This window comes from Hevea brasiliensis, chromosome 7, assembly GCF_030052815.1.
Source record: "Hevea brasiliensis isolate MT/VB/25A 57/8 chromosome 7, ASM3005281v1, whole genome shotgun sequence".
NCBI classification, from domain to species: domain Eukaryota; kingdom Viridiplantae; phylum Streptophyta; class Magnoliopsida; order Malpighiales; family Euphorbiaceae; genus Hevea; species Hevea brasiliensis.
The window spans coordinates 97,614,133-97,686,221 of NC_079499.1; the positions used below are offsets into that span (position 1 = coordinate 97,614,133).

Sequence of the window (72,089 nt, forward strand, 5' to 3'; positions counted from 1 at the left end):
ATCCAGACTGATTAAGGGATAATAGAGATCAGGAGATAGGAGATCGGCATGAGAGATCGGAATAGGGGCTAGGGAGGATCGGAAGACAAAAAGAATAAGACAAATCCCAATAACCGCCGTAATCGAGCCGAGGTAGTTAAAGCGTGGCACGAGATCTCCACCGCACGCCTAAGAATCGCCCGCAATGCCGACAGTGCCGAGGTATGTCATGATCCTGACATCCCAATCTCCACCGTTGATCCCACTTGTAAGGACAAACCCGGAACCCTTAGATCAAGAGAGAAGACGACAATACCAGCGTCTTTCACTCTTAGCTCTCGGATCGTTCCGGACAAGGAAATTTGGGACCGTCAGATGGAAAGAAGAAAAGGACAAATATTATGAAGAGTGATCTCAACCATTCATTTTGATTCTCTTTAGTTCCTGAACCTCCGATCATGTCCTTCGAGATCTTGACCCTCCATCTCCCTCAAATAAATCCTGACCCTTCACGAAGAGCACCCGATTCCTATAAATACGGCATAAAACTGTTCAACGGACGGAAAAACAGACGAGAGGCTGTTATTATAGCAAGAGGAACTCTGAAAATTCATTTAGTTTACTACTCTGCTACTTAGAAGTGTCAATCAAAAAGACTTTTGAAACAAGTTTTCAAGTGTTTTTCTTGAAGAGATTTTGAATCTTTGGAACTCTATATTTCCAGTTTGTTCATTATCCGCCATACTCTCACTTTACATCTTTTATCATCTCTGTTTTCCTTGCCTAAGATCAACTTCATATCACTCATTTCTTTAGCTAAGTACCCTCCAGTTCACGAAGAACACCACCCTCGGGCTAATCACCTCTTGTCTCATCCTGTTTGCCACCCAGTAACTATTTTAGTAGACGGCTCCTCACGGTAAGAGTTCATCTTCTTGTTTCGTTTATTTTCTGCACTTCCTTTGTTCTTCATATATCTGCAATTTTCTTCAAGATTATTTTTATGCAGAGAACCCAAGAAAAATGTTGTTGTAAGAGTTCATGCTCTTGTTTTATTAAGTGTCTACGTTTATTTCCGCATTTTCCTTGTTCTTCTTACATCTGCGATTTTCTTCAAGATCATTTCTGCACAAGCAATCCCAAAGAAAGTCACTCTCAAATCATCTTTTTAGTGATCAGTTCATTTTATTGATCTCCGTCATTTCTGAAAACAAGTTTTCTAACTCCTAGTAGTATGTAAATGGTTGGGTAAACGTAGGTAGCTGCAACTTAGAGGTCTCCTTTAAAAGAGAGGACCTGAATAACACGTCAGGAAGATAGCCAAACTATTAGGTTGACGTAAACAGCCACTCGACAAAGATGTCATAGAGTGGAATAAGGCCAAAGTAAACGAAACAGAATAGGTCGGCGTCAATAGATCTTGGTAAAATGAATACATGGGAGGTCGGTAAATCAAGTCTAGTTTTCCCCATCTAGCCAAAAGGTATTGAGAAATCTTATCCTCAACATCTTTAAACTTCAGGACCCTTATTTTTAGGTTCTTAGGACACCAAAATTCGGGACATCGGAAAAATCCCTTTCAGGCTCCTTTCTAATTTAAAAGAGATCGGAGGAGAGTTCTTGTCTGGTCTCAACTCAAAATATAAATAACTATTAGATAGGGATCGGAGGAGAGGTCTTATCCGGTCTCAACCCCAAATTTTAATAAACGTCTAAAAGAGATCGGAGGAGAGTTCTTATCCGGTCTCAATCCAAAATTTTAATAACTATTAAATAGGGACCGGAGGAGAGTTCTTATCCGGTCACAACTCAAAATATAAATAACTATTAGATAGAGATCGGAGGAGAGTTCTTATCCGGTCTCAACCCCAAATTTTAATAAACGTCCAAAAGAGATCGGAGGAGAGTTCTTATCCGGTCTCCCCTCAAAATTTTAATAAATAACTTAAAAGAGATCGGAGGAGGGTTCTTATCCGGTCTCCCCTCAAAATTTTAATAAATAACTTAAAAGAGATTGGAGGAGAGTTCTTATCCGATTCTCACACCCATTCACTAAGGTTGTCTCATTTACTTATGTATCTGGGTGATCCAAATTTAGTGAAAAATCAAATATTCCTTCCACCAAAAGGATTAACATTGCCGCCTAAGCCCTCCTAACTAATTTATAAAGGACGCAGAATTAAATCTACTTACCCTTATTAAGGGACGAGGTGGGGTGCCTAACACCTTCCCCACCCGTTTACGGACCCCGAACTTAGAATCTCTGTTTTGAAGTGGTTTCATTTTTAATTCAACTTCTCAAATGGTTTTCTTTAGTTTCCCCCAAAACTAAGGTGGCGACTCCTCACTTTTTCCCACTTCGGTGAGTGATCGTCCAGGCGACCGCAAAATCTATTGTGACAAATCCAATGGGAGCTCAGCTCCCTCATCCAAATATAATCACATAATAACTTTAACAACACCCAACAGAATAAGTGATTACAGTCCCAGAAAAGTTTAACATACTATTGGTACATGCGGAGTTTCTAGAATATAAAATAAGGAAATAATAACACAATAATTCTACTTTTGGTAAGCCTGCAAGGAAGAAAGCAGCTTAATCTCAAAGAACCCTCCTGTCACCTGAGGAAAAATAGTTGAATAGGAGTGAGCGTTCGACTCATAGAGTAAGATATTGATTTTAAATATAATTTCTATAACTATCTAAGGCTAATGCATCCCTAAGTATGAAATGCAACATATACAAATATATTCAATCAAATTCAAATAATACTCGCACAAAAGATAATTTGGAGCACTCACACACCCATGTATCACATCACTGTATATAAATATAGGAGCTAATCCCCTATACAGCTCTCTTAATTCAACACCTGCCAGCGAGAACAACTCGACTCAGACTTTCTCTTAATATTCCAAATGCGGGGGTCAGCAAAATCAACTCAAAGCCGTACTCACCCCGAATTATCCACAAAAAGGATAGGGTTCCAACGAGTCAAGCTCCAGTCATTCTACCCATCCTACCCATATCTAATATCATACCACAGACACGCCGACACACACACAGAGCTCCAAATTACTTTAAGGTGATACCCACAATAATTTCATCAAATAAAATGGAATACAAATCGTGCCTAATATTTAGCTATGTACATATACTTATAAGTGAATGCATAGGCATGCCTTGAATATATAATAATATTTAAATTATAAATAAAATTAATATCTACTCACAGATCAACTAGGGATTACTATGGTGACTGAGTGGAGGAAAATGGCTAACCCTAATCACCTAAATAATTATATTATGAATTTATTCTTACTATCTCAAATTAAAAATTTAAAGAGGTAAAAACACCCTAATTTATGTTGAAAATCTAGTAGAGTTTTATCTGTATCTAGGACCTATCCAACCTGCAAAGTAGTTCAAACCACACTTCTAAGACCATAAGCCTCAAGCCCACATATTATCAACATCACATGGCCCCTCCTAGGCCCGTCAAACCAGACCAAACTCAAGCATTCAAATAATTCAACTATAATCCTTAAAACTAACATTATGCAAAAACATCTAAACTAGCTCTAAAAATTCTAAAATCATGTCCCGCGGTCCACAACAATGCTATAACACTATCACAAAAGGAATTATAATTTTCTAATTACTCAAGAATATTTTATGAATTTTATTCTAAACATGATATTAGGTAAATAAGACAATTTAGAGTTCAGAATTACCTACGCCAATTCTAGCACTTGAAACACATCCAGGGCATCTGAAAATGGTGGCGAGGTCTGTAATATTGACCCACTTCTGAAGTGAGTCCGACAGCTCTTCTGTCCAGCCCAAAAATATAGACCTAGGCGCTAGTGGAATTTTCACAAAACGAGAATACCTATGTGAAGTCCACAATACCAAAAGTTAGAATATAATTTTTACTTAATTAAATAAACTCATTAAAGGCTCAAAAAAATATAGCAAAGTTCATGGGACTCATTGGAATTTTGGTGTCAGAAAAATTTAAAATTTATATCGTTGCGAAGCTCTCGCCGAGTGGAGCATGCTAGTAGTCTTGGAAGACCTGTAAGGTTCCCAATTTAGGAGAAATTCAGCCCAAAAATCAAAATGGGCTAAAACTTCTGAAGCTTGATTCGCATAAATCGGGAGACAATACCATGCGAACTTGGTATCTATACGATGCCCATAAAGAGAGGAGCATTTTGATACCAAGAACAGCAAAAATGGTGGCTGGAGAAAGAAGTTATGGCCGAAAAAGAAAAAAGAAAGAGAGAGAGAGAGAGAGAGAGAGAGAGAGAGAGAGAGAGAGGGTGGGGGGGGGGGGGGAGGAATGGAAGCTCTGACAGTTTTGAGTTTTGATTTTTTTTTTGTTAATATTTAAAAGCAGAATTATAAATTGACTCATGAACTTTCTAGATCTTTTCAAATAAGTCTAAAAATTCTTTTCAACTAGATTCAATTCTATTTTAATACATTTAAAATTAAATAATAATAATAAAAAATTTAAAATATCTAAACATAAAATTATAGAATTTCACAATCATAGAAATTTTAATTAAAAGTTTGAAAATTAAATTTTAAAACTTAAGAGAAAAAAATAATCTCATGAAATATATTTATTTAATAAAATAATATTACAGTAGTCTAATTTATAAATTACCATTTTTATTTTTATTTTTCAGGTAATTACAATCTTTCCCCCTTAAAAAAAAATTCGTACTCGAATTTTAAACAACTCAGGAATGAAGAAAAGAAGATGATTGGAATAAGTGTAAGCAATTGTTACTCGAGATCTGCATAGATGATTGAAAGCACTTTACTACTACATGCCTCTATAGTAGCATTTCAACTCTAAAACAAGTTAACACATCTAACTATTTATTGATTCTTTTCCTGCTATCACCAGTTCCCACGATACTTCCACTACACCCTATTGTGTGGTATTCTGCAATTCTAGTCTTTATTTCCTTTTATTACCAATTTCTACAGTGTAAAGATTTGTTTCATACAACCTAGTTTGCAAAATCTTATAAAGTGCCCTTCTGAATTAGCTACTTTTAGATGCATCTTACCCAAGATCACTGCTGATCTTATTGGTCATTAAAGTTTTAGCAAATCTTTCTCCATGCTTAAAGCAACTGTACTTCTTAATTTCGTTTGCTATGAAGTCCTTGTGCCAACTCTTACCTGTCTTATATAACCAGCTATGTAGAACTCCATCTAAATTATGAACATCCATATGCTATCTATTAATATTGGAAAGTGGGTTAGGTCTCTTCTCTGACCTGACAAAAGTCTATGTATTATCGAACAACTTAGTTAGCATAACTTTGTTATTTCCTATTCCTCTAGAATGAGAGTTGTTTGACTTCAACCTAAAATTTTCTTACTATTTGATGTACTTTCTAATATATTGGCACTTAGATCGAGGCTTCAATACTCTCTTAACCTATCATTTTTCATGAGTGTTTTTTTTCACCCTTGTGCCTCTTCCTTTGAAAATGTCCATCCCATTATCAAATCTGAACCTTTATTTATTTCTTAGTCTAACACGATTGCTAGATTCACTATTTCTAGAATTTTAACACTATGATTTATTTCAACTAACACATCCTTCATGTTGTATAACACTGTAGTGTCATCCTACTACTTGTGCTCTACAACACATGCAATTCACCATGGAAGGTTCTTGCTATTCCTCTTTCCCTAACTTGACTATTATATTATTATTCCCTACTACCCTTTGTAGTAAATTGCTCATCATTGTTAGTTAGGGGCTCTTTAACCTATAAGTTCCATCGAAACTAACATGGCAATGGGAAATGTGTGTTCTTCCATAATCCCAGATAAGATATTTCATATATTCACTCTCCTTAATATAGCCACATCTACTGCCCACAACATTCCAAACTTCAGCCTCAAATTTACCCATCAATAAAAGTTTCATCTATCGAATCTTATCCACAGATAGCTCTTCCTCCAGCTTATAGTTTCGAAGGGCTATAAGCCCTAGTAACTAACTTGATCTAACTCCTGTCACTACCCTAGTTGTCCATCCATCCTTGACATTAGGTATACACTTACCTTTATACTCATATCAGGAGATATTGTATGAACTGATACCTGCCAAACTCTCAAATAACTGGGTCATCTTAACTTAGTCTCTGTTCCTTATATAACCCTCTAGAACTAAAAGCACTAGTTAAACTTGAAGAGAAAGAGAAATATCCTCCTACAGTCTACTACATACGATTCTGTATAATAATGTTTAACCCATGTTTCTTAGTCTTTTTCTTTAAATTTTATCATTTCCTAGAAAAATTATGCTCTACCTATAAGGTATTAGCTGCATCAGCCCTCTACTGTACCACCATCCTTCCTGACATAACATTTTATAATTTATTAACTTTGCTTATACTCGTTCTATACTTCATACCTATCATCATTTGTATTGTGCCCTTAACTTTTATTGTATTCTGAAAGATATCTCTCTTTAATAAATTCTTCCTATACTAACTTCACCCTTACCTATAATCATTATTTTGATCGTTGAACTTTCTAGTGATTTACAATCACAAAACCCTATCGCTTTCCGTTTTACCCCTATTGTTGTTCTGTTGTTATTGTCTTACTACAAAGTGACTCTGTTGATCACACTTAAGAGATTCGCTTGACATTCATAGCAAACCTTTAACTACCTTTTCCTTATCTCAACAGTCTAACCTAATGCTTATGTGTAATTTCCTACCCTTCTATTCTCTCATCATACCTATATGATCCATTACATTGATCTTAATCAACTTACTATTTACTAGCTTCGTCCCTCAGCCTAACAAGACAGTTCAGAATACCATTGAATAATATCTAGTTGTGACTTGCTCAGGTTGCATTTCTTGCTTAACTCTTCTCATACTATTAACAGGTTAAAGGAATCTTATCCCATTGCTAACCACCTCACCTTAGGAATAGGGAACAGATAGAGTATGATCCAATCCTGCAATTCTAAGCTCTACCTTCTGGCCTCTAGCACTACCCTAACTACATCACACTATGAACATCACACTACTAGGTTCCATACCTCCATCACTATTCTCACTAATATGGTCCCCTTCTGGGTTCTCTATTCTTATCATTTACCTTGCCAAGAACAACACCTAGCATACTTTATATCTTAACTTCGTTCTTCCTATTCTGTGTCCTTGAGGTTGTGCTTTCATTATCTCTTTCATCTTATCTATAATAGAACTTTGACTACTCTATTCCTAGCTCCATCCTTCTTCCTGACTTGATAGCTATACTAACTAACTATATCTTTCAGAGTCTTTGCCAAGTCATCACACCTTTGTGCTACCCAGACTTTATCTTCTGACCACTCTTCCTAGCACTTCCACTGGTATTCAGGTTATGCTACATCTATAACCAACTATCCTAAGTTTCATTTTTGCATTTTCTCTATCTACTGGCATTCTGTGATTTATCTCTGCTAACTTGCTACTCTTAACATTATTCTATTTAGATTATACTCTTTTTTTATGCAGTAAGAAGCTGAGAAGGAACTTAGGAAAAAATAGTCATGCATGTATTTCATGATCTCTGTTCCTATTTGCTAAACTGCAGACTACCCTCTACAACCTCAGAGAAGGAAATCCATAAGGTTCCCTTCTTCCATTGCTACTTATTCAATTAAACTTAAGGTACTGAGTACCCAATTCTCCTCACTATGCTTAAAAGAACTACATCTGTCCTGATTTGATCACTTATAATTCCTATAATGGAGCTTGTATCCTCCTTAGGGTATCTGAGCCAACAACTCTCTATCAAACTACAATCCCATCTAGGATGCCATTCAGTAGGTTACCAACATTGGTAGTACTCTTTAGTCTCTCTTAAAAAGATATTACCATACTCTATAGCACAACTGACTATAAGAGAGGTGCTACATCTATCACATTATCACAACTGGGCAAGGCTATTTGCTCTTTTATCATATTACAAACATTCCCTAAACATCATTTCATAGGCTATGAACATTATTCATAACCTCTAGTCTCCTTTAGAGAGCAAAGTCATACTCGATACCTTGTTGCCACACAAAGGAGATACTATTCTTACTAAACTTTAGGCAAAATATTTATCGTAATGCCAAAGCTGTCCAAAATCCCATACCGAAAACCAAATGATCTCACTTCGTAGGTGCCATTCTTATGCTACAACTATACTAAACCTCTAATCCCACGATAACTCATGCTATAACTCTATGCTTAAGATAGGATAACTGAATCACTGACTCTAGTTATTGCCCAAAAGCAACATCCGTTGCTCTATTCCAAGTGTTCTAAACCATAACTAGTAGTTCCTAACTCTTCCACAAGAACAGAATTCTATTATAACGCAACTATACCAAAATAAAGGTGTCTACAAAACCTCATCATGAATTACTATGGGGATGCACACAGCTCTAAACAATAATCTCATGTCCATACTGTAATCTATAGCTTACAGCACAAACAACGAGAGCATTGTGTATGCTACTATGGTATGTCCCAAAAGACTATCATCTCTAACCCCTTGCACCTCAAATAAATAAATAAATAAATAATCATATGGAAAGCTATCATGATAGAACACTCAATTAATACCATAAACTTGCCTAACCAGGCAGCCCACTAATAGCAGTCACAGTAGTACTCACACACGCTTTTAGGGTAGCCACACTATCATAACTCCTTTTATACACTCATGCCTTGCACTAATTATGCATGCCATATCGCCCTATATTGACTAATCACATTATCTCTTGGGGTACTTATCATTATGGTAGATATCGACACATCTATTAACTCAAATTATATCATTTATACTCCCATGAGAATCGATACATTTGACAAACACCAAGGAATGATACTGATGGGAAACGCTGAAACTAGAAGCAAGAAATTACAGAAAAGACAAAACAAGATCCTATACTCCACATGTGACTAACCCAAGACAACAATTCCCATGAATCTAAAGCCTAAGCTCTGATACCAACTTTGTCATGACCCAAATTCTGGGCTGGATCAACACTAGGACTTGAGTCAACATAAGGCCTCCAAAGCCCGTACTAAGCCTAACTATTCCTAGCCCATCTGTAAAGCCCAACACTATAGTCTAATTTTAAGAAAATAAACAGATAGAGTCTAGCCATAAATTAGACTACTCAACGGAGTGTAATAGCTCACCTGACCTGTAATCATAATATAAATCAATTTGGGGAGCTCAGCTTACTCTCACAATCTTTAAACAAATACATATAATCCAATGGGAGCTCAGCTCCCTCATCCAAACACAATCACATAATAACTTTAACAACATCCAATAGAATAACTGATTACAGTCCTAGAAAAGTTTAACACATTACTGGTACATGCGGAGTTTCTAGAATATAAAATAAGAAAATAATGACACAATAATTATACTTTTAGTAGGCCTACGAGGAAGAAAGTAGGTTAATCTCAAAGAACCCTCTTGTCACCTGGGGAAAAATAGTTGAACAAGAGTGAGAGTTTAACTTATAGAGTAAGATAATGATTTTAAATATAATTTCTATAACTATTTAAGGCTAATGCATCCTTAAGTATGAAATACAATATATACAAACATATTCAATCAAATTCAAATAATACTTGCACAAAAGATAATTTGGAGCACTCACATACCCATGTATTATATCACTTTGCATGAATATAGGAGTTGATCCCCCTATACAGCTCTCTTAATCCAATACCTATCAGCGAGATCAACTCAAGCCGAACTTCCTCTTAATATTCCAAATGTGGGGGTCAGTGAGATCAACTCGAAGCCGTACTCACTCTAACTTATCCACAAAAAGGATCAGGTCCCAACGAGTCAAGCTCTAGCCGTTCTACCTGTCCTACTCACATCCCATATCATACTATATGCACACCAACGCACGCATACAACTCTAAATAACCTTAAGGCGACACCTATAATAATTTCATCAAATAAAAATGCAATACAAATTGTGCCTAATAGTTAGCTATGTACATATATTTAAGTGAATGTATGGGCATGCCTCGAATATATAATAATATTGAAATTATAAATAAAATCAATATCTACTCACATATCAATCAGGGATTACTATGGCGGTTGGGTAGAGGAAGATGGGTGACCCTGATTACCTAAATAATTATATTATGAATTTATTAATACTGTCTCAAATCAAGAATTTAAAGAGGTAAAGACATCCTAATTAATACTGAAAATCCAGCAAAGTTTCTCCTTGTAAGATAAGGTGGGTCGTAGTAAGGCGTAAGGCAAAATATCATCCACTAGAATTATATAAAATGCACCAGGCAATGCCCAGAAAAGATGATGAAGTCACAATGGTCTCACTTAAGTACCACTTCCTTAGACAACATTTCCTAGATATGCACTTCATACAATCCTAATAGAATCAAACCACTGGTAAGTACCGTCTTCCCATAATACTACCACGGTACTAAGGATTGATGCTACGAAGGCATAGATAGACAGGAGTCGCTACCCAAGTAATAACCGGGACATATTCAGTGTTTCTTCTGAAGGTCATAGACTCCTTGCAGAGTTTCCACAATTATCATTACCATAGCCCAATGTCTAGGTTCGAGATAGTGGGTACGTAAGGGGAATGTGTTAGGCACTCTTTACGCCTAGTCTAACCTTGTTAATTTGAGTGTTCGTCTTCTAATAATGTTTCTAAAAGTCTTATTTATTATTCCTCTATTAAACATTATCCTAAAAATGTAATTTTAGTGCTACACACGCAAATAATTCACAAAAGGGTTGTTGTTTACAAACAGTTTTTATGCACAAGTAATTCCTATCTATGGGTTTGCTAATTATTTAAATGATATTTAGTGAATGACTAAAATTAATTTATTATTGAGAATTTAATTTACAAATAAATTCAATTTCAAATAACCCTAAGTTTTTGTTTAACCTAATTAATTAATTTTTCACCAAGTTACCCTAAAGATAATTAAAATTAATTAATTATATACATGTGTAATTTATTCTAATATCACATAAGGCCTAAACAATCACAACCTAATAAAGATTTCTATTATGCTAATTTATTTCACAATTATCAAGTATTAAATTAAATGTATTTTATATGCCAATGTTAATTTAATTTACAAATAATATTAATTTTAATTTACTAAGTATTTATTTAAATTAATTATATGCAAAAGTCAGTTCAATTAAAAATAAAGTTAATTTTAATTTACTAAATAAAAATCTAATTATTACTACAATTTCATACTAATATTTATTCTAGGAATTCAGGGCCAATTACTTGTTAGTAATTACAGTTGCCATTGGGATGAGTTACTCTTAAAAAAGGCATTCTCTTCTATTATGACAATAATATCCCTAGCTTACTCCCATTTTGGTCCACATAAATGCCCTCTTTGGTGTTTACCTTAGTGCTACTTACCAATTTTATTTGTAATAAAAAAAATGAAGAGAACTTAAAGAAAAAATAGATCAAATATCAATTGAAACTCAAATACACTCAAGAAAATGCATAAACATTCAATTCTCAGATTTTGGCAGATTGACAGTAATAAGAAATCTGATTTTTGAAAATTAGTTAAACATGCCTAAAAATCATGAAAACATTAAAGAAGACAATGAAAACATCATACAAGATCATTAAATTTATAAACCAAACAAAACCCTAGCTAAATGATTTACACAAATAGTAACTTTTTTCAGTGACAGAATCACACTACTTTTTTATAAAATTCATAACTCATCAATGACAACAGATATGGATGCAAAACTAATTGAAAACAATTTACAAGATTCTGAACTTAATTTTAGATACTAGATTCGCACAAAAACATTAAGAAACAAGGAAGATATGAGCTTCAAAATTCAGGTATGCTGCAAATCGGGTTTTACAGGAACTCTAATTTCAAACAATCATAACTTACAAAATACAAAAGCTTTTTCAGCGATTCTTGAGCCTAAAATTAATAAAATTTCATGTACAACATGAATATAGTTTTTATAAACTTTTTTACAAATTTAGAAAATAACAAAAGGTAATAAAAACTTAAGAAACAGAAAACTGAATATGTGCAGAGTTGTGTATTCCCTTAAATTAAACATGATTACATGATTCACATGAACATGCAAGATAAATTAAAAGACAAAGAACATAGAATTAAATATTACATGGCATAAATCTAGAAAAGAAAATAACAAAAACCAACCTTTAAGAAATCTTATAAGAAAATCTTCTTGAAGAAAAGAAAATAAATAAGAAAGAACTAAAAGAGTTTTGAATATCTCTCAATTTTTTATAGCTCTAAAATATTTCTAAATAGCTCTGAATTTTTTGAATATTTTTGAATCCCTTTTTTTTTCCTCCTTCTTTCTTCCCTCTCTTTCCCTCTCCCATACAAACTCTCTCTCCCACTCGACCCCACTCTCTTCCTCACTCCCTATTGGTGCCACCTCTCCCTCTCTTCCTATTAGTTGAAACACCTCACCCATATCCCAGTCTTACCCAAATTCCCCATTGTCACTTCAGCATCTTTCCTTGGTATTATCTAGTGCATTTTATATAATTTTAGTGGATGATATTTCACCTTACACCTTACTATGACCCACCCCATCTACAGTTTGGCAACTCCATATGCATGACATTCATAATCATTTAGAATTTATTTCTATTAATGCATCAAAATCGATCTCTATTAATTCGAGTACACCAAATAATCCTAAATACATTCAGTTAGCTGAAGATTTAACCCAAGAAAAAAGAGATAAATTTATAGCCTTATTAAAAAAGTGCCAAGAAGCATTTGTCTAATCTTATAAAGATATGTTGAGAATTGACCAAGACATAGTACAAAAACAAGATCCTCACATATTTGAATATAAGGCCTATATCTGTGGCCTAGAAGCATTGATAGTTGTGTAAGACATAGAATAACATGCATCAACATGTTACCTGTAAGTGTGTAAGGCGTAGAAGAACATGCATCACCACAATTTCAAGTTTCCAACTACGAGAGGGTCTGATTCTTCCTTAAGATAGCAAGAGGGATACGTAGGCAGTTTAGGACTGCGGTCCTAAATATGAACCCACAACATTTCAAGATAGATATTTTTTTATAAGTCCTTAGACATTGTTTCGGGCATATAGCATAGTTGTGTAAGGCGTGAAAGAACAAGCATTAATATGTCACTTGTAGATGTGTAAGGCATTGAAGAATATGCATCACCATAGTTTTAAGTGTCGAACTACGAGAGGGTCTGATTCTTCCTCAGGATAGCAAGGGAGATATGTAGGCAGTTTAGGACTGCGGTCCTAAATACGAACCCATAACATTTCGAGATAGATATTTTTTGGTAACTCCTTGAACACTGTTTAGAGCACACGACATAGTTGTATAAGGCGTAAAAGAACAAGTATCAACATATCATCTATAGGTGTGTAAGGCGTGGAAGAACATGCATCACCACAGTTTCAAGTGTTGAACTATGAGTGGGTCTAATTCTTCCTCAGAATAGCAAGGGGGATACATAGGTAGTTTAGGACCATAGTCCTAAATAAGAATTTACAACATTTCAAATCACACAGTTGCCATTATAATAAGACCGTAGCTAGCCTCATGACACAGAGTGTATCGACAGAGCAAGATGCACTCGATTTTCACATGACACAGTTATCATTGTTATGAGACATAGTTAGTCTCATAACATAGAGTATGTCGACCGAGCAAGATATACTTGATCCTCATAGCCTATGTTTCATAGTTATTAGGAGATTGAGTTTCACTTTGACGAAATATAAGCAATGCTTTCACATTGATTTCAACTTTCACCAAAGTAGGGGGCAAACTGTAGACTCTTATTTTGTGATTTATTATGAGTATGTGCATTGAGGCTATGGGGAACCTGATGATGAAAAATTGTACGACTATAAGATGTAATTAGAAGCGTGAAGCTAAATTATTAATTCCATTGCATGATCTTGAAAATAATAATAATAATAATAATAATAATAATAATAATAATAATAATAATAATAATAATAATAATAATAATAATAATAATAATAATAATAATAATAATAATAATAATAAAAATAATAATACATTTTTTGAAAAATTAATTTAATTAAATTTAAATAAAATTTTATTTTGTTTAAATTTAATATGGGTAGTTCTTAAGTGGACTTAATTAAGTTTAATTGGACCCCATTGGCCTAAGAAAACCTAGTTAGAAATTTTAAATAAAATATATTTGATTTATTTTCTAAAAATTAAAATAAGAAAAATATCTTTTTCTCTCTCCCTCTCCCATACAAACTCTCTCTCCTACTCAACCCTACTCTCTTCCTCACTCCCTATTGGTGCCGCCCCCAATCCCTCTCTTTCTATCCTCACCCATATCCTAGTCTCACCCAAATTCTGCAATCTCAATTGTTTAAATTATCCAAATCATATCACCCTAGGACTCTAAATCCTATCACACCTCTCTCCCAAAACCCTATAAATACCCTACTGGGGTAGAGAACAAAAGGGGGGAGAAGAAAAAAGAAGAAAAGAGAGGAAAAAAAAAAAGAGAAAGATTCAGAAATATTCAACGCTATTTAGAGATATTTTAGAGTTATAGAAAATTTAGAGATATTCAAAACTCTTTTAGTTCTTTCTTATTTCTTTTTTTTTTCTTCAAGAGGATTTTCTTGCAAGATTTCTTGAAGGTTGGCTTTTGTTATTTTCTTTTCAAGATCTATGCCATGTAATATTTAATTTTATGTTCTTTGTCTTTTAATTTATCTTGCATGTTCATGTGAATCATGTAATCATGTTTAATTTGAGGGGATACACAACTCTGCACATATTCAGTTTTCTACCTTCTAGGTTTTTATTACTTTCCATTACTTTATGAATCTGTAAAAATTTTAAAAAAATTATAGTCATATTGTACACGAAAATTTGTTAATTTTAGGCTCAAAAATCACTAAAAAAGCTTTTACATTTTGTAAGTTATGGCTGTTTAAAGTTAGGGTTCCTGCAAAACCTAATTTACAGCATATCCGATTTGTAAGGCCCATATCCTCCTTGTTTATTCATATTCTTGGGTGAATTTGGTGTCTAAAATTAATTTCAAAATCTTATGAATCTTTTTCAATTGGTTTCACATATATATCTATTGAGGTTGATGAGTTATGAATTTTACAAAAAAGTTGTGTAATTTTGCACTTAGAAAAGTTACGATTTGTATAGACCATTCGGCTAGGGTTTTGTTTAGTCTATAAATTTTATGATGTTGTATGATGTTTTGGTTGTCTTCTATAATTTTTTCATAATTTTTAGGCATGTCTAACTATTTTTCAAAAATCAGATTTCTTATTACTATCAATCTACCATAATCTAGAAATTGAATTTTTATGCATGTTCTTGTATGTTATTGGGTTCTAATTGATATTTGATCTATCTTTCTATGTTCTTTTTAATTCAAAAAGTATTATGAAGTATTTGAAATATGTTAGAAAACCTGGACCCTTAGGTAATTGTAACGAATTAGGAATCTTAACCCTTTAGGATACTAGAGCTAGAATCCAATGTGAATTGTTATTAGTATTTTCTTATTTTCTTTACTTCCTTTATTTTCTTTAAGTTTTCTTTATTTTTTTATTATTACAAACAAAATTGGTAAATAACCCTAAAGTAAGTAACAAAGAGGGCATTTATGTGGAGTTAAACGGGAGTAAGCTAGGGAGGGCATTTATGTGGAGTTAAACGGAAATAAGCTAGGGATATCATTGCCATACTAGAGAAGGCCTTTTTTTAAGGGTAGCTTACTCCAATGACAACTGCAGTTATCAACAAGTAAGTAGTTTTAAATTTCTAAAATAATTATTGGCATGAAAATATAGTAATAATAGGATTTTTATTTGATAAATTAAAATTAACTTTATTTTTTAATTTAACCGCCTTTTGCAAGTAATTAATTTAAATAAATACTTGGTAAATTAAAATTAATCTTGTTTGTAAATTAAACTAACCTTAGCATATAAAATAAATTTAATTTAATACTTGGTAATTGTAAAATAAATTTTCATGTTAGAAATCTTTATTAGGTTATGATTGTTTGAGCCTTATGTGACATTAGAATAAATTGCACATATACATAATTAATTTAGTTTAATTATCCTGAGGGTAACTTGGTGAAAAATTAATTAATTAGGTTAAATAAAAACTTATAGTCGTTTGAAATTGAATTTGTTTGTAAATTAAATTCTCAATAATACATTAATTTTAGTCATCTACTAAATATCATTTAAATAATTGGCAATCTCACAGATAAGAATTACTTGTGCATAAAAACTGTTTGTAAATAATAACCCTTTTGTGAATTACTTGTGTTTGTAGGACTAGAATTACATTTTTAGGATAAAGTTTAATTGAGGAATAATAAACAAGACTTCTAGAAACATTAGTAGAGGACTGGCACTCGAATTAACGAGATTAGACCAGGCGTAAGGGGTGCCTAACACCTCCTCCTTATGTATCCACTATCCCGAACCTAGACATTGAGCTATGGTAATAACGGTTGTGAAAACTCTACAAGGAGTAAGTTGCCATCCATGACCCTCGGAAGAAATACTAAATATGTCCCAGTTATTACTCCGGTGGCGACTCTTGTCTATTTATGCCTTCGTAGCATAAATCCTTAATACCATCTCACCAAGTGGAGTTGCCAAACTGTAAGATAAGGTGGGTCATAGTAAGGCATGAGGTAAAATATCATCTTCTAGAATTATATAAAATGCACTAGGTAATGTCCAAGAAAGATTGTGGAGTCACAATGGTCTCACTTAAGTACCACCTCCTTAAACAGCATTTCCTAGACATGCACTTCATACAATTCTAATAGAATCAAATTACTGGTAAGTACCGTCTTCCCATAACATTACCACGGTACTAAGGATTTATGCCACGAAGGCATAGATAGACAGAAATTACCACCTGGGTAATAACCGGGACATATTCAATATTTCTTTTGAGGGTCATAGATGGCAACTTACTTCTTACAGAGTTTCCACAACTGTCGTTACCATCACCTAATGTCTAGGTTCGAGATAATGGGTGCATAAGGGGAAGGTATTAGGTACCCCTTGCTCCTGGTCTAACCTCGTTAATTCAAGTGTCAGTCATCTACTAATGTTTCTAGAAGTCTAATTTATTATTCCTCTATTAAACATTATCCTAAAAATGCAATTTTAGTGCTACACACACAAGTAATTCACAAAAGGGTTATTGTTTATAAATAGTTTTCATACACAAGTAATTCTTATATATGGGGTTGCTAATTATTTAAATGATATTTAGCGGATGACTAAAATTAATTTATTATTGAGAATTTAATTTACAAAAAAATTCAATTTCAAAGAACCCTAAGTTTAAATTTAACCTAATTAATTAATTTTTTACTAAGTTACCCTAAGGATAATTAAACTAAATTAATTATGTGCATATGTAATTTATTCTAATATCACATAAGGCCTAAACAATCACAACCTAATAAAGATTTCTAACATGTAAATTTATTTTATAATTACCAAGTATTAAATTAAATTTATTTTATATGCCAAGGTTAGTTTAATTTACAAACAAGATTAATTTTAATTTACTAAGTATTTATTTAAATTAATTACGTGCAAAAGTCAGTTCAATTAAAAATAAAGTTAACTTTAACTTACCAAATAAAAATGTTATTATTACTACAATTTCATGCCAACAGTTATTCTAGGAGTTCAAGGCCACTTACTTATTGGTAATTGTAGTTGCCATTAAGGTAAGTTACCCTTAAAAAAGGGCTTTCTCTTCTATTATGCTAATGATATCCCTGGCTTATGCCCATTTAGCTCCACGCAAATGCCCTCTTTGGTATTTACCTTAGGGCTACTTATCAATTTTGTTTATAATAAAAAAATATAAAGAAAATAAGAAAATACTAATAACAATTGACATTGGATTCTAACTCCAGTCTCCTAAAGAGTTAAGATTCCTAATTAGTTACAACTACCTAGGGGTCCAGGTCTTCTAACATATTCCAAACACTTCATAACACTTCTTGAATTAAAAGAACATAGAAAAATAGATCAAATATCAATTGGAACTCAAGAACACACATGAATATGCATAAACATTCAATTCCCAGATTCTGGCATATTAACAGTAATAAGAAATCCGATTTTTGAAAAATAGCTAGATATGCCTAAAAATCATGAAAATATTACAAAAGACAGCTAAAATATCATACAAGATCATAAAATTTATAGACTAAACAAAACCTTAGCCAAATAGTCTACATAAATCGTAACTTTTTTCAGTGATAGAATCGCACTACTTTTTTATAAAATTTATAACTCATCAACCACAACAGCTATGAATTCAAAACCAAATTGAAAACGATTCATAAGATTCTGAAATTAATTTTAAACACCAGATTTGCACAAAAACGTGAAGAAATAAGGGAGATATGGGCTTCAAAATTCGTGTATGCTGCAAATCAGGTTTTGCAAGAACTCTAACTTTAAATAGCTATAACTTACAAAATACAAAAACTTTTTTAGTGATTCTTGAGCCTAAAATTAATGAAATTTCATGTAAAACATGAATATAATTTTTATAAAATTTTTACAAATTTAGAAAATAACAAAAGGTAATAAAAACTTGAGAGACAGAAAACTGAATATGTGCAGAGTTATGTATCCCCCTCAAATTAAGCATGATTACATGATCCACATGAACATGCAAGATAAATTAAAAGACAAAGAATATAGAATTAAATATTACATGACATAGATCTTGAAAAGAAAAGAATAAAAACCAACCTTCAAGAAATCTTACAAGAAAATCTTCTTGAAAAAAAGAAAAAAAAATAAAAAAGAACTAAAAGAGTTTTGAATATCTCTTGATTTTTTATAACTCTAAAATATCTCTAAATAGCCCTGAATTTTTTGAATATTTTTTAATCTCTTTTTTTTTCTCCTTTTTTCTTCTCTCCCTTTTTCTTCTCTCCCATTAAGGTATTTATAGGGTTTTGGGAGAGATGTGTGGTAGGGTTTAGAGTCCTAAAGTGATAAGGTTTAGATAACTTAAAAAATTGAGATTGGGGAATTTGCGTGAGACTGGAATATGAGTGAGGTGTTTCAACCAATAGGAAGAGAGGAGGGGGGCAGCACTAACAGAGAGTGAGGAAGAGAGTGGGGCCAAGTGAGAGAGAGAGTTTGTATGGGAGAGGGAAAGAGGTGTGGTAGAGTTTGAAGTCCTAGAGTAATAAGGTTCAGATAACTTAAACAACTGGGATTGGAGAATTTGAGTGAGACTGGGATATGGGTGAGGTATTTAAACTAATAGAAAGAGAGGGAAAGGGGGCGGCACTAATAGGGAATGAGAAAGAGAGTAAGACCAAGTAGAAGAGAGAGTTTGTATGGGAGAGAGATAGAGAAAAATATTTTTTTTATTTTAATTTTCAGAAAATAAATTAAATGGGTTCTATTTAAAATTTTTAACTAGATTTTTTTAAGTCCATGGGGCCTAATTAAACTTAATTAGGTCCATTTAAGAACTAACCATATTAAATTTAAACAAAATAAAATTTTATTTAAATTTAATTAAATTAATTTTTCAAAAAATATATTGTTATTATTATTTTAAGATCATGCCTCCAATTACATTTTACAATTATATAATTTTTCATCATCAGGTTTTCCACGGCCTCAATGCACATACTCATAATAAATCACAAATTATAAAGGTCTACACCTTGTACCTAGGACCTACTCAACCTACAAAGTAGTTCAAACCACACTTCTAAAACCACAAGCCTCAAGCCCACATATTATCAACATCACATGGCCCCTCTTAGACTCGCCAAACCAGACTAAACTCAAGTATTCAGATAATTCAGCTACAATCCTTAAAACTAACATTATGCAAAAATCATCCAAACTAGCTCTAAAAATTCTAAAATTATGCCCCGCAGTCTACAACAATGCTATAACACTATTACAAAAGGAATTACAATTTTCTAACTACCCAATAATATTTTATGAATTTTATTCTAAACCTGGCATTAGGTAAATAAGGCAATTTAGAGTTCAAATTTACCTAGGCGAATTTTGGTGCTTGGAATACGTTCGGAGCGTCTGAAAATGGTGGTGAGGTTTATAATATTGACTCACTTTGGAAGTGAGTCCAGCAGCTCATCTGTCCGGCCCAAAAATGTGGACTTGGGGAGCAAGTGAAATTTTCCAAAATGAGAACACCTATATGAAGTAAACAACACAAGGAGTTAGAATATAATTTTTACTGAATTAAATAAACTCATTAAAGGCCCAAAAAAACACAGCAAAGTTCATGGGTCTCATAGGAATTTCAGTGTCAAAAAAATTTGAAATTTATATTGTTGCGAAGCTCTCGCCAAGTGAAGCGTGCTGGTAGTCTCAGAAGTTCCATGGGATTTCCGGTTTGGGAGAAATTCAGCCCAAAAGTTAAAACAGACTAAAACTTCTAAAGTTTGATTCGTACAAACCGGGAGACAATACCGTGCAAACTTGGTATCTATACATTGCCTATGAAGAGAGGAGGATTTTGATACCAAGTTATGGTGGCCGAAGAAAAAAGTTATGACCAGAAAAAAAAAAGAGAGAGAGAGAGAGAGAGAGAGAGAGAGAGAGAGAGAGAGTAAGAGGGGGGGAAGAGATGCTTGAAAGTTTTTTACTTTTGATTTTTTTTTTAATAATTAACAATAAAATTATAAATTGACCCATGAACTTTTTAGATCTTTTCAAATAAGTTTAAAAATTCTTTTCAACTAGATCCAATTCTATTTTAATACATTTAAAATTAAATAATAATAATAATAATAATAATAATAATAATAATAATAATAATAATAATAATAATAATAATAATAAATTTGAAATATCTAAAACACAAAATTATAGAATTTCACAATCATAGAAATTTTAATTAAAAGTTTGAAAATTAAATTTTAAAACTTAAGAGAAAAAATAATCTCTTGAAATATATTTATTTAATAAAATAATATTAAAATAGCCTAATTTATAAATTACCTTTTTTTTAATTTTTGAGGTTATTACACATTTATTAATTATTCATCTTACATATAAATTTCTTTTTTTACTTGTGCATTGTATAGATTATTTATTATTTTTTTAGGGCCTGTTTGGTTTAACTGTTGAATATAATTGATAGCTGTTAGCTGATAGCTGATAACTGATAACCGATGATAGCTGTTTTATATTAAGTGTTTGATAAAATTATATTTAGTTGTTGCTGTTGATATGTAAAATTATTAATAAAGATATATATCATATAATTTATTTTATTATTTAAATAAATATAAAATTATAAATTTATTACATTGTATCATTTATTTTATTGTTAAATTAAATATAAAATTATTAAATTAATATATTATATTATTTAAATAAATATATAATTATTAATCTTTAATATTATATCATTTATTTTACTATTGAAATAAGAAAATAATTATTTTTTAAGATAATTAAATAATTTTAAAAATATAGATAAAATAATAAAATAATTATTATTGTTAATAGAAAAATTTATAATTAATTTTAAGTATTTAGATATAAATAAATATTTTATATTTTATATTATTAATAAAAAGTATTTTAACAAAATTGAAATATGTTAATTAAAATGTTAAAATTACAAATAAAAAAAAATATTAATAATATTAAATTTCAAGTTAAATAAAAAAGGATAATATGGTCAAAATAAAAAATAAAATCAAATCAGCTATCAGCTGATTAGAAACAGCTCTAAAAATAGAGTTGATACAAACTGCAGCTGATGGATATCATATCAGTTGCCTATTAGCTATCAGCTCTATTTTTTTAAACTTGACAAACACTATAATTTTCCTGTTTGGGTGTCTATCAGCTATCAACTGCACCCAACAAGTAAACCAAACACCCCCTTAGTAACATAGCTTAATATTTATTTTTCTATAGTTTATACCTTCAAATCGATATCTTCTTTATCTTCTTTCAAAACCCCAAACGGTTGGAACCATTCATTCGAATCCACAAAACTACAAAGCTAGAACGTGGAATAAGTGTTAAAAAATAATCTATTTAATGGCAATTGATATAATTTTATATTTAACAAAAAGTATAAAAATATTAAATTTTAAATTTTAAAATAGTAGATTAATAAATTTTTTTCTATTACTTTATAAATTAGTTGATATATACTACTAAAAAAGGAGAACTAAAGTAAGAAAAATATCACACATATGCCTCGTGGAAATTTCTAAAATATCAAAATTTTTAGATTTTAAATATAAGAATTTTTTTAAAATTAAATGTTTAAATTTTATGAATAATTATTTAAACATATATAATTTTTAAGACTAAATATATATATTTAAATTTATTATGAATAATAGCAAAACTTTGGGCTCTTAGAATAATTCACTCTTTTTCTAATATGAGAATTTAATTGAAAATTTAATTAAAAAGTATTTATTTTCAGAAATATGTAATATGATAAATAGAGTTTTATATAATACGAAATAGTAAATTTAAGAATTTTAGAATTCTTAATAGATATAGTAAAAATAAATTTTAATAATAAATATTATTATTATTATTATTATTATTATTATTATTTAAGATTTTACTAATTAAAATTTGATAACATTTAGATAAAAGTTGAAGTTTAATTTGATAAGCTAATAAGATAAATTTTTATATAAAAAATATAAACATAAAGATTAAAAAAGTTATATTATACAAGTAATATTTTAAACATTCTTATTAAATTAGGTTGTGATATAACATCATATACAAATTAAATTTAAATTTATTATATTGATAATGTTTTTATATTTATATAGTAATTTTTTATTAGAATACACAATTTTATTTTTTTTAATAAAATTTTAAGGCTACTTTTTATTTTTTTTTTCTTTTTAGAATTCCTCTAAATTTTGATAACATCTAAATTGGAGTATCACCTATCATTTTTGCCAAAAAAAAATCACATTTTGAAATGCATTAGGAGGTTGGGCAGTGACAGCGGGCTTCTAGTGATGTGAAGAAGTAAATGTGGCCTCTGCTTTGGCAGGCCTTCCTCTTCGAAACATGTTCACTGGCTCTGCTACTATCTCTGCCCAAAAGAAATTTGAAGGTATTGGGATTGATGACGCACCCAAGGAAGCAAGGTGAAGATACACCCAAACTCGTAAATGGGACCCCTTCCTTACCAGGATAATTTTCACATTTCCCAATCTTTTCCTTCCTTCCTGACAATTCTTTTTCGTCTTCTATCTGTATTCATTAGTACTTATATAATAAGCTGAAGCTGAGAACCTCCCTCCTTGATCAAATCAACACTCAAAACGCCATGAAGCAATCGCTTTCCAAAACCCATTGCCATGCATCCCGCCAGTACAGAAGCTAATCAACGAATTGCAAGAATCGCAGCCCACCTCAACCATCCCAAAAACAGAACTTTGATGTCGTTTAGGCTTCATGATTTAGAATTTATTGGTCCGTAATGCTTGAATTGGCCTCGCTGTGGTTGCAAATTGTATAATTAGAAGTTTTGGTTTTTTGTAAATTTGGAGCTGTTGTGGTTAAATCAGTGTCGAATGCACAAAACCAGGGCTCTAAAACTATCCAAGTTACTCAAGTTCTCCTTGAGTTTGACTCGTTTAAATGCTTATTTAGGTTCATGCTTTAACTAAACAAATCAAAGCTTGAACACAAATTTAAGATTAATTATTTTAATGATCAATCTTGATCTCAAGCTTGTGCAGACCTCAAAAGAATATATTGAATTTGAACATGATTAATTACAGTGCGATTTTATTAAATATTTCATGGGATTTTTATTGTAAAAGCGACATGAGTTGGGAATTAAATGATTTTTGAACATATAAAATGATTATTAGTATGCATTATTAAGGTAACAGTGTTATTAGTTAGATAGAAATTATATTAAAATTAATTATTTTTCCTCAATTGATTAAGCCAGTGGAGCAAGGTTGAGGTCGTTCGAAATTTTCCTAAATTCTTTATTGCGCTTTCTTTTTTTTCTTGAGAGAATTACAATTTAGTCCCTTAAGTTTATTGTCATTAACGAATCAGTCCTTGTATTTTGAAATTAAATTAATTAGTCCTTATTTATTGATTTTGTTAACAAATAGGTCTAAAAATTTTAATGGAATCAATATCCGATGACTAACTAATTAGATTTTTAAAATACAAGTGATGAGTTATTATTAGAAAAACTTGAGGTATTAAATTGTAATTCTCCCTTTTATTAAATAAAATTCTTCATTTTGTAGATTTCTGCTTATAAGACTAAACTAATAAAGATTGAGATTCTGTTGGGGATAATTATGGTTATCTGAGACTTGGAATGAGCTGAGCATTTGTTTTGTTCAGTCTGTTTGGTTGGAATTATTAAATAACTCCGTTTGTTTCATAAAAGATAATTTATCATATGAAAAATATTTTTTATAAAATTTTTTTGAAAAAATATTTTTTATTATTTAATTATAATTTTAAATTAATAATATATATTTATATTATTTATGTATAAATATCTTTATATTTCAATAAAACTATTAAAATTTGAAAGATAAAAAATAATTTAATTTTTTCTTTAATAAAAAAATATTTTGTGTAAGCTTTAACCAAATTAATTTTAATTATAAAATTGAGTTAAATTATCTTAAAAATCAAATAAATGTAACTGAATTTATATTATTTTTTTTGTTTAATTTATTTGGTTCTAGAATTTTTTAATTGGACTCCATATTTAAGCCCACAAATACATGGGCCTTTCTAATTGCCCTTAAAATTTAGGCAATAAAAGTCCAAAAACCATAAAATATATGAAAATGTTTTAAAAATTAAATATAAAATAAGGGGAAAGTGAAAAAAGGACTTCCCAGACACAGAACTAGATGTTGTAATCAAAGATAGCCAACAGAGTTCATTGATCGTCTAACAAAAACAACAGAAGAAGAAGGAGACTCTCCCATGAGAGAAATACAATCCAAAACCAACAAGAGAGTAGAGCAAAGGTTTGTGTGGGAAAATTACAAAATTCTTTTGAAAAAAAACTTTGGGTTTTCTCAGCAAAATTGATGATATAGACGAAGCAGCAAAAAGGAGCAACAGAAAGATTTAACAATGTATCTAGTAAAATTTGGGAAAGGAGCTTCTCTTATTTTTAGATTCAATATGAGACGAGAAAGATGGAGTGTCAAGTGAGAGAGAAGTTCAATGGTTAATAAGAAGAAAATGTATAATTTATATGGTGGAAGCTCTGAATTATGCATTTTTAAAAGATAAATCAAACTAAAATTTTGAAAATACCAAACCAAATTTACTGAAATGCATCAGTATGATGTGGTAATTCAACTTGAGCTGAATAATTTTTGGCATTCTTACGCATATCACCAAGCGTAGAGAAGGATTTGTTGGTGAGAGAGGTTGATGCACACACCTTATTCATAACCATATAATAACATTTTTTGAGATGGATCAGCTTACCTATTGCCAATGGCCATTGCAGTGTAGTCAAGTAGTCCTTACTGGAGTTTTTTGATAGAGCCATAGGCCATAATCTTGTGGGATAAGTTCAACTTTAGTCTTTAGAAGTGGTGTTTTCAATGATAACCAAAAGTTATTGATGTGATAACCCAGGGACAAGAAAAAGCTGCCCGTTATTTTCATCACTCAATGGGACAAGTTGCTAGAAAATGCCAATTGAAATGGCATTTTAAAAATTTTTTTTTCTTATTTATTTTTCGCGATTAGCAATTAATGGGATATGTTGTTATAGAATGCCATTTGAATTGGTATTTACTGACATGTTTTTTTTTCTCCCTTATTTTTTCATGCCTAACACGTGTTACAAGAAAACGTCATTTCGATTAGCATTTTCCAATGTCCACCCCACCTTTGGAAATAGTTTATACTTTAAATCATTTTTATTTTTACATTATTCAGATAATAAACTCTCCGTCAATTTGTTTACAGCTCTCTCTCCCTCTTTCTCAACGTGCCCAGTTATCTTCACTGAAATGCTTGGAGTAATATCATATGACTAGAAAATATGCATAAAAACACAGGCATAAGCAGCTGTTAAATTTGCAGATGGATGCCTTCAGGGCTTGAGGGGGAGATGCTGGTGTTGTCCAGTGTGCATATGTGGAATGTTGTCATTTTCTGTTTGCACAAAATCTTTTATTCAACATTTATTTTTTTTTTTACTGACATGTGGTCTTTATAGGTAACCGCACTTCCTTTCTTTGCAACCATGGTACGGCTTTGCCGTGCTGGAGCCGAAGAAATCTATCCACTTTGCCCCCTCAACGAGTATGAAAGGTTTGTAACTTTTTCTTTCTGAAACTCTTAGATTAAAAACCATGGTTAGTTCTTATTTGGTTACAAATTTGGCAGGAAAAATAAGTTTCACTTTACCTGTTTATTAATAATAGGGGGTGAGGGGGTTCCCTTATCAGGAAATGAGTTACTGCTAACAACGAGGCTTCAATGGGATGTATTTCCTCAACTTCTTGGTTCCCTGAAATAAAATAAGTGCTAGTGTCCAAGTGTTTGATGAGAGTGTGGTGAGGGGGTTTTCTTGAACAGGGCTATAAGCTAGGAAGTTTCATGTTTGTTAATTCAAGATTGATTTCATATTAATTGTTTATATCTTGTAGTGTTTGAAACTTTGAATTGTAAACCTGAAAGCATTGGAATGGTGTCCCTGAACGGGAATCCGTTGGCTTCCCACCTTGGGAAGTGTTTTTAATGGCAGTGGGCAAGCAGCAACTATGCAAGATAGGTGCCTGTAAAGACAATCATAGAAACAAGAGACAAAGGAAGGAACAATTATAGGAATAAGAGAACTGCATCTGTGTGTGATATATAAAACAATCTCAAAGGCTGTGCCATGAGTTTATTTGTTCTCTATTCATTTGACCTGAGCACAGTCTCTATGCTTGCTTTTCAGCTTCAGTAGCTTTCTAATTCATTCTTTGCTAGTCCCCTGACCTGAACTTTGGATTCATTCCCCGAAAGATTCTGAAAATTATTAGATGCTGCTCTGCGTTTTCAGTGCACATGCTACTCTCAGTTTAAAGATGGCTTTGGCAGGGAACTCGCCTGGAACGGTGCAAAAGAAAGAGAACATTTTTAACTACTCAAAATTGAGCCAGCTTTAAGCTTTAGCAGGCATGTGGATGTGGCTCAGTTCAAGATTTTTGGCCCATTATTTGTCAAAAAGACTCTCAATCTGTATAGCAGACCCAATTCCTTCCATGTGGGACTATCAATGGGTCTTCAATTTATGTGACCCAATCTCTTTCTGTGAACATTGCCACTAATCTAAAATGCCGAGGAACTATTAATAATGGAATCTCAGATCAAAACTCATTTTCAATTTATATCATTGATTGCAATGGAAGCATCATTTGATTCTTCATTTTCATGTGGAAGTGCATGAGAAAATTGATTAAAATGTACTTCAATTATTTGAAATCTTTGACTTGTAATTGATTGAATACATGCAAAGCTAGCCACCCCATGACAAATGATGAAGATGCTAAGCTTGTGAAACATTTCACATGATTAAAGAAGCTCCCTTAAGTTTTTTAATCCCTTAGCCCTCTTAGACCCACAAGCCTTGTGCTTGTCTTTTATGCACTAAACACAGTTCATTCCTTCTCAGCTGTACAGTCACAGTATATTTATATGATTTCATTTCCCCCATTTTTTCAACCAAAAAGTACACAAAAGTATACCATATTATAAAAATCAAGTAGTGGAGTGGACTTACTTTAAAGGTTGCTTTAATTGGATATGATGTTGGAGCCCATTTTTTAATTATATCTCAGTTTATAATTTGTCCCCACATTTTTCTTCTCATTGCATATGCTCTGCTTTATGTTAAATTTAACCTAGACAAATTAGGGCGAAAGTCTTTTTTTTAATGCCCTTTTCAGCTCTTTCTTTTCCTCTCCCTCTGTCCTACCACTTCCTGGTATTCAATTTTCAAAAGCCATTGTCCCTCCTTTTTCTTTTCCAATATCACCTCAAATGTCCCCCTCTTCCTCTGCATAATTTGCATTAATTCTCCTTTAATCACTTCAAAAGCAAGATAACAATTTGATTCTTGATTTTTGCCAGAGTTCAGTGCTTGTAGCTTTCAAATTCTTCTTTAATTTGCTTTTGGGTTCTCAATTATTAACTGGTGTAAACAATTAATACAGCTTTGTATTCAAACTACCAAAATTATATATCTATATATAGCAGCATATGTCTTGTATGCTGTCAATAAGAATCATTAGCAAACACTTAGTGATATATATAAATCTCATAACCTAAAATTTTTAGCAAGACTTTCACACTAATTTACAGTGTTATTATGCATGATATTGTATATATTATTTATTACTTCAACATCACCTGATATTAAATAAGTGCTAAAATTTAGATTTATCATATAAGAGTAAAAAATTTAGTATACCATTACTTTCTTGAATAATAACATAATTCAAATTATAAATCTTCAATTAAACATATGTAATCAACATATCTATACCAATAATTAACTATGTATTATTATAATACCATGGCCTTAAATTACAATCAAGTTTAAGCAATTTGTGATGTTAATTAAGCATGATGGTTGAGTGGGTCACAGAATCAATTTTGAACCCACAAATTGTTAATGGCTTCGTATATAAGAAAGCATGTGTGGAAATCCTGGACTTTGCTGTCTCGCATCTTTATCTTTATGTCTTTGTCTTGTTTATTGGCTTTGCTTTGAGTATATAATATAAGCTCAGCTTTTAGGTGAAAAAAAAAAACTTTCTTCTTTATTTGGGTATTAATTAGTATTTTCAATGAGTCTATATTCCAATATTTTTAAATAAAATTTTCAAATGGGATTTTATAATTATTATAGATATTGGGAGTTGTTGGATCATCTTTAATGCTATGTTAAATCAATAACAAACGTTTAAGCATTTTATGCAAGCAACTATACAGTCTCAGAAATAAATCTAAGGAATCCTAGGCTTAAGTAATGAAAATAAATAAATTATAATTTCAAAAAAAAATTAGAGATAATGAAAAAAAATAATTACAAGAAAATTATTTTGAAATATTTAAATTTTATTTTTGTTTTGATAAGTGTAGAAAAAATAAATCGAGTCTAATTAATCCAAAAACTAGCTTTTATCGAAGTCTTATATACAGTACAAATGCTTTGTCTCAAATCAATATGATACAATACACTTTTTTTACGGTCAAATATGAATATTTGAAACGTGAAGTTTACAGCTAAATACATATAGCCAAACATTGAAACAGAATAAATATGTTCTGATAGTATGTAGATAAGATGATCTGATAGTATGTAGATAAGATGAACCGAATCTAATTCTACTTTAAAAATTAATTAAGAGAGAGATTTTGCCAAGTCTTAAAATTTTTAATTAATATGGTAGCTCATTAAAAAAAAATTGACTAAATTAATGTTTACAAAATTTTGATAATATTGAATTTTAATAAAATAAAAAAATAAAAAAAAAAGAAATTATGGGGATCTTCCATGGCCATTATCTTCTTGATCTCCATTTTTAAAGAGCTAAGAAAGCAGTCAATCACGGGAAGGTAGAGGGCGAGACAGATAAATGCAGCTTTAATCTCTGTATTCACAATTTACCAAACCTCACTATTATGATTTTTTTTTTTAATTAATTTTGTCAATAAAATTAATTATTTTTTCAATTTCAAATCAGTAAATACGTTTGACATTAAGAAAGAAAATTGTAGGATCTTAATTAATGCGTTATGATTAGATCTAAGCACGTGTATTGGATGTGCTTTTCCACTTCCCCACCGAATTTAATGATTTGTATGTAGAAAAATAATATTTTTTTTAAAAAAAATATTTTTTTAAAATATAATTTAATTTTTAATAAAAAAATATTTTTTATTAATTTATTTTTTAAATATTTAAAATATTAAAAAATATGAAAAATATTTTTTTAATATTTTTATAAAAGAAATGGAGTTTAAGTATATGATATGTATACACAAACACTTATACAAGCCTTGTTTTATTGATTAAAAAAAAAGGTGGTTTTTTTACAGGATAGGATATGTATATTTGGAAATAGAAAGACACGCAATAAATAAATAGATTGAGTTGGGGGCGGGGAAGTGGGGGGTAGGGGTTGTGTTGAGCAATAAATGAAGTAAAAATGAAATTACATGTATGAATCTAGGACTCACATGTGGGATACCCCACACATAATTAATGTGGATTTCAATCTTTATTTAGTATTAATGTCTTGAATTCCTATTGAAAAAATATATATTTTAAAAATATTATAGATGTTGAGAGGTTCAGCCACCACATGGTCAAGGCTATTTATGCATTCGGGATTAAGAAGTAAAAAAGAAAAAAATTTGACAAGAAACAAAAGAAGAAAAAATTCTGAAATAAAATCAAGTCAGCCCTAAAGATGAAAAGTGGATTTAGATCGGGTTTGAATACTTTTGATTGTATTAGATGTGAAAAATCTCATCAAAAATCATACAAATTCAGAACCTTTTAGTGTTATAGATGTGGACAAGAGAGGTTCAGCCACCACATGGTCAAGGCTATTTATGCATTTGGGACTAAGAAGTAAAAAGGAAAAAAATTTGGCAAGCAACGAAAGAAGAAAAAATTCTGGAATAAAATCAAGTCAGCCCTAAAGATGAAAAGCGGATTTAGATCGGGTTCGAATACTTTTGATTGTATTAGATGTGAAAAATCTCATCAAAAATCATACAAATTCAGAACCTTTTAGTGTTATAGATGTGGACAAGAGGAACACATATTGCGGGAATGTAAATCGAGTAATGCTCTTTTCTCTTATAGAAAAGTAATGCTTTTTTCTCTCATAGAAAAGTAAACACTCCTTCTAACATGGAGAATGAATATCATATAATTGTAAAAGATGATCAAGTAAATCTAATAATTTTTCTTAAAATAATATTTTTATAAATGGCATATTAATTAGCCTGCCTCATTATTTTGCACAATGTGCTTTTCTCATGATTTTGCTCAATGTGCTTTTATTGCACACACCAAATTTTTCCATCCAAAAATCTTATTATTAATTTTTTTTTTAATTGGTATATACATTTTGTAGGTTCTCTCAACCCATTATCAAAGATTATAATGTCCTCATGAAAATTTGAGGAAATTAATTAAATTGACCAAACAAGTAATATTGATAGAGATAAGTTTTGCAAGGAGAGGTAGACATGATGGACAGTAAAAGAAGAGGGGCATGTGGGACCTACACCCATGCATTATGCATTTACAAAACAAAGGAGAAATTGGCAATTTGGACACTATGCATTTTCTATTATTTCCTTTTTAATCCTTTTTTTTTAATAAGAAAAATAGTATTGTTTATCGGTTTTCTACTATCAGCCTTTTATGTAGGGATTATGTAGGGATGATAACGAATCGGAAATAGAAGTGGGTGTCATCGAATTGATAATTACATATTTATTGAATTTAAAATAATAAGAAGAAGAAGAAGTTGAAGTTAAATATTTTTTAGTATCCAATTTAACTGGATCTTCAGCCTTTATATATTAAATATTTGTTATCTGAATTTATTTATACAAATAATTAATTAAAAATATTGCATATTATTATTGTCGACACTATATTTTGGCCGATCCCCGAAATTAATAAACTTTGAAATCGATCTCCAACATCAAGTCTCCATGTCGTTCAATTCATTACCAATCTCTCAAACCAATTATCAAGTCTCGTTGCCAGTCAATCACATTTCTAATCTCTCGTCAAACTAAATCAAACCAACATTAGGTCTTCGTGTCATCCAGTCTTATTTCCGATCTCTCTTTTATAAATATTGTGGATAATCGTTTATTAAAGTTAAGGTTTCAATCCGGCTTAATGGTGCTTCCGATCTTAAGTGTTCAAATCAGGTTTTCAATTTTAATAATCTTAAGTTTCATTCAGTGTTTATTCTCAGCTTAGGCCGATCTCATGCTTACAATGTTTTTCCGACCTCTCATATATAGATTAATAATCGCTTTCAAATTTGATGTTCTAACATGTTCAAACAATCAAGCGCTTGCACAACTTAGATACTTTCCGATCTCATCAAACAAAAGAGAATTTCATTTCATTTCAAAGAAAAAAATACAAGTCATTCGGCTGGAGGATCACCCCTAGCCTGTTCTACATTTCGCTCACCCTCTCTATCTCCCTCAGCTTCCTCCTTGCTCTCCTCTTTGTCTTGGGGAGCCAGGTCCACCATCCAAGAAAAGTCCTCCTCAGGATAACACCTCTTGAGCTCGGCCAAAAGGTCCCCGTGGGCGTTCACGTAAGCACGGGCCTCCCTCGTCACTGCCTCTTTTTCTTTCACTCTAAGTTCTTCAGTGAGGCGAGCGACATCAGCAGCTCGAAGCGCCCGAGCTTCTTCAAGATCATGAGCCTGCTAGACCAATTTATCCTAATAGAATTTCATCCGCTCCTCAATTTCAGCTATACAGTCCTGGGCGGATGAAAGTTGGGCTCGGGCAAAAGCTGCATCCTGGCCCGCCTTCAGGATCTTCTGCCTCAAATGATGAGCCTTTTCCCTGATAATATGCTGGTTCACCAAGCTCTCCACACTCAAGCTCATTGTCTGGGCCAGGAGATCATCGATGTTGCCCTGGGTCAGCCTGTGCCGATCCTCCTGGAGGCATATGGAAGCTCCTAGAACCTTTGCCAAACCCGGATTCTCCCGTACAGATCGGTTCTTCTCCAAGGAATGAATGAGGACCTAAGAGCCACGGGAAAGGGGCCTCATAGTAGGTTGGGAAGGACCACCTTCCACACTCGAAGGAGCAGGTGGAGGCGGTGGTTCTTCTTGTCGAGGAGGAGACCAGACTACTTCTATTTCAGGGATCGGCGATCCCGAGGGTTGGGACGAGCCTCCCAGAACCTCTCCTGAATCATGCCTTGGCGTCTGTGAGGCATCGGCGTGCTTCATCTCCCGTACTTTCTTGGAGACCTACCTCTTACACTTTCTACTCTCTTTGGAAGCCTCGATGCCCGCCATACCTGCATAAAGAAAAGTCAGTGAGTTCGCTAAGGCTCAGAGATCAGAGATGTAGAAAGTACCGGGGCCGAGGTCAGAGAGCTGAAGCCCGCGTTCTTCGCCGGTAACCAGCTGCATTATCTAATAGTGCAGTTCGGCCATCACTGCATCTAAGCAGGAGAACTTCTGAGTGGCCGCTTGATCCTTTAGCTCCATTACCATAGCGCCCTCATCCCTACTCAGGGCGACATGCTTCGGAAGTGGTGAGACCAGATATTGCCAGCTTCAGGGGAAACCTTCGAAACCATTCGAAATCTTGCTCCTCAACATGAAGAAGCAATTTTTCCAATTCTTTAGTGAGGAGGGTAGATCGATAAAGAGCCCACAGTGCGATTTTGCTTGAAAGAACCAGTACTCATCGTCCTTTCGATGAGTGAGCCTACGCAGCTCAGCAAACACCTTCGCTGTAGGATCGAGTCCCTTAGCTCGGCAGAGGCCCCCTGAAGGCCACCAGGATTCGCCACGAGTTCGGATGTACTTGGGCCACCGAGATATGGTGAAATTTCAAGACGTCCTTGAAGAAGTCGTCAAGGGGAAGCCGAAGCCCGGCTTTTAATTGCTCTTCGTACACCATGATCGCATCATTTTCCTCGAAAAAGTGATCGGCTCCGAGATCGCCATGGCATCTGATAAGCTCGAAGGAGTCGGTTCGAAGGTTGTATTCTTGACTAATGGATTGCAGATCGATTTCCTGGAGGACTGATGGCAACTCGTCCACCGGGAGATTCTCTCTACCCGAGGAAGATGTCTGCCTTGATTGAGTTGCTCGACCACGAACTAAAGCGGAAGTTGTAGGAGGCTCAGATGGCCCGCCTAGTCCGACCACCTCAACTTCATCCGATGACCAAGAGACATGGATGGAAGGGGGGCTCGCCGCTCTCTGACCTTCGGCGCTGCTCATTTTCAAACCAAAACAAAAGAAATTAACTAAGGGAGGGATTAAAGTCCTTACCGGAATGTAATTGGTGCCGGAAAGACTTGAAGAAATGAGAGAAGGTCGAAGTTGTAAATAGAAAGCCGAAAATGACATAGAGGAGCAAATGAGAGAGCCTCCCCCTATTTATACCCGTTTGAGCATTCAATACTCACAGAGCCCTAGGCGGTGCATCGGTAGGTGTAATTTGCCCACTTTTTCTGACGCGTCGCGGGAAGGTTCCAAAAACAAAATAAATAAAATAAGAGGAGATCGGATGGCCAAGATCGTCAGATTAAGGCAGATGTTCAGAGCTAAGGGTGATTCAGTTAGGAACCAGATCGGATAAACACATTAGATATCGAAAAATAACCAATGTAATAATTAAATGATAACTATCAAAATAAAACTCCATTTCATTTTCAAAAGGTTAGATTACATCATTTGGGCGATCTCAAGAGATCGGATTACATCATTAAGAACCTCTAAAGGTTAGATTACATCATTTGGGCGATCTATAAAGATCGGCACTACATTCTACCTAGTAAGGACCTATGTCAAAGCCTAGTCTCGTGGCTGAATCAAAAAATGTGTCTGATCAGAAAGCCAGCCATAGGCATTGGATAGATGTGCAGCTTAGATAGGGTGACTATGACTCTCATGATGATGGGAGGGGTCATCGTCGATGTTATCAATCAGAACTGAGCTGCAGTCGGGATGCCCGATGTGGTGAGGAGCCAAATGAACTTCAAGAGACAGTCACTGATATTAAGAGGGAAATTAGCAGTCTTCTCATCCGAAATCAGTTCACCAATTATATTGGTAGATCGACTCGAGATCGGTGCGAACGATGTTTTCGATCTTGAGCGGTAAATTAGTCTGGTTCTCTCACTGTCATCAGATGTGGTTATCATGATTTTTCGATCACCTGGGTCGTAAATTTTCAGTCGGGGAGTAAAGAGAATAGTAAAAAAAAGATCAAAAGCAGTCACCATGGCCATAATGTTATCGAAAAAACTAGAACAGAAGAAGAGAGAAATGGAAAGAGGAAGGAATGAAATGTGGGAGAAATTCCCCATTGAGGCATATATATAGGGGGGGTCTGAGCATTTATTACTAGCGAAAATCGAAGCAGATGAATCGATAATCGAAAGATCAAATGCTTTAACTGAAGCAGCTCGAATAGAGAGGAAGGTTCTGGAATGGGCGAGATCGGGAGAAGGGCCCGGTACTAAAGATCGAAAAAAGGTCATAATAGAAAGATCGAAAGGAATGGGAGATCGAAAAGCCAGGAGAGGATAAGACAACTTTCAATAACTGTTGTCATAATCAGAGCCGAAGTAGTTAAAGCGTTGCAGACGAGATCAAATCTTCACCGCACTCATCATTTGCAGAATCGCCCACATTGCTGACAAGTGCCAGGACATGTCATGACAGTCCTGTACATCTCAATCTCCACCGTTGATATTACTTGTAAGGACAAGCCCGGAGCCCTTGGATCAAAGAGAAGACGATAAGACCGGCGCCTTTTATTCTCGGCCCTCGAATTTCCCTTGATAAGAAGATTTTGAACCGTTGGATCAGAAAAGAGAAAAGACAAATATTCTGAATAGGATCTCAGCCGTCCATTTTGATTTTCTTCAATTCTCAGGCATCAGATCATGTCCTTTAAAATCCAAACCTTCCATCTCCCTCAGAGGAAATCCTGACCCTTCATTGGAAGCACCCGTTCCCTATAAATACCTGCATGCAATACTGTTGAAGGAGACGGAGAACCAAAAAAAGGGTGGTGATTATAGTGGAAAGGCTCTGAAAATTGATTCAGTCTTGCTACTCTGCTATTTTTAAGTTTTCAAAATAGAAAAACTTCAGAAACCAGTTTTCTACTAGTATTTCCATTGAATGAGTGTTGGACACTGAAACTCTTCATTCTCAGTTTGTTCATTACTCTGTGATACCATCTCTCAGTTTCAGTTTCGTCTTCATCGTCTCTATATCCACCTTTATTTTCCAAGCTCAATCTCATTACAACCCGGTTACTGTCACTTCGGCTCGACTGCATTCTAACTTGGTATCCTTTATTTCAAGACAAGCATTAGTCCCCAGACCATTAGCACGCAGCTCTACAGTATTTGTGACTCCATAGTTAGTTCAATAGATTCAATCCCCTAAAGGTGAGTGTCTAGACCATTGCTTTATCAAGTGCTCATTTTTTATTTTCTTTGTTTTCATGCTCGTAATTTTCATCAAGTTTATGTTATGTTAAAAAGCCCCACGTAGGTGGTTATTCTCTTGAGTTTACCTTTTGTTCATCAGTTCATGTTATTTATTTGTTCTTAGCCTTTATTACCTTCAAATGTAGGTGTTCTGGTTACGGGTAACGTATAGGTAGTTTGATAAAATGTTGGTAGCTGTATCTTAACACGAGAGTTTCTTTAAAATAATAAAAGTTTGGATAATAAATCGGAGGAAAGGTTATGAAGTCAAACCACTAAACAAGCTCAGGAGATAACCTGGTATAGTGGAGGATCGAGGTGAGATCGGATCCTAGACTAGTAAACGAAAGAGATCGAACATTGTTTGTCAAAAGGTACTGGTAAGGCGATCACAAAGGAGATCAGTAAAAATTCAGTCTGGTATCCCCTCCCTAGTTGTAAGGTATCAATAGGTTAAGAGAAGCCTTGTTCGGGTTCTAAGCGTCTTCGAATGCCAAAACCCTTAGTCTAAGGTTCTTACGATACACGATCGTAATTAAATTTTAAGAGGTCGGGGGAGAGTTCTTACCTGATCCTCATTCAAATAAAAACAGGAGATCGGAGGAGAGTTCTTATTCAAGATCTTTCATTAAAACTCTAAAATTGCATATTTAAAGAGATCAGAGGAGAGTTCTTATCCGATTCTCAATCAAAAATTTTAATAAATACTTAAAGAGATCGGAGGAGAGTTCTTATCCAATTCTCAATCAAAAATTTTAATAAATACTTAAAGAGATCGGAGGAGAGTTTTTATCTGATTCTCAATCAAAATTTTAATAAATATGCGGAGATCGGAGGAGAGTTCTTATTCGAGATTCCTCACTCAAACTTTAAACAGATTACCCCTAGAGATCGGGAGAGGTTTTTACCCGGATTCTCTCAAACCCAAACTAAAATAGCACAATACGCAAAGTAACCCTCTAAACAAAAAAACCGCTACGCAACACCAACTCACTAAGGGTCGTCTCATGTACTTATGTATCTGGGTAACCCGAAAAAGTGAAAAATCAAATGCTCCCTTTTATCTAAGGGATTAATATCATCATTCTAACCCCCTAACTTTCGATTTTAATTTGTAAAGTGCATAATGTTAAATCTGTTTACCCTCATAGAGGGACGAGGCGGGGTGCCTAATACCTTTCCCGCCTGTATATGGGCCCCGAACCTAGAATCTCTGTTTTCGAAGTGATTTCTTTTAATTTATCTTTTTTTATGTACAAATGGTTTCCTTTAATTTCCCTTAAAATTAAAGTGGCGACTCCTCACTCTTTCTCACTTCGGTGAGTGTTCGTCCAGGAGACCGCAAAATATCATACGACAATTATAATATTTATAAATTTTTATATATTATATTTTAAATAAATAAAATTTAAATATTTTATAAAATTATTAAAATATACATTATTAACAAAAAAATGTTTTATTTAGATTATTAATTAAAATACATAATGTTAGACATAATTGGACAATATTTATATAATAATAAGCGGGTTTAGAGTAAATTTAAATAATTTAATATAAATTTTATTAAATTTAAAATGAATTTAAATATTAAAATATTAAATAAATTTAAATTTAAATAAAATAATTTTCACAAATACATTATCATTTCTACTTTTATTTATCATTAATTAAGCCATAATTATATATAAGTGGTTAAAAATAAATAAATATAAGTGGTTGGTGGGTAAGACAAATAAATGCAGTGGAAAAGGGACTACCTTTGTAGATATTTTGCAATGGTTTTCTATCACAAAGAGAGGTTGATTTTGCTCAGACAGAGCCAAGACTTTAATATCAAAACTGCTTTTAAAAAAAATTATTTTATATATTCTTAAAAAACAATTTAAAAAATTTATTACTACTTTCACATTTTAATAACTAAAATTTATAAAATTTAATTTTAAATACTTTTTTAACTAAAATAATTTTCTTAATCACATGCCTATGGTCTCTATTTCTCTCTCTGTTTAATAAGTATTTTCTCTTTCAAAAAGTTATTTGTCATTTCTGTAGTCTTTTTTCCATCTCCACCTGCAATGAGTATCTTTGATTTCAAGATTTTCTGCTGATTTAGGAAAAATGGCAACATCAGATATCAAGTTCAAACATAATATCAGAAAGATAGATATATGTGCTTTAATTTTTGTTGTTTTTTCTCCTAGCAATTACATCATTGATTACCATTTTTGTGCATTTGCTATTAGTTTTTGTCCTTTCTATTTGGTGTCAAGGGTTTACATAGAATTCCAATTTCTCATTCTCTATCAATAATTGAACAATAATTTCTTATTCCTAGGGCTTTGAGCCACCATGACTCTAACTTTCAATCAGGGGTTGAAATATTCAATTTAAATTGAAAATCAAAATCAAATTAACTTAATTTAAAAATTCAATTTAATTTATTGAATGATTTAATTTTATTTTATTTTTTATAAATAAAATAAAAACCGAATCATTATTATTATTTTTTTTTACAAATAGCATATATGCCACCCCTTGAAGCCCCTCTCGATACTCTTATCAATCGGCCATCGAAGAAATTGATGCTAAACCTTATCATCCGTTTGCTTCTCTATCATTTTTTTTTTAATTAAGAATATTTAAGAGTAGTACGAATCAAGGTTATGATATTTTATTTTTTGAAGTTTGTGTATAGCTAGGTTAGGTGGGATTAGGCTTTTGTCACGTTAATTTGCCTAGGTAGCCTGCCCTTAAATTTTGTCACACATTTTATTATCGTCTCTTTAATTTATTAATAAAAAAATTTTAAATTTTAATTTTATTTCATAAAAATTTTTCTAATTTATTATAGTAAAATTTTAAATTAAAAAATAAAATTATCTTTTTATTTCATTCCTTTTCATATATAAAAAATAATAATAATTTTAATTATCATTTAGGCTTATTATAAAAATATGAATACTATCACAATGATCTTCTTCTTGAAAAGGATAAGAATTTACCCTTTATCGAAAAATATTAAAATTATAGATATCATATATAGTTTAAAGGGATTTTTTAATCTAAAAACTTAATATTTTAAATTAAATAAATTTTTTATAAAATAAAATTAAAATAAAAAATTTTTAATAGTAAATTAAAATTAAAAAATAAAAATAAAATATAAAATAAAATTTAGTAACAAACTATAAAAATTACCCTACTTTGCCTCTTGTTTGAGCTATGCCAATAATTTCCACATGACTAAACCCTAATTTTAATGCTAAACCTAACCCTGACTGGTCCCTCAATAGATACCATTAATGAGGGAAAACAATTAAGAAACCAAAAGAGACAATAATATTTAATAAATTATTTTAAAAATTTTAAAGAAAAATAAGTAAACTTTCAAGATAAATGTTTAAGTTTTTATAAGTTGTTTTTGTTGTGATCATATATATTATATATGAATATTAGTTGTTTGAATGAAACCCATAAGTTTCTGTGAAATAAATATGTAAAAAATTGGCATATCATTAATTGATAGAGTGTGTGATATTTGATGGCTCTTGCCATTGACAACAACTTAAATGGAGACTACACATTATTCTAAATCAATCAAAACAAATTAAAGGAGATATGATTTGAAAACTTATACAACAATTGATTGATAAAAACCAAAAAGAAAAGTTTAAAAATATATTATAGAAGAAATAGTAATTGTTTAATCATTTTGCAATAATTAATTTAATATAGTGTGTGTTCATTTTCCCAATTATTTGATAAAGAAATAAATAAAAATATATTAAACATTTATCCAAATAATTTTTTTTTCTCTGCTAATTAATAGGAAGCAACATATCAAATCACTTCCAACAAAAGTCCTATGTGGTATACCAAGTCAAGTGGTCAATTTTGATTTAAATCAATTGAGTTACCAATCATAAATAGAACAAATGTCTATGCTTTGTTGCAATAATTTAAGGTTAATTATACAATATACTAAAGCCATGATTAACGTTGAGTTTTAGAGTCTGAAATTATTTTTTTGAATAAAAATATTATTTTAGATACTGTTGAGAAAAATAGTTTGAAAAAAGTTGTTTTGTTGTTTTAGTGTTCTTATAATAAAGACTGATTAAATTTAATTTTTAATTATTTTTTAATACTATCTAACTAATATACTTAAAAAAGTGATTTTTTCAACAGCAATTTCAACGATAATACTAAACAGGTCCTAAGACCATTTTCTCAAATAGACTCGACCAAGTATCGATTCAGCTCATGAAGCGGATCTATATTGGCTCGGGTTAATGATTATGGCCTTGTATCGGCTCTAAATTAAATAAGCCCGGTTATGGGCCTTTTCATGAGTCAAAATTAAAATCGACCTAAAATTGACTCGATTTAAAATTTTACTTTCTTAAATTTATATTGAGTTTATATTTAGATTTTTTTATTTTGTTACATTAGAAACTAATTAAATAAGGTCTATAAATTTATTACAGTTTAATTACGCTTAAAATTGAACTGAAATCAAATTGAAAATTTTCTTAATTATTTCAAATCGAAACCGTTTTGAATCAAAATTTTGCTGAACTGGGACGGGCCAAACCAGCGATTCGAATCCGTGAGCAGGTGTAGGGTCAAACAGTGGTAAAAGATAAAATAATTGAGGAAGAAATTGGGTGGGAAACATAATCGTAGTCCAATCACAATGAAGATCTTCATCCCCAAAATAAACAGAGTTGATGTTGGAAGCATCCACCAATCCATGAATCAAGCCCACAAAAATTAAAATTATATTTGGGTTAAAAATACTAAAATAACACCTGAATATCCACCTCCAACGTATGATTATTATACAGATGGGACATCCAACGTCAGTGAAAAAATTACCCATTCATCGGTCATATCAAATAATTACATATCCTATATCCTACACCTACCCTTTGCAATGCCAACGCCACTTGCTACACTCCCCGCTATCAAACACGATGTGCCCTTTTTGTCTTGTTATGCCGCCCCTCGTATCTCAATCAATTTAAGTGTCTCAACTGAGATTTTTAGGGATCGAAGCGAATTAAAAAATTATATTAGATTGATAAAAATTATATTAAATTATATTTATTTTAATTTAATTTTAATTTTTTACTAAAAATTAAATAAAAATATATTAAAATTAAATTAAAATAATACTAAATTAAAATTATACCAAATCAAAAATTAAATTAATTCATATATTTTTTTTAAATATATTATGTACTTTAATATAATAATATATATATATTAATATTTAATTACATTTGTATCTAATAATTAAATATTATATAATTAATAAATAATTAAAATATAAATTATATGATACATTTATATTATTATATTATATAATATATTTAATCATAAATTATATATATATTTTATAGTTAAAAATTATATAATTTAAATGTAGCTAAAAAATGTATTACATGATATATTATGTAATAGTAATTCAATTCAAAATTTAAATGTTAATTTAATTATAATTTTTTGAAAAAATAATTATATAAAATTATTTTGAGAATCAAGAACTGAATCAAAATAATACCAAATCAAACTAAAGTTAAAAAATTGAAAATTATATCAAGCCAAAATTGAAACAATAAATAATTGAATTAAAATCATATCAAAATTTCGATACGATTCCGATTCTTAGATAAACCCTAAATTAAATCGAAATCGAACACCCCCTAATCTCTGCAAGCCTTCAACCTTGGTTTTTAGGTTAGGTTTTGATCAACTCCTATTATAGAAAGAAGGTTTCGTTTAGTTCAAACTCTAAGGCCTAGTTGCTTTCACACATGTATACATGATGTGAAATGTGAAATCCCGAGATACGTCTAGTATTCGTAGCTAACGCCAGAAGATCATAATGACAAAATGATTTTGCCTTGCATAGACCAATATGCATGGCAATGAGCTGGGTGTTTTCGGTATTTTTGATTAAGTGGATTCCAACTTCAACAACCTAAAAGACAATCTTACTAACTCTGCACCAACTCATATTCTACATGGCATGTGAGTCACGTGCTGGGCATATGCCAAAACCTCACAATTAGGGTCCTTTTGCTTTCCATAGCAGGTCACCTAAATGGAACCCACCTGCAAGCACCATGGTCTCCTTTGGATATTGGACGTCCAAGTTAGGAGTAGCGGCTGGCGGGTAGAAGCTAGAATTAATAGAGTTTTGAATGACATGTAATAAAAGAAAGGATACTTTGCTTGTTTTAAAGGGAACTGGCCAGCACTCATTTCACTCATGCACAGAAGTTCAGTTTTAATTTCAGAAATGGGTCCTGAACCTGCCAGAAGGCAAGGAGCTTTCACTCTGTTGCAGCGGCAGCAGCAGCAGCAGCAGCTAGGGAACAGAGAAAGCCCTACCAATCTTGGTAATTGAAAGGTCATTTGTATCCCCTCTTCTTTCACAAGTGTATTTACAAACCACAACTACATCTTTTTTTTAACTATACCTAACCAATTTATCACTTTCAATCTTTTTTTTTTCCCTCTCATAATTCATAGAACACCCGTTAAAGAACAGTGACCCTTCTCTTCTCTTCCCTTTATCTTTTACACTGAGCTACAATTTGTCAAATTACACTTGTTAACAGAGAGTCAAGTGGGCAGTAGTACATGATGAAGACAAGTTTAATTATAAGAAAATACCCCTTCCTTTCTCCCACCACCCTTTTTCCTCCTACTGTACACAAAAAACTTGCAAACCTTAATACCAAGTTAGAGCAAACCTTCCCAAGAGATTGATAAAGGAAAAAAAAAAAAAAAAAACCCACAAGATAAAACTAACACAATTCATGGAATTTAAAGAACAAACAATACCCCTCCCTCTCAAGAACACTTTAAATGCTAAGAAGATCAGGCGGTGGTGATTGAGGTGTTGGTGGCTGTTGATGGTCTTTTGGGTCTTTAGTTGTTGCATTTGGTGAGTCTAGAGTAGTAGCTGATTGCGGTGAGGAGTCTGTAATTGTTGAGTCTCCTTGTTTTGAGCTTGGTGGCTTAGGAAGCTCTGTTAGAATCTGCACAACTTCTCGCATTGTTGGGCGTTCAATGGCCTGTTCTTCCACACACAGCATTGCAACATAGAATACATGCATCACCTCATGGAGTGGAACTGATGGGAGTCTTGGGTCAAGGACCTTCAGAACTCCTTCCTTGTTCGAGTCTGTCATTTTTCGAACCCATTGAACTATATCCACACCATCTCCAAATTCCCCTACTGGTTTTCTGCCAGTAACAAGTTCTAAGAGAACTACACCAAAGCTGTATACATCACTCTTCTCATCAACCTTGAGCGTGTAGGCATATTCTGCAACAAGATAATTGGGTTGATTAATCAAAACCCATATATGAAATTTGAAGCTAACGCATAATTTGGGTCATATCAAACAAGCTACACATCAACTTCTTGAATTTTTTTGAGTGATTGTGAAGGGTCAAAATGGAAAATAAAACAGGTCTAACAGTGAAAAATAAAAAATCATTTGATTTGTGTACTTTCAAAGCTGACTACTACTTGATTATGAATGTGAAACTTGAGAGACTGACGAAAGTTAAAACCAACTACTTCCAAAGACTGATTAAGATTTAATTGCACATGTCATGTTTATAGAATCCCAGAGGTTGAAATAGGCCAGAGTACAGTAAAAACTTTGATATACATAAATGCAAGATCTGGACACAATGATCAATGAGTCAAAATTTCATCTAGGAAAAATTCAAGATGTGATGAGACAATAAAAGTCTTGGAAAAGAAAAAAATGAAATGAGTACATCTGAGACAAACACAAAAATAAGTACGAACATAAATGAAATGAATCGCAAGAAGCAATCATACCTGGAGCTATATATCCATAAGAACCAGCAATTGCAGACATGCACTCCGAGGTGCCTGAGTCTTGCAAGAATTTAGCAAGGCCAAAGTCAGCGACATGAGCTTCGAAGTTGGAGTCAAGAAGGATGTTATTTGATTTCACATCGCGATGAACAATCAACGGTGAGCAATCATGATGAAGATAGCAAAGGCCCTTTGCAGCTTCAACAGCTATTTTATACCTTGTATCCCAGTGCAAATGGCCTCCTTTCTTGCCATGAAGAACCTCACCTAAGCTCCCATTAGGCATGTACTCATAGACCAGAAGATTAGTCTCATGGTTAGAACAGAACCCCAACAATCTAACAATGTGTCTGTGCCTAATCCTTCCTAAAGTCTGTATCTCAGCATTGAATCCATGATCATGAGAAGATCCACGGCTCATAGCCGGTAGCCTTTTAACAGCAACTTGATCACCATTAGGCATAGCACCCTTGTAAACAATCCCTGCACCTCCCTTACCAATGATATTATCCTCTTTCAAGCAATCAAGAACATCATCAACAGTGAAGTCCAAGCGCTGGAACGCAGTCAATTTCCAAGCGCGAGACTCACTAGCCTTCTTCAATGACCTTGCTTTAATTATTGCCGCAACTGCAAACGCAATTGAGCAAACAAGCAAGCCAATAACAAGCAAGAGCTTCAGAGAAGCAGAGAGCGGCCCTTTAACATGTGCTTGGTGGGTTCCATTTGCATCCCCATCTTTGCAAGGACCCAAATATGGACCACAAAGATCAGGATTACCCAAAAACGAAGTGTAATTAAAATAACTAAACTGACCAGTACCAGGAACCAAACCAGTAAGATTGTTGTAAGAAAAATCAACAGAGGTTAAGCTCTGCATAGTGGCTATTGATGAAGGAATGCTACCAACAAAATGATTTCTCGACAGATTGAGGTAGTTCAGTATCCTCATCCCTGTGATCTCAGTCGGAATCGCACCCGAAAGCTCGTTTCGACTGAGATCAACAAATGTTAGTAGCTTGCATTGGCTAATCTCAGGCGCAATGGGTCCCGAAAACTTGTTAGAACTAAAATCCATCTTTGAAAGTTGTTGTAATTTTCCAATATCAGAAGGGATTGGACCAGAGAACTTGTTCCCGTCAAGAAGTAGCTTTTGAACCCCTGAGAACTTGCCAATACTTGGAGGCAACGAACCGGAGAGCCGATTGTTTGAGAGACTAATCTGGCCAAGGTTGAGCGCTATTTTATCACTCACTGGAAACTCTCCGGTGAGAAGATTATCTTGCAGCTCAACTTGGGTCAACTCTGGTAACCCAAAAAGCCCTTTAGGAATCGAACCATTGAGAAAATTCTCCCCCATCCGTAACCGACTTAAAGACTTGCATTGCCCGAGCGATTCCGGAATCGGCCCAAACAAGAAGTTGCTGAGTGTAATTAAGGTCTGTAACCGATTACCGGAACACAAATTAGGAGGAAGATTTCCAGTAAGTTTGTTTGAAGAGAGATCTACAAGCACAAGATTCCCATTTTTACCCAACCCCAGCGGAATACTTCCGGTGAAGTTATTCTCCCACAACTGCAAAACCTCCAACTGCGGCAAATCGCCGATGAACTCCGGAATCGCTCCGTGGAGCTTGTTTCGGAAAAGATTCAACAGCGTCAAGTTCTTGAGCTCGGCGAACGAACTTGGAATCTCCCCAGTAAGCATATTGTTAGACAAATCCATGGATTTCAAGCTCTTCAAAGTTCCAAGCTCCTCCGTTAACGACCCAGAAAACCCATTCACTTGTAGGAACAGAGTATCCAGCTTCTGCAACTTCCCTATCTCCTTCGGCATCTCGCCCGATAACATGCAATTTGCAGCATCAAACCGGACTAACTCAGACAAGTTCCCGATCTCGGGCGGTAAACCGCCTTCGTAGCTATTATAGTATCCAATGTAGAGCTGCTGTAACTTGGATAAGTTACCAATTTCAGGCGGAATGCTACCGACCAATTCATTACCAGAGATTGCTAGATATTCCAGAAACTCCCATTTTCCATACTCAGGTGGGATTTTCCCAGAGAAGAAGTTTCCACCAAGATGCAAGTGACGGAGATTGGGCATGTCGGTGACTGGCAAGGGCAAGTCACCAGTCATATTGTTGTTATACAAGTCGAGGACTTGCAGATTTTTTAGCTGAGCGAGTTGAGGAGGGAAGGAGCCATTGAAAACATTGTTAGAAAGGTTAAGGGAGAGGAGGCCAGAAATGGCGGAGAGCTGGGGTGGGATGGGGCCAGAGAGCTGGTTGGCGGCGAGGGTGAGGTTTTGAAGGTAGCGAAGGTGGGCGATGTCTGGGGACAGAGTACCAGAGAGGTTAAGACTGGAGAGGTCAAGGGAAGTGACATGACGACCAGTGAAGTCACAAGTAACACCATGCCAAGAGCAGAGAGAGTTGGAGGAGTTCCAGGAGGCAAGTGCAGATTGGGGGTCATCAATGGCGGATTTGACAGAGAGAAGGGCCTGGTATTCAGACATGACACGGGCAAAAGAAGCACATATTTGGAGGTGAAGGATGAGGAAGAGAAGAAGGAGAAGCCTCATTTTGCTAGGTTTCTTGAAAAAATTCAAGGGGTTTCTGGGTATTGAAGAAAGGAGGAGGAGGAGGATAAGGAGCAAGAAAGGAGTGAGAGAGAGAAGCGTGGGAGAAGAGTAGGGAGAGGGTTTAGATTTAAATATTTGTTTTGTAGTGAATAAAAATTGCCAAAAAGGTTCATTTATTTTGGTTTTGGATTCTTATTGTTCGTTAAATGGGGGAAAGATTCCAGAATTCACACCCTCTCCAGTCTTTTTTTTTTTTTTAAAGGAAAATTCACCTTTTTTCTTTTTTTTTAATTGAAATTAGTGGATAAATTTACCACCACAATTAGTCAATATTTTTTTAATGGACACTATTAGTCAATATTTATTTGAACTTTTTGACATAATTAATATGAGATTGTTTTTTTTTTAATTTCACAATATTCAAATATGAGAATATTAAATTAAAAAAAAAAATTTTGTCACAATTTCGCTCATAATTTAATAATTTAATATTTATATTAACCAAAACGATTAATTATTTCAGTTTTTCTTAATATATTTTTATTATATTACTTTTAAACTAATAAATTTAGTTATTTTTTTTATATTTTAACTCTGTTTATAATGAAAAAGAGTAAAGTAAAATTTTATAAAATAAATTTTTTTTTAAATTTTTAAATTTACATTCATAATTCTTTAATACTTGAAAGGAATAAAAAATTTTCAAGCTATTTAGAGATTTTAAAAAAAAAAATTTAACTCATCAATTTAATAAGTTAAAAAAATAAAAAATTTAAAAAACTTCTATTTACTTTAAAAACTTTTTACTTTCTCAAATATAAATTTAAGATTTTTAAAATTGGAAAAATCTCCCTTTACTTTAAAATCTTCCTTTAAAAATGTCCTTTAAATTTATTTTTTTTTAAGCCTTTACCATATGTAATATAGAAATTGGATCCAAACATCATCTCACTTTGCATTTAAATGACTAGTCAATCACAAAACTAAATTTTAAAATTAGAAAAAAAAAAAAAACAAGATTTGGTATTATTAGTTGAATCTAATTAAGCATAATTTACTTCCAACTCCTAAATAAAATTAGGCAATCAACAATGAACAAAACCAATTGGAATTGGGCAGTTGGCTTGCCAATTAGCTTCAAGTTTGTTTTGCCCTTTTTAATATGAAATTAGCTCATGATGATAGCAAGTTCTTATTTTAATTTAATTTTTTAATCCTAGAGTTGGGCATGCTTAGCATTAAAGAGTTTATAGTTGAAGAGATAAGGACAATGATTGAAGATGGTCAATAATGGTTCATAAATTGGCTTTGCTCCAAACCTAAGGGAAAATATATATATATACACACAATATTGTTCTTGAACTTGTATTGGCATTAAATGCTTTTGCACTTGTCAATATTTACATTCTTTTGCTTCCTTTCATTTTGTTCTTTACTTGCATGTGTTAAACTTCAATTTTTATTCCAATCTAATGTCTTTACCCATTTTGTTTGTTTTGAAATATATATTTTTGAAAAATTAGAAAAGGGTAAAAGGTAAAATATGGGTGAATGACTTCTTTTATGTTTTTTTTTTTTTTTAATTTCTTTTTAACTCTCTAATTTAATGGTTACTCATAAACCTTTGATTTAGTTTGGTTCAAACTCCTTACTTTTTGAAAAATTCACTTTTTAGGATAAGTAAATTACTTATCAAGAAGTAAAAAAAAAGTAACTTTTGTTGAGATAAAATGCCAACAAAACAACCTGAATTTGTTAACTTATTGAAGCTCTAAAATTAACTTAAACCATCAAAACAACACATTTATTTTACTTACAATAAAAAAATTTTACAATTTAGTAAGTTTACTATATAGAAAGAGAAATTTAAAATAATATTAAAAATTTTTAAATATTGTTGTAGAATTTATCTCAAATAGAGTTAAACAACAAAAAAAAAAATTATTAATTTGAGATTGAGACTTAATTATTATTTTATTAAAAATATTTTATTTAAAAAAATTAATTAAACAATAATTAAAGATGAAATGAAAACATGGATAAAGAGAGCTTATCTTTGTAGGGCATTGTTGCATGAATGTTGGTCCATTAGATGCTGCTTTGGATCCTTTGAAAGGGGGAAAGCTTTTTTGATAAAGAAAAACTTTTTTTTTTATTTTTGAAAAAAAAAACAGTAGGGTTTTGGTGTCATGGTCAAAGAGACTATTTAGGGATTGTTTGGACATGAACACATCAAGAAGCATGCTTTTTTTAATTTTTACCCTTAAAACTTCACCCTACATAGTTTAATTATTCATTGATTCCCTTAATACAGTCTCAAACTGTGTTGATTATGATCTACTCAAAGGGATGGCACACTCACACTCTAATACTGTGTGGGTAAAAGCAGGTCCCACACTAATGCAAAAGCAGAGTATCACCACCAGTGGGCCACACCAAAAATGGATGATATCAAGTGGGACCCTATGTACATGACTATACCACATACACTATACAGTACTCTTTCTCTATGTGCGTTTTTTGTGTGACATTGTAACAGAACACACGGAGGAAGGAATCATCTTCCATCATTAACACCATGTTTGGTGAGGGAGAAAAATAATAGAGGAAAGAAAATATGAATGGAAAATAATTTTATTTTTTATTATTTTTATTTAGATTGAATAGTAAATAAGGGAGGAAAAAATTATAGGAAAAATAAAAATATTTTATCTTTTTATACTTTCTCACCAAAATGAGAAAAATGTAAGAAAAGAATATTTAAAATTATAAATATAACCCCATATTTTATAGTTTTTTTTTTTAAATTTAGGGGTAAAGTTATAATTTAATTATTCATAAAATAACTTTTCCTTAAATATTTTTCTTTCTCGATCCAAATAAGAGAAAGAAAAATTATTTTTATTTTCATTCCTTATTTTTCATCGTTTATTTTTCTTTTCCTCTAAAAAGTTTATAAACATAGTGTAAAAGTCACTGAGTTATCTTTTTATAGGCATTCGATTAATTAAATTTTAATAAAATAAATTTAAGTAATATATAATTAAGTTTAAAATAAATTAGAGTTTGAGAAATGATATTAATGATGAATTTAGGTTAAGTTTAATTATACATTTTAAATATTCATTATTTAAATTTATTTATATAATTAATTAATTAATTATAAGATATAAAATTTTTTATAATAATATTTATAATTTTTTATAGATTACATTTTAAATAAATAGAATTTAAATATTTTATAAAATTATTAAAATTTTAAATATAAATTATTAATAATAAATTTTTTTATATAAATTATTAATTAAAATATATAAAATTAAATAAATTTATATATTTTTTGAATAATAATAATTGAGTTTAAAATGAATTTTGAGTAGTTAAAAATAATTTTTAATTAAATTTAAAATAAATAAAATATTAAAAAATACTAATAAATTTAGATAGAGCAATCACCACCTAAAATTCTTGAATACTCTCGGCATTGTTTTGGGATTTGGGCAAATGGGTTTTCTTAGGATTGCCTTGTGAAATTTTTTTCCCCTTAAAAGAAGAGGATTTTGAATTATATAAAAGTTCTAATTATATTCACATATGGTTATGAATTTAACATTCTGTTTGAATAATTTCTGAGAGGGGAAGGAAAATAAAATAAAGAAAATATTCTTTATTTTCCTTCCTTTATTTTTTTTTCTTGTTTTGAATAAGTGAAAAATTAAAACTTAAAAAAAAACTTTATTTTCTCCTATTTAGTTGGAAAAAGAGTGAAAAAAGAAATTTACTATTTTATCCTTATTTATCAATAAGCTTTAGCAAGTTTCATTATTGAGAACCATCCATTTTATTAATATTTCATTCATCAGATATAAATTTCCCACATAAAGCATCTGAATATTCAACTAATTGTAGTAAGGGTTAGCATTCGGTTTGAACCAAACCAAACTGAATTGAATTAAATTATAAAAATCAAATTTTAAATTTTAAAAATCGAACCGAATCAAAATGGGTGAAAAATTGAATCGAACCAAACCTCTCTATTTAGGTTCGGTTCGGTTTAAACCGATCGGTTTTGAATAATTTTTTAATTTAGACTTGATTTTCAAGTTATTTGATATAATTTTGACTTTGATTTGAACCTAATAACCATTAATCAATGAAATTAAACAATTAATATATATATAAAATTAAATATAATTCATAAATTTTCCATAAAAATAAATCAATTTAAAAATCAATTCGGTTCGATTTAATTCGATTTGAATATATAAATTACTATTCAGTTCGGTTCGGTTTAATCGATTTTTTTTTCTTCAAAACCGAACCGAATTAAAATAATCGATTAAATTTTAAAACTAAATCGATTAAACTAAATTAACTGATTCAATTTAATTTTTTGATTTGAACGAAATTTTGCTCAGCCCTAAGTTGTGGGAACAACTCTCTTGATGTTGTACAAAAAAAGGTTGTACAAAAAAAGATAGAAAAAGGGGAAATAAAATATAAGAGGGCAGTTATTTAATTTCATATATAATTATCCCACTTTCCTCTCTCAATTCTTATTTTTTATCTAATTTAGAGAAAAAAATACACAAAAAAAATCAAATTTTCTTTCCTCTATTATTTTATCACTTTTATTCAAATAAAAAAAAATCTTATCAAAATTATTTTTTCCTATTTATATTTTTTTCTTTCCTTTCTTCTATTTAAATAGAGAGTAAAGTAATTTATTTGAAATTAAATTTTATTGACCATTTATAAATTCTAATGTAAATTTTCAATAATCGATAAATTCTCTCTAATGCTGAGAGAAAGATATCTCTTATTGCTAAAAAAATAATCATGATAGGTCCAATTGGTTTGCAAATTTGTATCATAGAAAATGCAAAAATAAATTATTACGTATTAAAGTAGGATAAAAAAGTGGAGAAATAAAAGGAGGGGAAAATGATTTATAATTATTAAACAGTAATAATTTTGTTGGTGGGTAAAAAAACCTGGTCAAATATTGTTGACTGACATGGAGAGACACGAGAAGTAGAACCCCACCTCCCTGTCTCTTTTTACCTTTGCATAATTACAGGTACCCATTACTCCAATTGACCTTTATACCCTCAAATATTACCCAAATGCACATTCTTCTGCTCAAAAAACAAAGTCTGTCAGTCAGTAGGGACACCCCTGAGATGGTCCCCTCCCCAGGATGAAACAAACGGCAGCTACTGTGCTTTCTGCAAGGAAAATGACTAAACAGTCCTCCCATGCCCAGGGAAAGGGACCCCTTCTTGGGGTAGGTATTTTTAAATTTTTATTAATTCCCTTGTGACTATATTGCCCTTTGGCTTGTGGGTTCAAAGGTTAATTAAGACAAATTAAGTCAATAATCCGAAGCTGTTAGGGTTATCTATAATCATAGATGTGGGGGTGTTCACCCACGTTTGATCAAAGATTCAAAGCCAATGATTTAGGGTGTTAATTAGCTCTGTAATCCACCTTAAAAGGAACCTTCTTTATGATTCAATTTCTAAGTAAATGCTGTGGTATCTTCAACAAGAGGGAGCTTAGCTATCTTATTTGTCTGTACTTCCCAGGCGCAGATGGAGGGGGCAAATGGGACCCTTCCAATTCTCTAAAATAATTTTTATTGTTTTATCATTATATAAATAATATAAAATATTAAAATTCTATAATAATGTTGGCCAAAAAAATTTTAATACCATATTAAGAAATTATTTAATTTAAAATTTTAAATATCCATATTAATTATTTTATTCTCAAATTACTTCTATTTTTAGATATTATAGAATTTTGAAGTTCATTTATCATTAATATTTTTTCGCATGTTGGATGTTGCCTGCCTGGCCTGGGCTGTGCATGTATAATATAATTATTAACATTATTTTTCTTTTTTATATAATTATTAACACACTAATTATAATTACCAATGACATTTTTGTGGAAAATTGAATTCATTCTATCATCCCATTAGGATGTCAGCAATGAATATAGTCAATAACACTGTACTACCAATTATCATGATTTTAATAAATATTTATTTTCATCACTATACTGTATGTGTTACTATAGAAAGACTTTTAATTATATATTATTTTTATTTCTACTAAAAATTTATAAATTTGATAACATTAGAAATTATAATTAAGTATTATATCAAATTAAATTAAATTAAAAATAATTGAAATTTAAAATTATGAAAATCAAATAATTAAATTGAATTAAACGGTTATTTATTTGATTTTAATTCAAAATTAACAGTTTAAATTTAATTTTAATTAATACATATTTAATTAATTTTAATTTCAAATTAAATTGATTAAATTTGATTTGATTTTAATTTTAAATCGAATAATGATCAATTTAAAATAAACAAATTGATTAAAGCAAATAGAGTGGAGGAAGAAAAATGAAGGGAAGAGGAAGGAGCAAAGGCTGCCTAGAATAGCTTATTTTAATAATAATAATAATAATAAATGGGAATGCAGATGGAGGAGATAGATTCTCTGTCCTTATATGTGTCTTTTCAAGCTCTCACTGCTTGTTCAGTTATATTAATTATTAATAATTAATTATTTAAATAATAATTTAAAATAAAAATATTTAATAAAAATAATAATTATCTTATTAATTAAATTAAAATATTTTTTTAACTTTTAAAAATTAAGAAAATAATTTTTTATAAATAATTTTTTTAATTTTTTAATATTATTATAAATATTATATTATTGAATAATATAAATAAAAAAATTAATATTTTTTTATTATAATTAAAATATTAAATATTTTATTAAAAATTATTAACTTAAAATTTAAAGACTTTACTTAAATAAAATAAAAATTATTAAATAATTAAAGTTAGCCCTAAGCCAAAAGCATTTCCATAAGTGCATTTAATATAAGTTATCTAGTGTCATAACTTGACCATAGTATTTAATGGGATTGAATGTATTTATAAATTAATTTATTAATTATCTATAGATGCAGTTAGTATAAATTTAATTTTATACAAAAAAAATTAACATTAATTATATTGAATATATACATAATTAAAATAATAAATATAAAAATATGTAATTTAAATTTAATATTTTAAAATACAGTCAAATTTATAATAGCCGCACCATTCTCCCTTTCCCTTCTTTAATTATTGGATAGAGTTCCTCTTGTCCCCTTACCTTCGAACTGCACTGTATTTCTTCTTCTCTCTTCAGTAATGGCGGATCTCTTATGAGAAGCCCACTAATTAATGAGAGAGTATGTAATTAATTATAATAATGCAAGATGGTCATGTGCATGATCTTGTACGAAGCAAATGTATGACAGAAAATAAATATAATCATGTTTGTTCTCTCAATCTTTCATTAATTTAATTATCCTAGTCATATTTTCAGAAAATAATATATTTTTATTGAATTAAATAAAAATTAATTAACATATATAATTTAATAACTATTGTTAATTATTAGTGAATAATAAATGATATTATAAATGAAATAAATATAATTTTGTAATTTAATTTAATTTTTCTCTTTAAATAAAGTTTTAGGCAAAAGGGACCCTTCCTTTTGTTATAAATGCATGCCCATCCCCACTAAACACCTCCATTAATACCCACTTATCTTTGTTCCTTAAGCCATGGAAGTAGTAGGGAACAATTATCATTTTAATTGGGTTGTTAAAAATATAAAAAAATAAAAAAAGACCAACACAAATGGCATGGATTGATTGCTCCTAACACTGCATGACATAAAAAGGTCACCACATCATTTTTCTTTTTTTATTGTGTGAGTAATCCGTGTGCCATTAAAACAAATTAAAGCTGCTTTAATCTTTAACGTCTAGCTTTCGTATTTAATTTAATCAATGTTAACGTGCATCAACCAAAAGTAATTATAATCATAGATGTTTATTAATTATAATCATGGATGTTTATTGTAACATCTCGTGCGAAAAGAAAGGTCTTTGTTGAAGCGGTTCTCTCTAGGAGAAAGAAGTAAGGCTCGTTGGTATTCTTGTCCAAATGGGAGGTAAGAATGAATCGACTACCACATTTAAAAAGGAGAGAAAGGTAAATGAGCTTATAAGGTGGCAAACCTCTAATCTGAATAGCGCATTTTTCTAAAGAATAACGCCGTGAGATCCGTTGATTCAAAGCGGACAATACTATCCAGCCCCAAGAGGGGCGTTACATTTATATATACACAAAATATATTTTCTAAACTCATTTTATTAGGGTTTGGTCGGACTAGATACCTACAAATACGTAATCCATTGCTGTCTATAAAACACACCATAATTAGTTAATATACATACTCTATCAAAAATATAAAATCTTCAAATAATATAATTTATTTAATTTATACTTTTTTTATTTTTAATTAATGAAATATTATTTTTATTTATATAAAAAATTTGAATTAAACCCATCATCGATTCGGATGTAACACAACACTAATTTTATAAATCGGCGGATTAATAAAAAGAGCATTAAAAAAGGAAATTGATGGGTAAGTGATATTTCCTAGTAGTATGCCTTGCCTCCGAAGAGAAAACATGAAAACTTGGGAATAATATTTGATTATAGGAAGGAAGGAAGCAAAGTTGAATAAGGCAGCCAATGCAATTAGTTTATATATCCTAATCCTTTAATTAAATACTGGTATTGGTAATTAATTGTTTATTTAGCATCCTAATCTCATTTAAAGAAGTTAGCTGGCAAATAAAACAAAACAAAACTTCGCCGTTCCATATCTGCAAATTATCATTTTCCAGATGACACTAAAATGATAGCCACTTTGCCAATCTAAACTTATAAGTGTCATTGTTTTTTGTCATATATTATTATTGGGGTTAGTTTCTAGAAAGAAACTATATGAAAGGGATGTGCAAACGTTTTGTTTTGTTGTGATAATGAGCCTTTAGCAATCAAGTAAAAATAAATAAAATTTATTGAAATTTAAAAATAAAAATTCAATATTATTAAATAAGAAACCAAATATATTCTAATATAGAATGGATTATGCAAAGGAGATAACATTTCCCTTTCATAATTAATTTGTGTTATAGTGGAAAACTTTTTATAGACTTTTATTTTTCATATTTAAAAGAAAAGATAGGATCAATTAATCATGGTTGCCCCTCCGACTACAATAGATTGAAAAACCATACAAGTTCTTTCTCTTCCTCTTTTGTCCTTCTTTCACGAGTTTCTGTGGTTCTTAACTTCCATAGTCTCGTGCTTTCAGATGTTTTAGTTGGAGCTTAGCTGTTGCTACTTGGATCTTAGAGTACTTTATGTTAGAGGCCTTCTAAATTAGGTGATTCAGACAAGCATAACTCTAGTGGTGTGTTTTAACATGTTTTGTCTCTCTCTCCCGGTGAAAAACTTTTGAAAAAGCGGCAACATTATTCCTCATCTTTTCAAGTTCTTGGATTCAGGTGTACATCCCGTCTCAGGTAGGTTTTTTTTTTTTAATGGGTATGGGCCTTATTATGAGGTAGGGTTGATCCTTTTTTTGAAAAAGGATAAATAACTTCATAAAGAAAGATCCAAGGACATAGCATCAAGAATAAAATCGGGAGGGATTGGACCCCACTCCCTTAGATCAGACTGGGGATAAACACAAGTAGCTAAGACATGGGCTACTAAATTAAGTGATCTGTAGAGCAGTAAGGAAGCTTGTTTAGAATAAAAACACAATCCGCTACTATAGAACCAAAGTAAGAAAAGTTAGGCGCTGCTTCAGTTATGGCTTTGGTAAGCAATTGAGAATCAGACTCAAAAATGAACTTTTCAAAGCCTAGAGATTTCACCCAGCTTAGAACTTCCTTGAAGGAGATAGCTTCTGCCAATTTAGGATCCGGGCCAAGGAGCTCTATCTGGCAAGCATGAACTAAACAGCCCAAAGCGTCCCTAACCACCTAGCCAACCCTTATCTTGCCCCTATTAGTACGAAGGAAGGCATCGATATTACATTTCAGAAACCCCGGAGGAGGTTTAGACCATTTCATAATGCCCTAACTAGTAGGAAAGGATATTAGGGGGTACCCTTCAGGAGTGGCATTGACACAAGCAGCCAATAATTGTAAAAGGAAGAAGCGAGCAAAGGAAACAATATGGCTCTAACCCACTTAAAGAAAGAGGGAGCTAGGATTCTTAGTAGGGTAGAGCAGAATTCAGTTTAAATTGAAAAATTTAACCGAATCGAGTCAATTCTGTTCAATCGATTTAGTTTTAAAATTCAATCGGTTCGGTTTGATTTATAATTTTTGATAATTTCGGTTAATCGGTTCGATTCGGTTATTTTCACAAAAAATAAAAAAAAAGAACCGAACTGAAATTATATATATATATATATATATATATATATATATATATATATATATATATATATATATATATATATATATATCAAGGAAAATCAAAGAAAACTGAACCGAACCCTAAGATTTTTGAGCTTTGATTTCTAATTTTTTTTATTTTTATATTTTTGTTATTTAGATTTAATGTTAAAAATATGAAATTTTATAAAATTTGGTTTGATCGGTTTAAAACCGAACCGAACCGATATTTATCGATTTAGTTCGGTTTGATTTTCTCTTATTAATCGGTTTGATTCGATTTTTAAAATTTTTTATTTTCGATTTTTCGGTTCGGTTCGGTTCTGAACCGAACTGACCGTTTGCACACCTCTAATTCTTAGAACATTGGGCGCCAAAATAGACCAGCATGAAAATGCTGTAGGGCATAAGAAGAAAGCATGCTTGTAAGATTCATTAGCTGTAGAACAAACAGGGCAAAAATTTTTAATCTCCATGTGCTTGCTAACCAAATGGCTACGAGTGGGAACACAACCAATACAAGCTCTCCATACCAAATGAAGAACTTTTGGGGAACTCTAGTGCTCCAAAACTTTTTCCAAAATCCAAGGTCACCTAAAATAGGATTAGGAGACCCAGATAACAAGCGGTAAGCACTCCTAACTGAGTAGAAACCATTCGTTTCATGTAGCCAAAACCACGAGTCAGGGCGAGTTCGAAAGGGGAGAGGAATTCTGCCAATCAACTCCCTATCTCTCCTATTAAAAAAAGAATCAATGACTTCCCAGTTCCAACTTAAGCCGATATCCTTGAAAAGGTCTGAAACTTTAAGATTTTCACTTGCAGAAGGGGGAGATGAAGAAGGGCAAGGGTTTTCAATATCAGGGAGCCACGGATCTTGCCAAACATCGATAGAGACTCCAGAGCTAACTCTCCACATATAGTTGTTTGAAACAAGAGGAATGGCTGCAACAATGCTTCGCTAGACATAACTTGGGTTATAGCCTAAAGAAGCTTGAAATAAATGATTTGAGGGATAATAACGCGCCTTGTAAATATGGGAAACAAGAGTTGAGAGATTAGAAATGAGCCACCAAACTTGTTTTCCTAAAAAGGAAACATTGAAATCTCTTATCTTTCTAAAATTCATTCCTTCATGAAACTTGCTGTGACATAAAAGATCGCAACACATCCACTTGATACCCCGATTACCTAAGGATCCTTCACCCCACCAAAAGGCGTTAAGCATCCTCTCAATATCAGAGCATAAATCTGAGAGGAGAAGAAATATACTTATCGTATAGGAAAGAATAATCCGGAGGACAGACTTTATGAGAACCTCTCCACCTATTTTTGATAGCATTCGCCCTCTCCAATTTGAGATACGCCTCCAAACATTATCTCTTATGAATAGGAAAACATCTCTTTTATTTCTACCCACCGAGGAAGGGAGGCCTAGGTATGTGTTACACTCATTTCATATAAACATTTTAGGATAGTTTTGCATCTATTTTGCACTTATAATTAAGTATATTTTATGTTTTTAGCTTTATTTTAGCTTGTTTATTAATTTTAGTTACTTGATACTTGATTTTTGTAATTTTGAAATTTTTAATAAATTTTTGTGGTAAATTGAAAGTCATTGATGCATTAGGAGATGATTTGAAGAAATTTAGAGCCTTTAAGTATGAAGAAGAGTTGAAGAAATCAAGTTTTAGAAAATTAAGTTGACCGATATTTGCTTGCGATCTTGCTTAAGATGTTGCTTAGGATATGTCACATTGCTTAGCCTATGACTTGGGGCAAGTCGCAAGTCAAGTACAACTTAATTTCAGTATATTTAGAGTTTTCAACACCAAACCTGCCAAAATTTGCATGACAAGTTGATTGAGATCCTACTTAGGGTATGTGGCAGTGCTTAAGGTGCGGCTCAATTCAAGCTGAAAGTCAAACTTAAGTGAAAAACTCATTATAACGCAAACCTGCCGAGATTTACTGAAGGTACTACTTACCCTATGCAGACAAGCTATGCAGAACTCGAAATTTGCTTAAGATATTGCTTAAAATCATCTTTTTCTAGTTTTTACCCTAAGAAGTAAGAAAGAAAGAAAATTACAAAAATAGAAAGGAGGAGAAATGCCATTAATTCTGGACAGAGGAGCTGCTGCCACAATTTTTGGAAGCTTCAGAATTCAGAGATTTTGGGTTCTTTTACCTGGGTTTTTTTTTTTTTATTTTTAGTCCCTTATCATATTTTTCTTTACTTTTTTTATCATTTCCTCTTATAAATATCAACATGAGTGAGTAAAATATTTAAATTTTAGAGTTGGGAAACATGTTTTAGATTAATTTGCGGATTTGGATTGGTTTATTCTAGATTTTATATAATAGGAGTTTTGATTCTTTCCTTGTGTATTTATTTTACTTGCCTAATGTTGTTACCCATTGAGTATTATCTTAATCTTTGATTGAAGGACCAAAAGGTGAAAATCATTGATAGATAATCAAGGATTAGAACTTAAAATTACCTAGATTTAGAAATAAACTAAGAATTTAAGAGGATTCATTGATTGGTTATAAAACTTAATGGGTTTTAAGTAAATCAAATATCATACGAAAATAGGTTTAGTTTTCGCGAAATACTCTGTGATTTGCTTGAAAAAGATATCAAAGGACCTTAAAATCAATCATCTTCAAACTCTATTTTCTCTTAAAATTGGATGAACCAAGACAATCCCTATTAATTTATACATAAACTCCAACTCTAGAATCATTTTTACCATTAATTAGCATTTAATTTTAATTACCCATTATTAAATAAGTCTACTTGCATATAGATTAGGAATTTATTTGCTTGTTCTTTACTTATTTTATTTAGATTTATCAAATTTACCTTGCTTATTTACATTTGTACCTTATTTCATTAATAATTAGCTCAAATAATTGCCTCATTCACAATTTGGTAATCAAAAGCAAATCTTATGGAAATGATACTTGACTTATCACTTTATTACTTGATATGTCCCGTATACTTGTGGATACCACACATTAGTATGGGCCTAACTTAGGGGACTCAGCCACTTGGTGAGTATCTAAGATTCGTTATTTAGTAAAAGAATGAACATTAGGACTAAAAACAATAGCGGACTTGTGAAGATTAATAATTTGCCCTAAAGCCATTTCATACTGGGTGAGACAGTCTTTAATGTGGGAGCATTCGTTGGGAAGATCTTTTAAGAAAAAGAGGCTGTTGTTAGCCAAAAAGATGGGAAACTAGAGGAGTTTCCTTAGCCACCTTGTACCATGAATCCACCCTCTGTTCTCTTTAAGGCTCAGGAATGAAGACAAGCTTTTCATACGTATAATAAAGAAGTAGGGGGAGAGTGGACATCCTTGGCATAGACCCTAGGAGGGCTGAAAAGGACCCAATTCATGCGCCTGTTAGAAGATAGAGTAGCTAACAATCATAAAGCACATCATAAACCAAAGAATCTAATCAGGATGGAAACCTAAAGCCTGCATCATACGGTTCAAATAGTCCCATTCAATACAATTGTAAGCTTTGCTCATAACTACCTTAAAAGCAACCTAATTGTCTCGCCCCCTACACCTCCTCTTTATGCTATGAATGACTTCATAAGTAATCATAGATTCTTCAAGATTAGGCGACCTAGAACAAAAGTGCTCTGTGAGTTGGAAATAATTTTTGGCAGAATGAGCTTGAGCCTATTCGCTAGTGTTTTTGCAACCACCTCATAAAGGACATTACACAAAGAGATGGGGTGAAAATCAGACATGGATTGGGGAGATTTGTATTTAGGGATAAGGGTGATAGCTATCTTGTTTAGCTCAACAGGGAGGTAGCCCTTGTTTAGAAAATCCATGTCACACTTCACCCCTCCATAAGGCATAACATGATCCTGTAGTATACTCAATGAATCATCGAACTTCGTCTACCAATAATTCATTAAATACATTACAAGGGATTTTAAACCATTTCTATTCATTTTAATTGGTAAAATAATTTTAAAGCATCATTTAAAAACCTTTAATTGGAGTTTAAATACGAAGTAAGAAATTTGGTCAATTTTGTTTTTTGTAAATTTTATAAAAATTTCGGCAGAGTGTCATCTATAATTGGGAAAAACAGTTCTTCTAACACCTATAAAAACACTCCCAATAAATTTATTTCAACCCCAAACTCCAATATAATCTCATTTGAACACAATTCAACACAATCTCAAGACAGTTTAGTAAAACTCATCATCATTTCATTTAACTTAATTTGCATAAACAAGTCTCCATTTACAATAAAGAAAATAAAAAATAATATTATTACAGACTTTAATATACAACTGCTCAATTAACTATATAGATACATATGAATAAAATAATATTTATATCAACTAATTTACAAGGGTATAAAGCAATACCCGTACAAAAATCCTCAAAGTAGCTCCCTTGACAACTTAGCAGCTCACTTTGTTGCTTTATCCTTTTCCTTATCTGCGACAGCAAATAAAAGCTATCATTGAGTAATGATTACTCAGTGGTGTATAATAAAAATTTAAAGATACTGAATATCAAAACATATATCCATAAACACAAATTTAAATCATTGTACAAGATAATTCAAAAAGTTCAAGACAACTTTTGTAATTCCATTTTGTTAAAATAATTTGTAAATCACAGTGTTGCCAATCCATACACAACTTAGGTCATGACATAAAATTTCAGATCAATATCGTGTTGTACACCACGACAAAGCAATCTCAACCCTACTAATCGAAATCAATGAGGGAGGTGGCTAGCTAGCTATATGAGTACTCATCCGATCTCAACCTCAACTTGCAAGCTAGAGAGGGAGGAATATAGTCAATCTCAACCCCGTAAAAGTAGGAGGAATACAGTGATACTGTCAAGCTAAGTGTACATGCAAAACCAATTCAAAATCAAGTTATTCAAACATTTCATTCAAACATTAAGCAAATTTTCATTTTGAATTTCAATTCACATTTAGGCAACACAGCATTTCTCGAAACCCATAATTAATACAAATAGTTCACAATGCACATATAACAAGTTTTCAAGTAGAAAATAATAAATCAAAATTTATTGTGTATAAACCTCGTATGAGTTGCCTCTAAGCCTTGACTTACGTTATTCTTATCTTTCTCAGTTCCTTTCTCCACTGAAATACACAATTCAAAGTATTTCACTACTCATTCAACTCATTTCTAACAAGTAATCTAAGAATTAAATTTTGTAGACTTAAATTATCCCATAAAATTGAGTCCTTTGTACTTAGTGTAATTTACTATTCATTTGACCATTTGATCAAAATATTAACTTTTTCATACTTATTAGGTATGTTAATTCTAATTGAGCCCACAAACCTCATTTTGAGTGTGAAATTTGTTGGCATTGATTGCCAATTCAATTTCTAATCTCCCCAAGTGAAATTTCAAAAATTCAGTTTTGGGTCACTAGCTTGTACTGTTCCATTGGCCTTTTTACAGTGAGAATTTGACTAAATATTTTTCATCAAAGTTGTTCCTTATTGTGTATAGTTTATTTCTCTTTTTGAATCACTCCATTTGGAGTTTTTTAGCTCAAGTTATGCTATTTCTAAGGTGGCTGGCCGGATTGGTGCAAAACCCAAAAATTCTGGGCAACTGTTCTGGCAGTTTTGAGCAATCAATTTTGGTTGACAATTTGACTTGGTTATGGGAAGAATTTGGGTTTGTATTCTTCATAAAAGTTGTAGTACCATGTCATAGCTTTCTAATGATTTAAAAATCAGGTCTTTTGGACCTTCTTATACCAAGTTATGACCATTTGAACATATACTGTTCATATGGCCAGTTTTGTGTAGTGGCATTGTGCATTACTCAGATTTGACCTAATTTTACACCACTTTGTGTTCATTTTTAGGGTTGGGTTTCTATGAAAATTGTAGTTTTGGGTCTTAGGTTTCATCTCCAATTGGTTTCACACCAATTGGAGCAACCAATTTTCAGTTATGCCCTCTTGAGTTGACCAAGGTCAAACTTCCCAATTGGGGTAGCATCCATTCACCCTTTTCAATTCAATCTATGCATTCAATCACACTCCAAATGACCCAATTGACCTTTTTAAGCCTCAATTAGGTCGAATTGCATCAAATCCCAAAATCCCTAATTTTTTCCCAAAAATTCAATGGTTCAAGAACCCTAATTCTCTACTTAGCACAATTCATGAAATTAGAGTATACCATACATCTTTACACACTCAATTGAGTTCACATACTCAATTAATTCCAAAATTTTTCATCGAATCCAATCTTTCCCTAGGCTAACCGAATTCTCTATGGTCCATTTGCTCATTATTTTGTTTCAATTATCAACAATTTTTTTTTAACTTAGTTAAATTATCTAATCATAAATATAAGGAAAGAAATGAAAGAATCACTAACCTTATATGAAGTTTCCCAAAGCTTTAATTCCCTTCAATTTCCTTCTATTTCTTGCTCCCAATTTTATTTTCAAGACTCAAATCCAAGATTTAACTTGAGAAATTAGGAAAATTATGGTGTAATTTATGGTTTTAAAAGCTTAAATATAAGCTTTAATGGTGAAAAAATAAAAAGAGAGGGAGAAGAGAGAGGATGGCCACGGCAAAGAAGAAGAAAGAAGGGAATTTTTTTTTCTTTTTATTTCAAATTTTAACTTTTTATGCTTTAATTATCCCCATAATTAATTTAATGAGAAATTAAAATTTTTTTATGGAGTCATGCTTAGGTTTTTAATTTCAATTTTTGACTTTTTATGCTTTAATTATCCCCACAATTAATTTAATGAGAAATTAAAATTTTTTTATGGAGTCATGCTTAGGTCACTTGAATGATGTCATAATGCTTATTTTAATTTCTTTTCTTTTTTTTTTTGTTTTTCCATAACTTCTTCAATTTAAATCTATATTTCAAAATTTTTATTTCTCACATTTTATTGGATATTTAGGCTTAGAGTCACCTTTAAGGATGAATTGACCAATTTGCCCCTCACTGGTCTGATCCGGTTTTCCAATAATAATGTATTTCTTCCTGAACCTTGATCTAATTTTTTGACCTGATTCTCAACTCTTTTCTGTGGTTTTCTCATTTCCATTAGCTTTTCAATAATTCCTAGGACTGCGGTGTCACAATTTCCCATACGAAATTAGAGTTACAACTGACCTTGCAGTAACTTCTCGGTACAGTCACCCATCGCTGTGACCCTCGGCTTATTTAATCTTTTATGCTTTATTATCTAAATTTTCATTTTATCATCATATAATGACTACTTATTTTCATTCATGGCTTTTCTAGATGATTTAAATATGGTTCTAAGTCTCTTTACTGTCCGGACTGACACCGGTCACCGGAACAGTAAAATGCACAGGACTATGCATGTAGGGGTGTTACAATTCTCCCCCCTTAAAATAAATTTCGTCTCAAAATTTTACCTGGTCCTAGTCTCTGAACAGCTGTGAGTGCTGCTTCCTTATATCCTCCTCACGTTCCCAAGTAGCTTCCTGGCCTGAATGATGGTTCCACAACACTTTCACTGATGGTATCTGCTTGTTTCTTAGCTACTTTACCTCATTTGCCTGAATCTCAATAAGCTCTTCCTCATAAGTGAGGTCTGGATTTATCTCAATCTCTTCTACTAGTAGCAATGAGATGGGTCTGATCTATACCTCCTCAACATGGACACATGGAAGACATTATGTATCTTCTCTAGCTCTGGAGGTAGTGCCAATCTGTATGCCAAAGGACCTACTCTCTCCAGAACCTCATATGGTCTAATAAAACGAGGACTCAGTTTCCCCTTTCTGCCAAATCTCACAATCCTTTTCCAAAGGGAAACTTTGAGGAATACCTTGTCACCCATTGTATACTCAATGTCTCTTCTTTTCAAATCAAAATAGGACTTTTGCTGGTCTGCTGCTGCCTTTAGTCTGTCTCTGATCAGCTTAATCTTCTCCTCTGTCTGCTGAACAATCTCTGGGCCTATCAGCTTCCTTTCACCTATTTCATCCCAACACAGAGGAGTTTTGCACTTCCTGCCATACAGAGCTTTATATGGAGGCATCCCAATGCTTGATTGGTAGTTGTTGTTATAAGAAAACTCAATCAAAGGCAAGTGTGTATCCCAACTACCTTCAATTTCAATCACACAAGCCCGTAGCATATCCTCCAATATCTGAATGACTCTCTCAGACTGGCAATCTGTCTATGGATGGAATGCCATACTGAAGTTCAATTTAATTCCTAGGGCTCTTTAAAGACTACTCTAGAATCTAGAAGTGAACCTTGGATCTCTGTCTGACACAATAGATACTGGCACCCCATGAAGTCTCACAATCTCATCAATATACAGCTTAGCTAATCTGTCCATATTGTAGTCCATCCGTATTGGCAAAAAGTGAGCAGATTTGATTAGTCTGTCCACTATGACCCACACTGCATCATGATTCCTCTGTGTTATTGGAAGTCCCACTACAAATCCTTTCCTATTTCCACTCAGGCACTGGCAATGGATGTAGCAAACCAGCTAGTACTGGATGCTCTGCCTTCATTTGTTGACAAGTTAGGCATTTAAACACGTACTCTGCTATGTCCTTCTTCATCCCATTCTACCAATAATGTTCTTTTACCCCTCTATACATCTTAGTGCCACCAGGGTGCATAGCAAAAGGAGAATCATATGCTTCCTTCATAATGATTTGTCTCAATTCAACATCATTAAAAATGCACATTATGCCCTGGTGTAGCAATAACCCATCATCATTCACTGAAAATTCAAATTTCTTACCATCTCGAGCTTCTTTCATTAATTTCTGATATTTCTCATCAGTTTGTGCAGCTGTTATAATCTGATCAATCAATATTGGTTTCACTTGCCATGTAGCTACCACCTGTCTCTCATCATCAATCTCTAAACTAGCGTGCAATGCTTTTAATTCATGTACCATGGACAAAGGGGAAACTTTTAAGTTAGCCATGGTTTTACAGCTCAGAGCATCGGCAACCACATTAGCTTTTCCTGGCTAGTAGTATATCAGACAATCATAATTTTTAATCAGTTCTAACCACCTCCTCTGTCTCAAATTCAACTCTTTCTAGGTGCCCAAGTACTTCAAGCTCTTTTGATCTGTGTAGATATAACGATTCTCCCCATACAGATAATATCTCCAGATCTTTAGAGCGAATACAATAGTTGCAAGCTCCAAGTCATGTGTCGCGTAGTTTCTCTCATGTGGTTTCAGCTGGCGTGATGCATAAACGATGACATTTTGATCTTGCAACAGTATACAGCCTAACCCATTGTGAGAAGCATTGCTATAAACTGTATATTCTTTACCCGGTGTAGGTAAAGTAAGGACTGGAGCTTCAGTCAAACATCTCTTCAATTCATCAAAACTCTGCTGATATTTATCAGTCTACTGAAATTTCACATCTTTCCGAAGCAGTTTGGTCAGTGGAGATGCCAGCATAGAAAATCCCTTCACAAACTAATGATAGTATCTAGCTAAATCCAGAAAATTACGGACTTCTGTAACATTCCTGGATGGCTTCCAATAAAGGATGGCTTCAATCTTACTGGGATCTACCTTAATACCCTCTGCTGATACTATGTGCCCCAAGAAAGAAATTTCTTTCAGCCAAAATTCGTATTTCGACAATTTGGCATACAACTATTTTTCTCTTAAGGTTTGCAGCACAATCCTCAAGTGCCTATCATGCTCCTCTGCATTTCTTGAATACACCAAAATATCATCAATAAACACAACCACAAATTGGTTGAGATATAGTCTGAAGATAGTGTTCATCAGATCCATAAAAGCAGCTGGAGCATTAGTTAACCCGAATGGCATAACCAGAAACTCATAGTGGCCATATCGAGTTCTAAAAGCAGTTTTTGGAATACTTTGCTCTTGCATCCTAAACTGATAATAGCCCGATCTCAAATCAATTTTGGAGAACACAGCTGCACCTTTCAACTGATCAAACAAATCATCTATGCGAGGCAGTGGGTATCTGTTCTTTATTGTCACCTTATTCAACTGCCGGTAGTCGATACACAGACGGAGAGTGCCATCTTTCTTCTTAACAAATAACATTGGTGCTCCCCAAGGTGACACACTAGGGCAGATGAAGCCCTTATCAAGCAACTCTTACAACTGCACCTTCAATTCCTTCAATTCAGCAGGTGCCATTCTGTAAGGTGTTATTGAGATTGAGTCCACACCAGGCAGAACCTTAATTTCAAACTGTACCTCTCTTTTCGGAGGTAATCTTGACAATTCCTTAGGAAATACATCCGAAAAGTCGCATATTGTAGGAATATCCCTCACTGCAGGACTCTCTACTTGGGTGTCTATTACATGTGCTAAGTAAGCTTCACACCCTTTTCAGATCATTTTTCTGGCTAGTGTAGCAGAAATAAGGTTTGATGGCAATAACTGCTTCTCCCCATGTATTACCACATCGTCATACTGAGGGAGACCAAAAGTGACTGTCTTCAGTCTACAGTCAATCATGGCGTGATACCTGGCTAACCAATACATGCCCAAGATAATATCATAATCTCTTAAGGGCATTTCTAACAAATCAGACAGAAAATTATATCTTTGGATCACCAAAGGACAATCCTTGTACATTCTGTTAACCCTAACCTCTTGTCCTAACAGACTAGTTACCAGCACCTCAAAATCCATTTTCATAAACGGAATATCAGTAAGACAAGTAATGCTGGTACTAACATATGAATGTGTAGACCCCGGGTCAAACAAGACATATACATCTTGATTAAAGATTGAGAAAGTACCAGCAACAATGTCAGAAGTCTCAGCCTCTTCTCTCTGTTTCATTGTATACACTTTGGCTGAAGTACCACCATGTTCTGGCTGATTCACAGTACTCTGACTTCGAGGTGCACTACCCCTACCTTTGCCTCTGCCTCTGCCTCTACCTCTGCTAACTGATGGAGAACCTCTCGGGGTAGAAACTTGAGCTGATCCCTCGGATGTAGCAGATGGTCCAGAACGGCGTGCACTTGTACAGTCCTTGGCAAAATGACCGATCCCTCCACAGTTAAAACATGCTCATGTGGCTCTATAGCATACTCCACCGTGTGTTCTGCCACATGTCTCACATAGACGGACTGATAGTGCACCTCCGGGTGTCTGCTGGGTCTGCTAACCAGGTCCAGGTGGTCTCTATCCAGAAGATCTACCTTTACCAGACTTATGTGATCTAGATCCTCTAAAAAACTTTCTCTTTCTTGACCCACTATCAGGAGCTTGATCACTACTCTTTCTAGTTTTCTCTTTCTCTTCTAAACCCTTTTTAGGTGCCCCTTCCAATTCAATTCGTTCTAATTTCAGTGATTGAGATATTAGCTCGGAGAAATTTTCATGTTTGAATCCCTCTACTTGCATCCTCAAACTGGGCTTCAAACCTCTTACATCGATCTCTGGGAGTGGCAACCAGGCTTCCAGCATAATGACTTAATCTGAAGAAGTCTCTCTCATATTCTGCCACTGATCTATTTCCTTGCTTCAACCCTAAAAATTCTTGTAATTTCATGTCAACATAGGTATCAGGGACCCATTTCTATCTGAATTCCCTTAGAAAATCTGACCAGGTGAGAATTGGGGGCTCTACCAGTCTGTGGGGGATGGTCTTCTACCATTCATAAGCATCCCCTTAGAGCAAAGAAACGGAGTACTCAAATTTCAGTTCTTCTGTGCAGTGTAACTTCTTGAATACTCTTTCCATTCTCTCTAACCACTATTCTGTTTCAAGCTGATCCATTGTCCCTTTAAACTTTGTCGCCCCAAACTTCATTAGCTTTTCATATTGTCTGGCTGGGGGCTGTGGTTGTACTGTGGGTGCTTGAGTTTAAGCTTGTGTTGGCTGATTCCCAGCCATCTGCTGAAACAGTGCAACCATCTGCTGAGTGAACTAAGTAAAAAACTATGGCATTGGAGGAGCTAGAGTGGCTGACCCACTCACATTCTAGGGAGCTGGGGCTTCATCTTGTGCCTCAGCCTCAACATATTGCTCGACGGAATGATCTTCTTCTTCCATTTCGATTTCAAATGATTGATCTACTCCCTGATAACAAACACAAGGAGGTTTATCTCCATTAGTTCATATTCATGATGTAAATATCTTATATGTATCAAGTAAAGACACTTGAGTAGTTGTACGTATCAAAGGAAATATGCTAATTCATAGTCAAAACTCATTTCAAAATATGGCTCTGATACCACTAAAACATGTTACACCTTACCCCTCCGTAAGGCATAACATGATCCCGTAGTATACTCAATGAATCACCGAACTTCGTCTACCGATAATTCATTAAATACACTATAAAGGATTTTAAACCATTTCTATTCATTTTAATTGGTAAAATAATGTTAAAGCATCATTTAAAAACCTTTAATTGGAGTTTAAATACGAAGTAAAAAATTTTGGTAAATTTTTTTTTTTGCAAATTTTATAAAAATTTCTGCAGAGTGCTGTCTATAATTGAGAAAAATAGTTCTTCTAACACCTATAAAAACACTCCCAATAAATTTATTTCAACCCCAAACTCCAATATAATCTCATTTCAACATAATTCAACACAATCTCAAGACAGTTTAGTAAAACTCATCATCATTTCATTTAACTTAATTTACATAAACAAGTCTCCATTTACAAAAAAGAAAATAAAAAATAATATTATTACAGACTTTAACGTACAATTGTTCAATAAACTATATAGGTACATATGAACAAAATAATATTTACATCAACTAATTTACAAGGGTATAAAGCAATACCCGTACAAAAATCCTCAAAGTAGCTCCCTTGACAACTTAGCAGCTCACTCTACTGCTTTATCCTTTTCCTTATCTACGACAGCAAATAAAAGCTATTGCTGAGTAATGATTATTTAGTGGTGCACAATAAAAATTTAAAGATACTGAATATCAAAACATACATCCATAAACACAAATTTAAACCATTGCACAAGATAATTCATAAAGTTCAAGTCAACTTTTGTAATTCCATTTTGTCAAAATAATTTGTAAATCACAGTGTTGTCAATTCATACACAACTTAGGTCATGACATAAAATTTCAGATCAGTACTGTGTTGTACACCACGACTAAGCAATCTCAACCCCACTAATCGAAATCAATGAGGGAGGTGGCTAGCTAGCTATATGAGTACTCATCTGATCTCAACCTCAACTAGCAAGCCAAAAAGCTAGGAATATAGTCGATCTCAACCCCATAAACGGAGGAGGAATACAGTGATACTATCATGCTAAGTGTGAATCCAAAACCAATTCAAAATCATGTTATTCAAATATTTCATTCAAATATTAAGCAAATTTTCATTTCGAATTTCAATTCACATTTGGGCAACACAGCATTTCTCGAAACCCATAATTAATACAAATAGTTCACAATGCACCTCTAACAAGTTTTCAAGTAGAAAACAATAAATCAAAATTTATTGTGTATAAATCTCATATGAGTCATCTCTAGGTCTTGACTCACGTTATCCTTATCTTTCCCAGTTTCTTTCTCCACTGAAATATACAATTCAAAGTATTTCACTACTCATTCAACTCATTTCTAACAAGTAATCCAAGAATTAAATTTTGTAGACTTAAATTATCCCATAAAATTGAGTTTTTTGTACTTAGTGTAATTGTAATTACTATTCATTTAATCATTTGGTCAAAATATTGACTTTTTCATACTTACTAGGTATGTTAATTCTAATTGCACACACATACCTCATTTTGAGTGTCAAATTTATTAGCATTGATTGCCAATTCAATTTCTAATCTCCCCAAGTGAAATTTCAAAAATTCAGTTTTGGGTCACTAGTTTGTACTGTCCTATTGGCCTTTTCAAAGTAGAAATTTGGCTAAATGTCCTTCATCAAAGTTGTTTCTTATTATGTCTAGTTTATTTCCCTTTTCGAATCACTCTATTTGGAGTTTTGTAGCTTAAGTTACACTATTTCTAATGTGGCTAGCCGGATTGGTGTAAAACCCAGAAATTCTGGGCAACTAGGGTTCTGGCAATTTTGAGCAACCAATTTTGGTTGACAATTTGACTTCGTTATGGGAAGAATTTGGATTTGTGTTCTTCATAAAAGTTGTAGTACCATGTCATAGCTTTCTAATGGTTCAAAAATCAGGTCATTTGGACCTTCCTATATCAAGTTATGATCATTTGAATATGTACTATTTATATGGCTAGTTTTGTGCAGTGGCAGTGTGCATTACCCGGATTTGACCTAATTTTACACCACTTTGTGTTCAGTTTTTGGGTTGGATTTCTGCATGAAAATGGTAGTTTTGGGTCTTAGTTTTCATCTCTAATTGGCCTCACACCAATTGGAGCAACCAATTTTCAGTTATGCCCTCTTGATTTGACCAAGGTCAAACTGCCCAATTGGGGCAGCATCCATTCACCCTTTTCAATTCAATCTATGCATTCAATCACACTCCAAATAACCCCAATTGACCTTTTCAAGCCTCAATTAGGTCCAATTGCATCAAATCCCAAAATCCCTAATTTTTCCCTAAAATTCAATGGTTCAAGAACCCTAATTCTCTACTTAGCACAATTCATAAAATTAGAGTATACCATACATTTTTACACACTCAATTGAGTTCACATACTCAATTAATTCCAAAATTTTTCATCAAATCCAATCTTTCCCTAGGCTGGTCAAATTCTCTATGGTCCATTTGCTCATCAATTTGCTTCAATTATCAATAATTTTTTTTTAACTTAGTTAAATTATCTAATCATAAATATAAGGAAAGAAATGAAAGAATCAATAA

At 32.4% G+C, this 72,089-nt stretch overlaps 1 protein-coding gene and 1 long non-coding RNA gene across 2 annotated transcripts; one reads left to right on the forward strand and one right to left on the reverse strand.

The window, feature by feature from the left end:
• The first annotated feature begins 25,994 nt into the window (after positions 1-25,994).
• LOC110660457 (uncharacterized) lies at positions 25,995-27,541 on the forward strand. Its single transcript, XR_009150190.1, has 2 exons — positions 25,995-26,477; positions 26,816-27,541. It is a non-coding gene; the product is annotated as an uncharacterized LOC110660457 (long non-coding RNA).
• Positions 27,542-43,064: 15,523 nt separating this feature from the next.
• On the reverse strand, positions 43,065-47,008 carry LOC110660456 (leucine-rich repeat receptor-like serine/threonine-protein kinase BAM1). The gene is made up of 2 exons (XM_021818778.2): positions 44,283-47,008; positions 43,065-43,754 (listed from the first exon to the last, which is right to left on the reverse strand). Exons 1-2 carry the CDS (start codon positions 46,864-46,866, stop codon positions 43,288-43,290), a joined length of 3,051 nt encoding a protein of 1,016 aa, XP_021674470.2. The 5' UTR covers positions 46,867-47,008; the 3' UTR covers positions 43,065-43,287.
• Between the last annotated feature and the right edge of the window lie 25,081 nt (positions 47,009-72,089).

Bases quoted from the DNA above. Each gene is read 5' to 3' on its own strand.
- LOC110660456 (XM_021818778.2), bottom strand. From the start codon at position 46,866: ATGAGGCTTCTCCTTCTTCTCTTCCTCATCCTTCACCTCCAAATATGT. The intron at 43,755-44,282 runs GTATGATTGCTT...ATCTTGTTGCAG, and splicing joins TTATGGATATATAGCTCCAG to AATATGCCTACACGCTCAAG.